General features: G+C 40.3%; 1 protein-coding gene across 1 annotated transcript; it reads left to right on the top strand.

The window, feature by feature from the left end:
- Positions 1-1,032: 1,032 nt before the first annotated feature.
- Positions 1,033-48,492, top strand: bcl11ba (BCL11 transcription factor B a). Its single transcript, XM_051383688.1, has 3 exons — positions 1,033-1,952; positions 12,041-12,514; positions 42,225-48,492. Exons 1-3 carry the CDS (start codon positions 1,898-1,900, stop codon positions 44,225-44,227), a joined length of 2,532 nt encoding a protein of 843 aa, XP_051239648.1. The 5' UTR covers positions 1,033-1,897; the 3' UTR covers positions 44,228-48,492.
- Positions 48,493-72,089: the final 23,597 nt, after the last annotated feature.

The following is a 72,089-nucleotide window of genomic DNA, read 5'->3' on the forward strand; positions in this document are numbered from 1 at the left end:
TGTGAGGACGAAAATCGCTCCCCACTGTACCTGCCTCTCTTTTAAGCAGTGGAGGCTGCTGGGGAGGCAGTCAGCATCCGGCATGTAGAGATGCTGCTTTCTACCACAAAACCATCATCAGTCGGCAAAGCAACACACACGTATACGATACACACATACACGCACCATGCCAACCACTGCATCCCCTATATGATGGTGCTGATGGAGATGTTTTCTCCATCAGCTCCATCCTTTCCTTGAACACCTAAATTGATTCTTAATTTTAATCTCTGACATTCACATCACTTGGTGATTATCATGATAAAACTGTTCATAGAATAATGCGTATCTTCACAACAGGATATTATTAAATCATCTGAATGTGAGTGAATATGAGTGAAATGTGTGCATACATTTGTGCGCACATCTAGGCCACGACTACGCATCAGTGAGAATCTTAAAAATACGGCTATAATATGGCTATAATATGGCTCAGTTGGTCAATCAGTATCATAAAATAATTAAATATTTATGTTTTTGCACATTTAAATGACTAAAAGGAGTTGTTTAAATTCATTATTTGGAATATAGTGTATTTTATGACGGAGCTTCATTGTGATGAATGTGCCTGCACGCGCACTCGTAAAAAAGGTTTTAAAACGTTCAAAAGTTAACAAATATTGACTTAAATAATATTTGATAATCAGATAAATTTACGCACGCTCTTCAGAAAACGGGAAACGTGTGTATCGAGCGGCACATGATCACACACTACAAGCCTGCACGCATTTAAAATATGAATTCAGACTCGTGTAAAGTGTCCAGCGTGGTCTGCGCAAAGTACTGAAGCCCCTCAGGTCACAATTGAACAGAAATAAATACAGTTCTGGTGATGGGATACCGGCGGAGCTGATTTGAGTGACTCTGACCACGGCTGCCGTGCGCGCCGCTCGCCCGAGTATGTGCGAGGGTGTGAGTGGAGTGTGTGTGTGTGTGTGTGTGTGTGTGTGTGTGTGTGTGTGTCAGTGTGTGTGAAAGCCACCACTAGTCGCCCCCAGTGCTCTTCAGTCTCCACTCTCCCTTCTCACCGCAGACTGAACGTCACGTCCGCACTTGAACTTGAGTTTTCTCCCATTGTAGGAGCCAGAGAGCCGCACAGAGCCGCACATAGCCGCAAACAGCCCGGGGATGCGGGACTCTGCAGCTAGCACAAAGAGAAGAGAGGGTGGTAGTCTATCCTCAAACCAGCACTGGGCTTTGACTCAAAGAGTTAAAGTCTAACCCGCCCGCCTGGCTGGCACTGCCAGTGCAGCACAAGAAGTGCCCACCACTTGGCGACAGCTCCAGAGTGCCGAGAAGAAAATTGGATTCCTATTTTGCACACTTTCAGACGTTAATTGGCATCAAGTCACCTGCTTTCTCCGGACAGGGACGCGCGGTGTTCAGGGTGGCCGGAGAGTGGACACAAGTAGTCACTGACCATCAGGAGGTGACCGCCGACCTCCCGCGTTTTGCCGTCCGTCCCGTCCGCTCCACTCCTTTCATTGATCCGCACTCCTCTGACAAATGGTGTGAAAGCGGTGGAAGACAGAGCCGGACTATCCCTCTCCCTCACCACCACCGCAACTGAAGAGGCGCGCAACCACTTTGGCAACGAACTCCGACTGAGCGCTCGGCCGCCCAGCGCTGCGCAACGGCCGGTCACCGCAGAGCGCAGGAGCCGCTGCCAGTTGGAGGGAGATCCGACGCATAGGGGTCAGTTCGACGGCCACATTAGGGGCCAGAGCAGAGCGGTCAGTTTGGGGTGGCCAGCGAGCGGCAGGTTTTGGGGCCAGTCAGTATACAGAAGCAGCAGGAGGAGGAGAGCCGACCCTTCCAGCGCCGCTCTCCGGGCGATGCCAGTGTAAATGCCAGGGCGATGTCCCGACGCAAGCAGGGGAACCCGCAGCACCTGTCCCAGAGAGAAATAACACGTAAGTATACATACAAAAATCCACATCATCACAGTTTAGGATTAGCTCCTCTTTTTTCTCTCCGTTGTCATTCTGAGAAGTTGAGGGATTTTCAGACTTAGAGCAGAAAGTTTGAAGTGCCTCCTGAAGGCCATTTTCCTCTCCTGCTTTACTGACAAAATTATATAAAGGCCAAAATTCACTTATCTGATTATTATGCTCTATAAATAGGCAGTTAATATTAGAGCACTGGGAGAGAAAAGTCTCTGGCTGAGTGTGTGTTTGACTCACGGAGAAATCGGAGATGAGCCCTGGTACTTTATTGAGACATGACTTCTTTGTTATTCCGCTTTTTGATTATAATTCAATTACAGCCGACACTGTCATTAGTAAGGAAATTAAAACACTTAATTTTCAATTGAAAATAAAAGCACAATTGCAATTCCATCCATTTAAATCACTTTCATAAGCAGATATCCCGGTGAACATTAAACAGCAGCTTTGTTATATTCATATCATTAGACCAAACACGGAAATAAGTCACTTATTAATTCGAGTATTTAATTCTAACAAATTATTTTAATCTTTCACTTTAAGAAAAAGGACAGATTAATTTACCAGCTGCCGTAAAGGAAATAAAAGAAATCAAATGATTTTCTTCTACTCGCGCTTTAAAGGAGCTGTACAGAGTGCCTCAGGTTAAACACGTAGACTTTATTTTTCTGCAGGTTATTGAATCTTTAATAGACACGTTACAGCCTCGTGTCACCCTTTCTGTATTCACTTTAATTAGTTAGTCCCGTTCATGCTGTTTTTCTGCTGCAAGGATTCAAAGCTTAAACTTCCCTCGGTTGTAATATTAATGCTGGATTTTGATTATTTAATAGGCTGCACGCATTGACAGCTAAAAATTCCAGGGTTTCCCTCACGGCACTAATGCAGAGCTGGCTACAATAAGTGATGGCATTTAAAGGCAAAATGCGTTAAAATGAAGTAGTTCTATTATTGTGGAGGATTAATACGATCTTAAATGCCTTTATTGGTAGAAAAGAAAAATAAATTTCTTATTCTGGAAAGCGTAAATTAACTTTTTATCAGGTAATATCAAACCTAAGTAACGCAAATGATTAAAAGAAAATCGCTTTGCTCTCTCTTTTTTTCTTTCATCTTTACTTAACGCAAACACTTGACCTTTTGGCGGTAACACTTTTGTGTGAGGTTATTTTTCTGGCCTCAGATCAGTGATTCAGCTGATGTGGCTCCAGTGCAGCCTGACAGCAGCAGGAATTTAGGAAAGCACGAAATATCTGTAGGAGCAACAGTTTTTGGTTTGGGCATCTGCGTTAATGAGTGTAAATGATAAAGAGGCAAGTTTTACTGTTCAGTGTGGAGATGGTGCAGAATTTACTCTCTTTCTCTTTGGCTTCTTGTGGTTATTCTGCTGAGAGTTGTCTTGTGTGAAGCCTGCCAGATCAGATCACTTACAGCAGGCCTACAGTGTATCAGTGTCCACTTCAGTGGCTTTGGTGTGTATAATATAACACCCATATTTACAGTGCTCCCAGCATGCCTGTATCCAGGTTTTGAGCCACGCCGCTGTACTGTATATAGGTTCCTTGTCTGCTGTGAGGCCTGGCTTTAACCCACATGGTTATAGACACACCTAAAGACAGTGCATGATGCTTGGATGTCAGATCAACTCCTGACAAGTAGAGATTTTATTTCTTAATGCAACTAAAACTTGTGTGTATGCAGGCCTACAGTGTGTAAGGCCTACTTGCTTACCTGTAGAAATGGGTCAAATTGTACTCACTGCATGCTTCGCTGTGACTTATACTCCTGCAGCAAAGAGCCCACTACATATTCTAACAGATATACGGGTGGACAGACAGTCACAAGATGTGGAAAGACGACAAACGGTGATCCAGGCTAATAAATGAGCTTCCTGTTTGCATCGTAACAAAGCTGCTTCAAGCTCACTGTGTGTGCATGAGTGTGTATGAGTTGTACAATGCAGTTTGGTAGTTGTGTCCACAAAGGTCTGTCTGTCTGTCTGTCTGTCTGCCTGCTTCCATGTCTGTCTGTCTGATATATCACCATTCAGGCTGCAACAGGGTGCTGTACATTTCATAATTTATGTGTAAGAGATGCTTGCCGATTTAGTATGCTTGAGTACACATGTGTGCGCGCGCACACACACACATTTATATATGTATGTAGGCTCACATAGACATGAACACACAAACACACACACACACACACACACACACATGAATCCCCCTCACCCAAATCCACATAATTCTTCTCGAGCTGTCAGGTCATAAAATCTGTCTGTTGTGTTTTAATCGGAGCATTTTTAATTTTGATTTCACAACAGGATGCAAAAATTACATTGTGCCAGAATTCAAAATTTCAGAAGAAGAAGAGAAAGAGTTGCTCCACCTCTTTTGTCTTTATCTTTCCTGAGCAAGAGGAAGTGTTTGAAAAGGTGAGACTGATTTTCCGGAGATTAAATCAAAGATTTTTTAAATGCAGTTTGGCAAGGCCTCAGTTGTTTTGCAGTCACTGCTCAAAATATTAGAGACAATCCCCAGTTGTGTCAACGCTTACAATTCTTACATACTCTTATTTATCTGCTTTCCTTTGTTGTCATCTTTTTTGTGTGACTGTGAACAGATTTAAAAAGAGAAATCAATAAGGGATTCCGATTTTGATCAGCTATTCACTGCACACTATGAATATTTAATAGCATTTTGTTTATTGCCTTCTTCTGCAGAAATCCAGCAACATACGCTTCACATCTCACCTAATTTATATCCATTTCCTGCAACATTAAGTTCAAACAGTCTGTCCTGAGTGGGAAATCTTCACAAGAATTTGGTGCAATTTCCCCCTCAGAGACACGTGGGTAAGACGAACGGGTGGAATTTTTGTTTTGTTTTGTTTGTTAGCCAGATTCGGTGTGTGTTATGGAGTCGCCACGCTGAGACAGTTTACACCCGAAGGTGCCGACGTGCCTTCTGCTTCTCATTCACTGCAAATAACCCCAGCTTTCCTCCAAGAGGCTGATTTAGCGTGAAGAAACACAAACAGGACGACAGCTCTCATTGTAGCCACAAACCCACACACACACACACACACACACACACACACACACACACACACACACACACGAGGAGAGAGAGAGAGAGAGAGAGAGAGAGAGAGAGAGAGAGAGAGAGCGAGAGAGGGCTGTGTGTAAATTGCAGTCGCCCACTTGAGATGCATGTTTCCCTTTGGCTTGTCAAATAGCCGTGCACCCTGCTGGGGCTAAGTCTTTGTTAGAGAGCGAGACAGAGAGAGAGAGACAACATAGTAACTCCTTTTATATGCACTAAAGCATTTTGTAGATGAGGTGTTTTTAAACTGCTATAAATGAAAATGCAGTTCTTCAGTGTGTCTCATTAAGTGTCACAGCTGATTTTAATAAATACATAATGATATTCCTAATAGTCATATCATTCATTATTTTAAACAAATAGAGAGTGTTTAATGGGTCACTTAACTCAAATGAACAAAACATATTTTCTTATTGTGGTCAGTTTTCAGTGTAAAGGAATATTCCTATTTTTACATGTTTTAAAAAGAAACAAATGAAACTTTATTCATCACAATGGATAACTGAGAAAATATGTATTTTTTTAATTTGGGTGAAATTATCCTTTAAATGCCGGTTTTGGTTATTTCTGGTTTCCAGAAGAGCACATACACAATGGTTTTTCTTGGAAGTTACCTTTTAAAGCGTGTATACAGTATATGTGTGTGTGTCCATGAATACACAGGATGAGGGTTTCCAGTTCCCAAAGAACATGCCTAAGCTCATTTTGTTGTTCAGCAGGCTGTACACAGTCTTTCACGTCTGATACTACATTACACACACACACACACACACACACACATACCCTGCTATAGCCTGCATACCGGAGTGTTGGTTTGATCAGCTGAGGCACATTGAGCTGTCTGTCTGTTGCCGCTTGTCCTTGAACCACACATCTCCCCGTTTCCCTCTTTCTCTCTTTCTGTATTTCCCTCCTCTCTCTCTCTCTCTCTCTCTCTCTCTCTCTCTCTCTCTCTCTCTCTCCTTTTTTTCTATCTGTATCTATGTCTCTCTCTCTCTCTCTTCCTGCTAGGGGGAGCTCTCAGGCTGTCAGTGCTGCACTCGCTCTGCCAGTGAGAGGGGTAGCAGAGTACAAATGTGTGTGTGTGTGAGGGTGTTAATCAGATGACATCAGTGCTGAAAGACCACATTCACCTCTTAACTGTCAACACCTGCACACTCTGTACTTTACTGTCTGTCTCTCTGTCGCACTTTTTATTTACACCATGTACTGTAAACCCATGTCAGCAGCTGAGTGACATCTATAGCATTCAGTAGAGTGTGTATGTTTGTGTGTATGCTGTAGTGTACTGATAGTGAAGTAACTAGAGCACTTAGAGCTATTGTAAATGATTTGACTATATTTCCTCCTGTATTTGAAGTTAATCAATATAATTTTTTGCATGTATATTTGGCTTCTTTTTGTTTGGTGTCAGTTTAGTTTGAAGAGATCAATGTTGTTTTCTTTAATTGCATTTTTTTTAACTTTGCCTCTGTCTGTGATAAAGAGCGATGAGAGCATCCAGCAAATGATCTGAAGATACATTCATCTATCACATAGTATTAGTTATGGGAATTTTGACTTTGTAGGGAGCCAGATAATTTGGATCACTATTCCTTTAGTTCCACTTCTGGCTTTTATGATTCAGCTGGATTTACCAATATTTTAACCTATGATTGGTATGTGTGCACATATATCACTTAAATCATTCATTACTAAACCATATAATTTCCAGAACACCATAATTTTACATATACGGTTGTAAAAAAAACCTTGAACAATAAAAAAACACCATATGTGTATTAAACGTCTTACTTATATTGAACTATGTTTTATATGTTGGTGCAACATACAAAGTTTCACCATGCTTGGCTTTTAATGTTATTACTAAAGTGAGATGTTTCTGGATTGTATTGATTTATTTTAAAAATATGAAGGAGTCGATTGCCATCGTTCAATTAAAAGACCCGGCTCATAGAGCACAGAACAACACGTCACCACAAACTATTATTTATGTGTCTGTCTGTTTTTTATGAAGCCAAATCATAATATCTTTTATACAGTTGAAAAATGACTTTAAATACACTAATCTGAAAGGATTTGTATGTTTGTTATTTTGGGGATGAAGCACTACAGTTGCACTGCTGCTTGGAGCTTGTGCTGTGTTTCTGAGGTGCGCAGCACATCCCGGGCAGATGGCTCTGTGCTCACTTACACATTTTGTCCTCCACTAGTCTGAACTTTGTGCTTCTTTCTGTATATGTGAATGCAACTAATACACAATCAGATTGAAACAAATGTTCAGAATTTTTTTCACAGTTGTCTCTGATCCATGTCTGATTAGCTTGACAAGGTAATCCTGACTTCAACCAGAATGGGGGATTTCTCGTGATGAACTTGAATTAACTTTAAGGTAAACAGGTTTTCATTTTAAATCAAGTCCAATCTGAAAATAGGCTGCGAGTCATGACACTGGAATGTTTTGTCTTAAGCATTTCCACAATTTCTGCTGAAAAAGAAGGTATATTTAATTTCTAGCGCACTGAAAATGTTATGTTCTATTAAATGAAGGTCATCACCTAGGATGCATCATGTATGTACTGTATCATACTTTATGTGAGTATTTACTATGCTGATGGATGATTTCAGTAGCCAGTTGGAAACCAGGAAATAACTGACATACAGGATTCACATTAAAAAACTAAAAGTAATGCCAAAAAGAGTAATTTTCTCCACCAAATCTTATTTAGTAAGATGAGCTGTTGTGACATAGCCGCTGGGGCACTGTAAGTGTGTGCATGTGTGCTTATAGTAACCGTCAGTTTCTTCAGGTTTGGAGAAATGCCGAGGTGTGGCTATAGCTCAGTGGGTGACGAATGACTGTGATGCTGCAGGTGTGTGTATGTGTTTGTGCATGCCAAAAGTGTTTGACAGTTCTGATCTGTATGTGTGTGTGTGTGTGTGTGTGTGTGTGTGTGTGTTTGTGTGTGTGTGTGTGTGTGTGTGTGTGTGTGTGTGTGTGTGTGTGTGTGTTTGTGTAAGAGTGTACTGTGCTGTCTCACCCACAAACATTTAATCTTGATTGTAGACCTTGAATGTGTATCTGTGTGGGGTTGAGGAAAAAAGTATAAAAAGTACCAGTAAAGTCTAGTTTTTTATAGTTTTGATCAAGTCGTTTATTCAAGTCCAGACTCACTGACACACACAGAAACACACATCATTATCACTGGTCTTAACTGGCAGAAACATTCTCATTTTGGAAGCAATTTGCAGCCTTTCATCAGTCAAAATGGGGAAAGTTATGATGCTCGTAAAAAAATTAATATTGTTAGAAAAACTTTAAAAAGGGAAAAGAACATTTTGAGAAGTAGCTTGCTGCTAATATGCTATCCAATTTTTGTCATTAATATTATCTTACACTTGTGTGTAGAGTGTGAAGGGTCTCGATGGATTAACAGCACATTTACAGTAATAGGCGGTAAATAGAGGAAGCCAAACCCTAGAGACAGCAGCCTGCTTGGAGAAAACTCCACCCTGACAACAGGAATTCAAAGCGATGCCTTTTTGGCCTTGAGACGAGCCAAATGCCATATTTTAGCTCTCAAATTACCTGTTGCTCTACCCCTACTGCAAATATACTGTAGACAGCTTGTCAGAAGCAGAATGTTATTTTTGAGCCGCTCATTTTTAGACGTTCCATTTCCTTTGATTTTTTTGTTCTCCTTCAACCCTGGTTAACTGAAATCCTATTAGCGCTCTTGCCTGACTCACCCGAGCCGTATTAGGTAAATCAGGCCAAAGTGGCGCTTCTTCCTTCGCATCTGCCATTTGCATACACACTGTTGACTTCATTGTCATGCAGTAACTATGGGCAAAGAAACCACAATCTAATGCACATTTTGTTTTTTGACACAGTACATATGAACATAACGCAGAATATATATATTTATGTATATATATACATAAATATTTACACTGTATTTATAAGAAGAAGAATTCATTTTTTAAAATAATTTAATACTAATTCTGTGGTTTTAAAAGTTCCTGTTCTAGCTGATCGGTGTATCTTCACACACACAGGAAGCCAGCTGTGTATTTGAGGGTTGGCTCACTCATGTTATGATAATCCTTCCCCTTTGTGATGAGGTCCAGTTTGCAGGGGTCAGTGTAGCTGTGGAGTGTTTGTTCCAGGTCAGCTCACTGGCTTTAGTCTCTTTAATGTTTATTACTGGAGAAATATACTCTACTGTACATGGCTGTTCACTTCAATAGCGAGGACAGATGGCTGCAGCCTGCAGGCCGCACACGCACACACACACACACACACACACACACACACACACACACACACACATACACACACACACACACACCCACACACACACACACACACGCACACACACACACACACACACACACACACACACACACACACACACACACACACACACACACATATAGACATAGACATAGACATGCACATACAAACATGATACGACACACGATGTATGCAGTACGAACTTGCAACACATACACACGTGCATAGGGAGCGGTGCAGTTGGTGAATGCAGATGTGGGCTGACAGATCTCAGACACTGTGCACCTGCTTGCACACAGACATGCTTCCTGTAGCCGTAGCAACAAAATACATAACAATAATAATAATATAATAACCAAAATCACAGCCTCCTCTTATAGTTCTTTTGCAGTTTGTTTAATGATGATGATGATTAAGATCTCTATAAGAAATACAATGATTTATTTATGTCTAGGTAAATTATATGATTTATTTGAATATTTTTCATTTGTAAACTGTAAAACTTAATAACATACATGTTAATAAACTAAATCTACACTTAATATATAAGAATATATATCATATTATATATTAAAATATTAATACTTTCATTGTCATATTTATATTGCCATTGCTACTACAATGAGTAATAATTGTTGTTCATCTGGACAATGTTACATACAACAGTGCCATCATAAATCTGAGGGGTCCCACAATGATTAAAGGGAGAAGACATAAAATATGTACATATAAGTGTTTTAATAGAAATTGATTTCTACACATTTTCTCTGACTTTTTTAAAATCTGATTCACTGACTCTGGTTCAACTGCTTGAAGCACTAACCAGTTACTATGTGTGGTCACGGGAAGCCTTGTGTACTTCAATAAAGAGCTCAGGAACCACTAACATACATTATATATTTGGAATGGTTCATATATGTGTTTCCACTGTGAGAAGAGGAGGTGTATTTAAAAGCAGACCTAAAGCAGGTACGCCATGAGGTGGGCCGTTCCACCTGGAGCCTTCATCTGCATTTGATATCCCAAATCTGTTTCAGTTCTATTTCTAGTGTGGAAGCTGAAATGGCCAACCTGCTGCTAAACCATCATCTTGTATTAGAGAGAGAGAGAGAGAGAGAGAGAGAGAGAGAGAGAGAGACAGAAAATAAGAGATAATGATGATGATGATGATGATGATAATGATGATGATGAGGATTTCTCTTTTTTTTCTGTTTACCTCTGAGGTCACTTCTTTTCCCAGACCTCTTCATTCCTTCACTTTGGTTCCTTGAAGTCTGTTCATTCGTTTGTTTTCCATCCGCACATCTGCTGCTTGTGTCTTTACCAGCAAACATGCTCTGCTGCACAGGAAGGAAGGAAGGTGTAGTACCTTTATGACAGCAGCAAACAGCCCTTTAGTTCCAAAATTATTCAGATTAGGAATACTGGCCAAAAAAAATCTGTTTATTCACAATACTAATTCTGAAAAAAAAATCTGTGCTTGGAAGTGTATCTTTAATATGTACTTAACTATTTATAAGTTAAATAAGTACAATCATGAAATACGCACTCTTACTTACTTGTAGCTTAACTATTAACTAACTCAATATAAAAATAGAAACTATGCTTACAATTGTTAAAATTGTCAGAAATTCAGAGCATGCCAAAATCATCAGACTGTTTAATCGAGACGATTATCTGAGATTTACATTTGTGGATAATCGACCTGCCTGTGCTCATGAGGCCAATTAAAAAAAATGTATGCAGTGCAGACACATCTGCAGGCATCATTGTCAGTGTGGCTGCTGTAGGATGATGTTAGTGCTCCCCTTTGTTAGTTTTGGGAAAGTGATAAAAAAGTTAGTTTGGAGGCACGTTTGTCCTAAAAACAGCAAATCTAATCTATAACTGTCACTTGCTCATGTTAAATATATATTATGTTATAATGTATATAATAATGCAGTTGAATGACGTTGCTGAAAACGGTCCCCCCTCTCTCTTAAATACCAGTCACATTCTGAAATCTAAAGCATAACCGAATGCATTTTTTTATTAAATTAAAATTCCATCCAAAACAACATGTTACTGTGCATGGAATAATAGATTTATACATGACTTTTCTTTGTTTTCGTATCAGCACTAATTATGTTATCGGTAAGTGTGTCCAAACTTAGTAGTAGTTGTAACAAATTAGCATCAACCTGTAGCTCTATCAGCAATTTTCCTAAACACATTGAACACATGAACTCAAACGAGTTCAAACGAACTAGGTGGTACCGAGTGTTTATACCTTTTCTGTTTGGTCACACTTGAAGGTTAGGATGAAAGCCTACCTTTGCAGGCTGAGACGTAATGAATTCTACTAATGTGGATAACGGTGCACATATTTAGACAATATCTCCTTAAAAGTGTTTGTAAAAGTGTTTTGTGAAGTAGTTATCTGAAGAGTGAAAAAGGTGAGCTTGAGAGAAGTGTTCAAACCCTGCCAATAAGGGAAGAATCCCTTTGCACACCTGGCCAATGCTGCATAAAATGGCCTTAATTGCCATTTTGTGTGATGATTATACTACTAAATCCTTACATCCCACAAAACAATGTTAGAATTAAGGACCAGTTTGTAAATGTCCAGGTGTTAATTCATCTGACATTTCTCTTCTGTTTATCTCATTGGACAGCGGAGGTTGAGCTTCCAGATGGCCGCCTGTTCTCCGACTCCTTACCCCCCCACCCACTCGGCCTGCCCTCCCACCCACTTGGCCTACCTCCCCACCCGTTGGACCCTAGTCTGGCCCACACCCTGCCACCTGGCCTCCACGCAGACCACGACCTGCTGACCTGTGGCCAGTGTCAGATGACCCTCCCACTAGGCGACATCCTCCTCTTCATTGAACACAAGAAGAAGCAGTGCCAAACACCGCTGCTAGCCAATGGCTGCTACGACAAGATGACCGACCGGGGAGGAGGCGGTGGGAGTCCGACTTTGCAGAACCTTCATCACCATGCGCAGCGGGGGGAGCTGAGGAAGGTGGTGGAGCCGGTGGAGATCGGTATCCAAGTGACACCAGAGGAGGAGGAGGTGGGAGGAGGTGAGAGGGGAGAGAGGATGCCCACCAAAGGGATTTGCACCAAGCAGGAAAACACACCGGCAGGTAGGCATGATGAACATACAATGATTTGTTTTCTTTCCTGGCATGAAAAGATTGATGCCAGTCTCATGTCTATACATTAAGTATGAAGATAGAGTCAGGATGTAGTTAGTCTAGCAGATGTTAGCTAGAGTAACTCTGTCCAAAGTTCAGAAATACCCTTCCCAGGGAAGCAAAACAGTGCTTTGTTTAAAAAAAAAAAAAAAAAAACACTGATTGAAACATTGAGATTTTTTGAGATTTGTGATTAATACAAATGCAGATCCCACTGTTCTGGATGCAGAACAATTTTCTTGAAATTAGAGCCCAGATCCATTGGTTCAATTTAAGACAGGCAATAACAAAAGCAGGTATGGTGAGATGTTCTAGACAGTACCAAACCTGCGGCTTTTCCATCACCCTAAACACGTTTGACTGTGTTTTTTTAACACATATAAAACCGCATGTGCTCAAATTTACCTTTTAAGTTTTTGTGGAGGTATCCTGTTGAGACTTAGCCCATTCTCTTCAGCAAGAGAGTGAGAGATGTTGCGAGAGGACAACAGAGGGAGGAAGTGAAGAGCAAGAGGGGTGAGACAGGCACATTACCCACTCAAAGCCCTAAACCCCCTCAAGGACTCGGCTAGTTGAAACAAATTGTGCAAAACGTGACAGAGAGACTCACCCTGACTTTCATGGAGAAATCCAGCCTAAGCCATCTGCTTAAAAAGGTGAAAAGCTCATTAAAATTCAAATAAGCAAGTAGAAAAAAAAAACATGATGAGAGAAGGAGGAGGAATAAAAAAAACAGAAAGAGGGATTATAAAGAGGCTAGTTTTGCTCCCATTCAGTTTAGCAGGACAGCACCTGGCAAGGGGGGTGTTGCCAAAAGTGTGTTTGACCCTTATTGCTTCAGCCAAACACTGTAGCTATTAAGCACCTGTCATACCTACTGTATGGCACCTGTCAAACACAAAGGTAACTCAAGATGCTTTGCATAAGGAGTACAAATACAAAATGATGGTGATGATCATAGATGTGACAACATCAACAAATCCAGCTGCCTTTTACTCAGTACTTATACCTATCTTGCTGCATTCAGACCAAGTCAGCGTCTACCGCAAAAATATCAGCCCTCCCATTCCTTTGAGTGGCAGTAATTTGTTTAGGCTGCAGCGCTGGGGGCCACAGAAAAAAACGCAGCAGCAAAAAGCTGCAGCAAAAAAGTTGATACAGAATCAACTTTTGGAGAAATGCGACCCAGTGTAACACTAATCGAGTGAGCAGATTGGTCCAACTGCTCCACGGTCAATACTGCTGAACCCAGACACTATCTAGGTGGAGTTCATGGACCATGATACTTGGTTTATTTTGTGTAACTGAGTGTCTGCCTGCAGTCCATGCTGCAAGATAGAGACACCAAGAAGCTTCCTATGGTTTGTGTCCATTTGTTTGAGAGAGAGAAAGAGAGCGAGAGAGAGACTGTGGTGGTCCAGTAACTCATAGAGAGAATGAGTAGAGAGAGCGGTAGCAAGAAAGCTGATAAATCAGTGAAATAAAACAATATTCTGAAACGCAAATAAATACCCCCACACCCTTGCATTCCCACACCCTGCACTATAAATGCATAATTTGGTGTGATTATGGCCTAATGACTTTAATTTCTCTCTGAATTGTAGGAGCAGCAGCTCTGAATAAGACCCAGTGGGAGTGTTATTGTGAATGTGGAAATTTGGCCTATAGAAACAAAAATACATGTACATAAATTGTGTTTTTTTCATTTAAAGTGTAATTAACACATTGATGATAAATAATGTATGTGGTAATTGTACAATGTAATACGGGAGTAAGATTTCTTGTATGTGTACACATACCTGACCAATAAAAGTAATTCTGATTCTGTAAATGTTATATGACTTGCCTCATAAAATAAACCAAACTTGGCTTTGAATATTCTTAAAGCCCCCCAGAACCATGTGCACCGTGGACACATTCTATAATTCAGAATAAATCATAATTTGCATTTTGTCTTCAAACGTATGCATGAAATAGTTTCAGCTTTACAGCTCCGATCAATATCCTGATCAAGACCATTTGTCTTCTATAGTTACTTTTACAACTCTGGAAGTCAATTTATTTCCACCCTTAGGATAGAAACACCTCCATTTTTTCTATTGGCAGCACCATTTCAAAAGTTTGTGTAAAAGCCACCTGACATTTGTACAGAAACATAACTAAAACCCGAAGCCACATGGGGAAATCCACTCACAGAGACAGAGCTCCTCTGAACGTGTCAGTCTGCGGTTTGGCCTGCGCTGTAAAACACTGTGTTTGGGCCTGAACTTCATCAATATTTGACCAGGCTGTTACACCTCTGCTCAGCAGCTGCACAGTGCTGCTGTAGACAACAGGCCACCTGAACCTCTGTAACTGCACTACGGCTTTACGTTTAACACATAACAATCTGAGCAGTAGGAGAGTGCAAACAGTGTCTGCAGAGCTGCACTCAAGCTTGTTCACTAATTGATTGGTCACGTTACTAGGTCGGCATTATTCATATTTATGTGCATAAGTATATTTTTTTCCCCTGCGTTTAAATGCTTGCAATATATCTAACTGTAGTCCTCCTGTAAAATCAACTCCACATGTGCAGCGTTGGAAGGCTTGAAATTGCAATTGCACAATATTTCTTCATAACAGAATGCGCAATAATTTTCACATTAAAAGCAAAAACATATTAGTGGCTCAATTGGACATGCACTGCGGCAACTGTAAACTATATTGCTGCAATAACATTTTATGTTTCAAAATTACCCTCTGTATTTCACAATTTCCACATAAAATATGTCCAACTAGCACCTTATTAACACGAGGAGAGGACATAGGGGCTTATTAATCTTGCCGGAGTTTAATTTGGAGAGAACACGCTCAGCCCTGCTCATAATCACCAGGAGACTGAAATATGGCAGGTGGAATTTTCTCTTTGCAACTCATACCAATCTTTTCCTCATGTCGGTTTTTATACCTATCATTACCTGGTGAAAGGGGAAAAAAGGGCGAGAGACATAGGGGAGGAAGCAAGAGAGCAGGGAGAGAGGGAAAAATGATCAGGGAGTTTGAATGTCAGCTCAGAACATGACTGATGACAATGTTTTGTAATGGGTTCCCAGCAGGTCGAACTGCTCCTTTATTCTTTAGCGTTTTCACATCCATTTGTTCTCTGTGTGAAAGGGAACATATACATACTCACACTTGAGTCAGTTTAAGGAAGGAGTCATTTTGATTTGATCAGGGCAGATCCCTCAGATTTGTGTATAAGTGTAAAAATTAGTACACATTTTTTAATATTGTGGAAGGAAAGAGTGAAACTACAGTTGTATGAGACTGACAACATTGTGTTTTTTTCATGTGATGAGTTTTATAAAACTTTCCTTGCAAGATAATACAGTTTTTTGAATTTTTATTTTACGTAGGGAAAGTACAGAAGCAGAAATCATCACACAGTACCAGTGTCATGGTGTCATATTTTATTGCTTTTTCACCAAAATATAGCCGGGACCAGCAACATATTCTTCTTCCTCTTTTCACTAATATTATATTTGATAACTATTTAGACCTTTTCTGAGTTTTTATGATTTTATCCAATGTTTTCAACAGGCATCTGTGTCTGTACTCTTCTTCCACTTTTAATTCTGTCCCCTGGACATTAATGATGGCCATCAGTGTCATCAGTAGGCCACTGTGAATGCGTCTCTGTGTCTGTAAATCACCACAGGAGAAAACATAGCAAGGCCAATATCTGAAAGCAGCATCTTATGACACAGACACTCCCCCCAAAAAGCTCTCCCCATTTAGTTCACATTAACCGTAAATCAATTTACAATGTTCTAAGTCTGTTGTATTAACCGTGAGTTTATATTCTAAACCTGGGGTAGGCAACCTGCGGCTCGGGAGCTCCTCTCCAGTGGCTCCCTGTGGCTTTGACAAAAAATGATATTGAAGTGAATAACAGTTATTTTATTTTTTTACATTTTCCCTTTCATTTATCACTGTTGTAAGCCTAAAGGTATTCTTTCATTCTCAGTTTTTAACATGTGTAGCCATTACACACCAAATAATTGTTTTTTACTAGTCTTGAGTCTCCTTAGCTATAGGTTAGCTTTGGATTCAAAATTATATACTGGGTAACGGAGCTTCTGATTTTTGTCCAGTACCGCCACCTCTGGTGAGCATGGTTGTACCCACCACTGAGGTCTCCATACCTCAGTATTTTTCCCGAGGGGTATAGAAAAAAAGTAGTGAAGTAATTGCCTAAAAATAACCACTTTAATTTATGCCCCCAAAAACCCCTAGCAAGTTCAGTTTTTGGACCTCTGTATTTCTCAAACCCTGTGTACAGCAATACTGGTGAGGTACTCCTAAATGCCTGTTTAGGATAAAAAACATTTAAAAAAAATTAGGGTTAGGGTTATGTTGTGTTTAGGGCTAGGGTTGTGCTGAATTACAGTACTGGTATTTGGTCCGGGTACTGATTATAAGGCTGGTATCTATGAGGGGAGCAGTGAGCAGAGACTGCAAACATTTGGTCAGTCCTCCTTTTCAGTCACAGGCCCGCAGATCTGGAATACCCCCATCAGAAATAAACTACATTATAGATACAGATACATGGCATTATATAGCATTTATTCGTTCCCTTCCTTTTCTTTTTCCTAATTGCTGTTTTCAGTCATTATTGTCTTAATGTTTGTAGTGGCAAATTAGCTACTACTAGAAAACCCATATACATAGCTGTGGTTGCATTTTGTTTGAATGTAACAGTGCTTACTTGTCAAATAAAATAAAATAAAAAGTTGTGGAAGGACAGAGTATTCTAGTAGAAAGTCTGTTCCATAGTAATCACTGTCAAGGAATGTAACTTTTTTTAAACTAACCAGAGCTTCATATTCTTTCCCAACAAACACTCTGTTTCACAATCACACAGATACACACATTCACATTAATCAGAATCCGAATCCGAATCCGAAATACTTTAATAATCCTCGTGGGGAAATTACTTGTAGGGGGGGAGGAAAAGGGGGAGAAAAACAAGAGGAGAGGGGAGGAGAAAAAAAAGCAGCACCCAGACTCTGCTCCTGTGGGGGAGTACAGTGTGGGACTGGGGACAAAAAAAAAAAAAAAAAACCTCAGCAACATAAGCATTAACCTGTACAACCACACTTCTCTAGTAGTTAACAGGGTCAAGTTCCTTTTGCTCAAGTGCACCTTGTCTTGGGTTCTGGGAATTTGAACAGGCAACCTTTTGGTCACACACGTTCTGGACTCCCAGGTGACTGTCAGTCAGGTTAGCTATGAACTCCTTGGAGGTGGAATCCTGACAGTTTGGATTAGAGAAAAGAAAAGGAATCTTGTCATTTTTACTTTACACACACACGTAGTGTACACATAGCAATGAGAAGTGTTAACGCCAGCTGACACAGTGCTGTGCAGCCCTAAAGCCTTGTCAGCTAGGGTTTAATTCAGACATTTAACTAAGTCCAGTTGGAGTGGAGAGGAACACACACACACACACACACAGACATGCAACAGGGAGAGAGAGAGGTGGAGTGATGGGGCTGCCACGTTAGCAGCGCCCCATGAGCAGTTTCCTGGGGTCAGGTTGCCTTGCTCAAGGGCACCTCGGCAGTGCACAGGAGGTGAAACTGGCACCTCTCCAGCTACCAGTCCACACTCCATATGGTGGTCTGTGGGACTTGAACCCATGACCCTCCGGTTCCAAAGCCAAGTCCCTACACACTGAGCTACTGCCTACTGAGCTACACATCATAACAAACAGGATGTGTCGTATTCACAGTAACACACAAGAAAAAAACAAATATAATGAAAAAAAAAATTTTCATGAGTGTGTGTTTGACTCTTAGGTAAACATTATGCATGTATAGACACACATACACACACACACACACACACACACACACACACACACACATCTTCAATAAATAATGACTGAGCACAGTGGTGTGTCCCTAAAATATTTACCATATGCTTATTTATCTTCCAAATGTGCAGTGTCTGTGTGTGAATGTGTGTGTGTTTGATATAACAGGCTGTACTTTAGAGGCATTACGGCGCCCGCTGCTCTTGCTTTTTTGCGTTGTTTCAATAAAGCTGGGAGGCCTCTCGGATGGAGCGCCGGCCTTTTTGAAGTGGTAATTACTCTGGTTTGTATTGCTGCTCACTCTCTCCCTCTGTCTCTCTTTCTGCCTCGCCCTCTGTATCCTGTGTGCTTTTGGCTAGTTTTGGTTTTGGTGTTTGTGTGTGTGTGTGCACAGTTACCGTCTTGATGCATTTTTAATAGGCCTGAAAGGACATAAATATATCAAGCAGTGAGGGAACTACTACTATATTGAAAGCTACCAAGTACTGAAAGCTGACAAAGAACATCTTTTCAGATTCGTAATCTTTTTCTTTGAACAGACAGTGGTTGATTCACATCAAAATGTAACCAGTTTTAGACATTCCTACAGACATTTTGGAGGTTTTTACTGATCTTTACCAGCTAGCCTAGCCCTGATGGCACAGTAAAGCCATACAGCTTACTCAACCTCCCACCTGAATGGACAGCTACCGGCTAGCTATCCAACTGACAACATAGAAATTAGATAAATCCGGTGGAAGCTAGCTGCCTCGCTACAACTTGAGCACTCGCGTCAAGCTTATATATACTATATATATCCCAAACCAGTCTGGCCACTGAACACATTGAGACGAAACCTGTATTAAACCTCCTGTCGAACTGCTGATAAGACAGCAAAAAAGTATTTCAATTTTAACTTGTATTGTACTCATGACCGAAATTTACATTGTTATCTCTTACACTACTGAATATATCACAGGACTGTAAGAAGTTATTGGTACAGAACTAGTTTCACTACAACTCATCATCCCTTTTGAAATTCAGACACTACCTCCATCTACTCCCTCCATCCACTTCTTCTAAATGACGCTCTGTAAATCCAGCATCCTGGACACAAACCAGACACGAAGAGCAAAACAACCGAGACACGAAGGCAAAAGACACAGAAAGAACGGGCTAGAGAGACCTACAGAGACACAGGGAGAGAGAAAGACTTTTTTCCATTAATAGAGCAAATCGGCATCTCATGTGCTTCTTTGCATTTTCAAAATCCCTTTTTGCGATTTTCGCCTTGTCGCCTCTCTGCCTCTCTAATCACTTTGCATGCACTCATTTAAATATTAAAATTTTCTTTAATCATCAAAGCCAGTGAGCATCATGCATATTCATATCATCTTACCCCCCCTCCCCTCCCCTCTCCTCCATCCCTCCATCCCCTGAATCTCAGGTTCATTACTCTGCCGCACAGCCATTAGCCACTTCCCTAATCACACAGTTTACACACACTGACTAGACCATGTACGCACACACAGCACACACACACACACACACACACACACACACACACACACACACACAGCTAGCCACCATTGCTAACCAGTGCTTATCCACTAACTAGACTAAAACACACATGCATCCCTCCAGTCTAAACTGAGCGAGGAGACTTGTCATCCGTCCTGGCTGCTAGATGGCTGGAGCTGGGAGTATTTGTCAAGAGGCTCGATGAAACCCTAATTTGCATAATGACTTTGTAGTTCTGCATTAATAAAATTTGCATATGAAGCCGTGTTAATTACTCCTGATCAGCCTTTTTTGCATTCATGCATGGTAATTTTCGGCGACTTGCGAAAATTGATGTCCTGGCATCAGGGATGAGATTGTTGGAGGAGGCTTTGTATTTGTGTGTGTGAGGATGAAGACAGGATGAAGATGATGGTGTGTGTGTGTGTTAATTGTTGAGAGTAAAAGGAGAGGCTTTTCAGTAAAATCCCCTCCTAATTTTGTCATAAAACACACACCCATTCACACATACTCGCACAGGCTGGCTGGCAGCCATTTGTAAATCTATTGTTTGCTCTTAGTTCTTCATTTCAAACAGCAGAGACTTTATTTTGCTCTCAGCTTCTCAAACTGTACCTGGTTTGATCAAGACTGGATAATATTCACAGAATTTTAGAAATTATATTTGGTTCTAATTAGAATATCTTTTCTTCTTCGAGATGCCTCCTTTATATTGTTGTTGTTTTGTGGTTGACTGTGTGTGTGTGTGTGTTAGCATTACACTAGAAAGGCGCTATACAAGTACAGGTCCATTTACCATTGTGGTGGGATATGGTTAGTAGCAAATTTCTTTTTTGACACAACACCCCCTTAAATATAGCCACATGTGATCGGATTTACTGCCATATGATTCACAATGTATTTACTGTACTTCAGAGGTCCCTGGACCCCACTTTGAGAACCACTTGGTTTAGCAGCTACTGAGACATGATGTCTACTTTGCTGCTTGGCTTTTAATAGCTTTAGAAAATCAGCTTTTCTTTGATGAAAATGGCATCTAGGTGAGTGAAGGTTGATTTTAGAAGCTTTCCATTTATTTCAAGCTTTCTCCTCAAGGACTAGCTCATTTGAATTCCCCACAGGGACGATCAGGTCTAACAAACCTCCTGCTAAACCCAGTTAGAGACATTCTTTATGGTCCCTCCAGAGTTTAGTCATTTATTCATAATTTTTTTTGGCCTTTTGCGTGGGGTTTTGGCACAGGGCTTTGAATGTATGTCTTGCAGGTTTTTTCTTAGATGCTCAAAAAAAAAAAATCTAGTGAAACAGAGAGCCCTGGTGAAAAGGTGAGAGGAAATGTTTTTCTTGGTGGTCTTTGATTCAGACAAATGTTATAACAGAATTAAAGCCAGAAGCTATTAGTAGCATAGGATGGACATGTTTATGGGTTTACTATCCACATTCTAAGACATGTGAGTATATAGGACAGCACTTATTATTAGAATTTGATCCATACATTTCTTAGAATACAATAAGTTCCCATAAATACTGTTCAGTGTGGGAGCACCCACCAGAAAAGAAAATTCCCCCAATTTTTTTTTTGTAAATCAGTCTAATAGAACTTGTAAGCAAACCTGACATGTACTCACATGAGAATATCAACAGCATTCACTTCAAGTGCCATCAGAGCCATAATGATCGCTGTGAGGGAAATGTAATCTCTGAATAAAATATAGGTTCCTTGGTGAATAATCCCTCTGTCAATGGGAGAGGCTTTCATATAGCGTGTTGGTTTTTGTGACTCCCAGCGATCAGATCAGGCGATAAAACGCTTGGTGTACTTTGTTTCCAATTGTGTCCCTGAGCGAGGAGCTGTTGTCAGGCAGGTAGTATGTGAAAGTGAATAGAGAGAGGAGAAAGGCTGAAGGAGGCTGATTGGGAAGCTTTGTGGAGGTGACAATGGCTGGATGCAAAGCTACACTTCCCTTTGCATTCATCTGGACTCACTACTGATGATATTTCAGGACGCAGGCCCTGCAGGAAAGGCTGCACCCCGAACTCATTCTGAATGCCATTGTACACTATGTAGGCTGCAGTCTGTGTGTGAGAGAGAGTGTGTCTGTATACAGAGAAACTGTGCCTACTGCTTCCAGTTTCCTGTGTGTTACTGCTTAAATGTATGTATGTATGTGTGTGTTTACATTATCATTTCTTAATATGAAATGTCTGTAGGCGAGTATGTGTTTGTAAAAATGTAATGTGGGTTTTTTGTAGGAATAGGGGTCATTTGTAGAAATGTCTTTCGAGGCAGAACTTGTGTTTGCAGACCGATGCAGAAACCCACCTGAGCTCAATATGATCAGTTCTTTACAGTAACCCGACACATTTACACAGTCAGCCTCAAATGTAACACCCTCCAAGGTTTATACTTAGTAACAGTGTGAAGGTGGGTGTGACATCCTGGTACATTTGGACAAGATCCCTTCTGCAGTTAAAGTAATAATTCACAATATTTACATATAAATACATGCGTTGTACTACTTTCTAACTCTGACACATGCAGCAAAAGACAACCTATATCAAAGGTTTTTTTATTTGAGATGCAATTTTAGATGAGATTTTTTTTAGTCATTACAACAGTAAAGGTTATAAGAAAAATACATATAGGATAAGTAAGCCTTGAAACATGGTTGAAAGTCCCTGAAGTCAAGACAAGGACAAGTAAGTGATTATTTTGTCAAGGTACAAAGTACTTAATTAAGGATTTAATTATATACGTACGGTCTAGAATTGCTATGCCCTGAGATAACTTTGGTACCATAAAAATACTAATAATAATTGAATTGAATTAAAATGAAAGTATAAAAACATACTTCTGCTACACAAAGTTATCAGGGCTCCAGAATGTGACCATTTTTGAGAGTATGGAAATCTAAATTGTACGTGGTAGCATTTGGTTGAGTTTAAACAGTTGCTGACAACTGTTATAAGAGTCATGTAGCACCTTTGAGGGATGTGCGTAGCGAGCAGTTTCCCATGTCTTGCAAGTTGATTAAAGTTTCAGTGTTTAACATTTAGGAGGATCTATTATAGTATTTAATCACCTGAATATAGGAATCGTTGTGTTTTTGTTATCTTAGAATTAGCTGTTTATATCTACAGATGTAGCGGGTCGCCTTCCATGGAGTGCGCTGCTTTTTGTGGCCACTATAGTTTTCTCCTACACAGTGCCCGTTCTCATTCCCAGGTCATCAAATAAAGACCAGCAGCGTTCAGTTAGTTGAGATCTGCAATTTCACTGCTAGATGCCACTAAATCCTACACACTGGTCCTTTAAGTGTACAAGATTATGCAGTTGTACAAAAGACATGTAGATGTGCACTGTATAAAATGAAAGATAATTTGTTAACCTCAGTTCCTGGTGTCTGGAAGGTGTTCCTGGAGGTGTTCACTGTAAACAGGAAGTGCCACTTAGAATGGAATAAATAAAAATAAACTTGAAAAACTGGGTGGTTAACATGAGTTACAGCAAGTCCAATGTCCAATGAAAATATGAAAGATTTAGTACCAAAGATGGAGACAAACAAAAGACTAAATTTCCAAGAAGAGGACTGCATTTGTATTTGTGCAATGGTGCGACCTGTTTGAATTAGAGTGCAATGAGAATCAAACTCCCTGTGTCTCAACTCCATGCTCAGTAGAACTGTGGTATCTTCCTGCCACAGCAGGGGAATAAATTTGACAGTCATCTGGCCTGGGATTGGCCATGAAAAATGTTTGGCAAGCTGGTCACCACCAAGTCTGTCTCTTGCAGCTCTTTGGTCTTCTTCTGTCTTTTTTTATTGCCTGAAAATATCTCCTGTCTTCCAGGGTAAAACCCTGCCATTGCAGACTTCTCTGTATTAACTCCTGAATTCTGCTCGGACTCAGACCAAGTTACAGGGATCTTCTGTGGCGGATCTCTCCCCGCTGAGTCTCGGAGACAACGCTGTGTTTTGTCTTGTCTCCTTCTGCCAGAACAGCCTGCTCTTTCTCACTGGCTTTGAGGATCTGAATCCGCAGCCGCTCCTCGTGTCGTCTATCAACCTGACACTGGTGGCTTTCACTGTAACTCTGCATACAAGATGTGATTTTGTAAAGTAGGAGATGTGATGGTAGCGAGGCTTGTAGATGCTACAAAACACACACATAACTCCTCAGAAATAGGCAATGCACACGGTAAGCCTTCCTAGCCAAGCTGACATGTTGATGCTTCAAAACTTCTTTGGACAAAACAGACATAGTTCTCGACTAAAAATAACTTGACAAAATTGTCATTGCACAATAGAAGGCACCAGCAGCTCCAGCACAGCCACATGGACAGGATGGGATTACCACAGTATTTTTCTGCATTTGGGGCACTCATGACTGCCCCTCTCCTCTACAATGGGCTGTTGGCGTTTAGCACCGGCCAAATCACCACTTAACAAAAGCTAATTTCTCACTTGGTTAAACTGGGAAGGATTAGGGGCCCTGTGTCGACACAATCCATGTTTGGTGAAGAGTGAGGGATGGAGGGATGTTAGGAAAGGATTTAAACCTCAATTACAAGGGACTGAGGGCTTTTGTGTGTCCGTGGCGAAGGTGGGACGCTGAGATTTAGCGACTTCACCGGAAATGTTTGCTGCGTTGTCGTGCATGTGTGTGTGTGTTTGTACGTGCATGCAGCCAAGGGTGGCATAGCCTGACAAATACATGTTGATCCCCTTGTTTAGGAGGGTTTAAGTCTCCCCAGTTTCACATACTAACTCTACTCGGGCTACACACTAGGAAGGTCGACTCACAATCAAAGCTTATGAAACAACAGCTATTTAAACCCTTCCTGTTTGTGTCATGTCATGGAAACGGCAGACAGTTTGTCTGGCTGCTGTAGCTTCCATCCCATAAAACCCCTTAAAAAGCCCCTAAGGACCCTTTATTAACCTTAAAGCCCCATGGGACTCTCTACCACCCTACTATACCCATTTAAAAAACTTTTTGACTAGCAGCTTTTGCAAACTTTTTGAAACAAGTGTACCTATTTCACAAAGCAGTTGGTCTCCCTTTATTTCATTCTTCACACGACTACTTTTTAAAACTACTATCACTAGCCAACACCATGAGTATATTTCGGAACAGGCTGCTCGAAAATATACGTTGTTATGTCCAACTGAATGATTATTGCTTCTACATACTAATCCCTGTCAAGTATACCCCTTAGTGTCCTTTTCCACCTCTTTTAGCAACCTCAAAACTTGTCTTCGCACAACAATAGAATGCTGTCCATTGAAATCCTGTAGCATCCCATAGCACTACCTAAAGTAATTTACCACCTTTTAAAACCATTTAGCACCACCCCTTCCACCACTGCAGCCCAACCAACTTTTACTGGCTTTTCCCTTTGCCCAATATTAAGCAGATGTTGCTGTCTTTAGCTCTCATATTCATCCATTTATTCGGTGTGAGGGACATTCTTGGTGGCAGTAGAGTAAAACCAGAGCAGTGGGCTTTCTTCTGTCTTTCACCCAGAACCAGATTTTTAGCTAGTTACAGCATCTCTCATCTCCTTGAGACTTTTGAGGGAAGAAGACAGGATAAGGAGGGGGGTTAGATTTCCCCACTGAACACCAGACACTTTCGTTTGTATCAAAGCTTTGCCTCGCCCCTGCTGACACCCCTGAATTATTCACTTAGAGGAAAAGATAAACAAAGCTTGCTAGCTACAGTTGTTCTATTGATTTCTCTGGGCAACATCACAGATAACAAAAAGAGGGCCGGAGGAGAGGAGCTGGGCTGCTGCCGTCTCTCTTTTTTCTATCTGTAAATAAATCAATAACACGCTTAGTTTTTCTCCTGAGAAGGCAACCTGTGTCCTGTTTCCCAGGAAAGCAAATAATGCATTTAAATTATATCTACTTTGTTATTTAGGTAGTTAGAGCAAGTGTCTGTGGATCGGGGGCTTGCCATGTGGGAACAGTCTTTTCTACCTGTGGGTTAGACTAAAATTGCCCATCGCTGCAGTAATTTGCCATTCGGAGTGAGTTTGGGGGTTGGCCAAGTAAACAATGCTGGCTGAGGGCCAACAACTAGCAGTACAGCCCCTCTGGTTAGAAATAGGCTCTTTTTTCTCTCCTTTATGCAGTAGGAAAGATGGATCAAGAGTTTTCAAATAAAAGCTGTTTATAACCTGTTCGCAATGGAATATTAGGTTCCAGAGAGCATTAATTCCAGAAACAGCTTCACATGCTCTTCCATAGCCCTGACCACAAGTGTGTGCGTGCTGTGTCCAAGTGCCTGTGCACACATTTTTGCGTGTGCATTAAACACAGTTACATTTTTGGCCCATTTAGCGACACTCCCGGCCAACCACAGGATCCCTTAACTGCCCCTTTGGCACCACTTGAAGGCTTACAGATAAAAAGCATACCTGAGAGGAAATTGCAGGTTGGCGGGCACAGTGTTTTCTCTCTCCCTGTCAAAGGCTGCTTAATCACTAGAGGGTTTCTCCATTGTTTTTGCTCCCCTTGCCCCACAGAACATTATTATGTCATCAAAATGCTCAGGTACACTGTAGTACTATACGACCACCCATGCAGGCATTCACAACAACTGCGGGATATGAAACGTTTTCTTCCTCTGCACAGCATTGCCATCTGCCTGGCTGCGGTGAGAAGTCTCGCTATGCAGGGAAATCAGATCAGTGCATCCAGAGTAGCTTGATGTGAGCTTGACTACAACAGCTAGACAAAGCACTCACACAGAAACACTCAGACAAGCAGAGCGGATCCAGCAGTGGATGCCTTGACCTAAATGGTCAGTACTTGAGTCTAATGAGCAGTGGAGCAGGCTGGGATCTTAGCTCGGACCAACGCTGGCACTAGCCACACTAATCTGTGTGTGTGTGTGTGTGTGTGTGTGTGTGTGTGTGTGTGTGTGTGACGTAAAGGTTCTGTAGAGAGACAGAAAGAAAGAGGTGGATCTAACATGCCTACGATATTGTAAGGGGTTACTAAGGAGCCCAAGGAGCTAAAAGTCCTTTTGTACATGTTGGTTTGTAGCCACAAATATAAGGCAAATTAGACTGATTATAGATTCAAAGCAACTTCATTTAATGCATCATTTTGGTAGATGACAAGACGGACAAAGAACTCTTGTGTGATTTGTTATGTAGTCTCTATTGTGATGTTTGAATTAAAGGTATGTGCAGAGGTGGAAAGGCATTGGAAACATAAGACAGACAAAATGCCAAAGTCTTGATGCCTGTTTCCAAAGTAGTGACGATCTGCTGAGTCAGTTTGTTTTCCATGCTTTGGTAGCCTAAAATAAATTACAGATATAACTAGGTTTCTTTTGTAGCTTTGTAACTTTTCTCTCTTTGAAATCCCTACCTAAGGTCTTGTTTATGGGCAGGAACCCCCTGCTAGAATAGAAACCTCAGTGGGACTGGTTATTGATAACAGAAAATCAACTGGAACACAACAGAAAAATACACACCAACACAGATCAGAACTTCCCTGGGTTTTGATGAAATCCTGAAAAAATGCTAATAAAACTTAAACTGTTTCCAGTATGCAGGTACTTTTATAATACATTCTTGGGCAAGAACAAGGGCCCAGGAAAGTCCTAAAAAAGTTTTTGCAGTTAAAAATAGCCGTGAGAGGTGAACCCACTGACCAGTCAGGCTTAATTTCTCTGTAGCCAAAATAATCTTTGTTGTTAATTTATGTCTAAGAGATGAGTTAAAAGCATTCTTTCCCACTCTCAACCATCATCTGTCTTTCCCCACTTTCTCCTCACGTCTTTGTTGTGTTTGCTCTATGACCACTCTGCTATGACTATAAAGCTCAATCACTCCTTCCAGGCCTCTCAGAGAGTCATGTCCTCATATGACAGAGGTTTTTCCAGTTTTTCCAGGTCCTCTTAGTCCAACACTGTACTCCTCCTTCCTTTTGTAGCCTTCATGTATTCACTCATTATGCTACCTTCTCTGTCAGATTTGCAGAGGAAACATCCTGCTGTGACACAGCATGCTGGGGGATGTTGTTATAGGAAGCTGCAGTGTGCCCTGACTTGTTTTAGCATGAACTGCAGCATTGGCCAGTGTCACATCATGTCCCAGCATGTCAGAGATTGTGGTTGCAAGCTGTAGCATGCCGCAGGATGTGGCTGCATGTTGTCTTGTGTTACAGTTTCAGGATGTAGCATGCATTACAGTGTGCACACTTATCCTGGTTTTATTTGTATTTTTAATTTTTACATTTTTATTTTGCTTTAAATGTTCAATTTAGTTTAGTTTTCAGATTATATGGGGGTGTTTATCAGGGACAAGATATAAGAAGTTCAGAATCTATCTATCACAATAAAAACACACTGAGTCATGTATAGTAGTATATCCAAGTTCCAATAAACATATGCACCAGTGGTTCCTCGTGCTTGTTGTGTTGACAAATTGACCAAATCGACAAAGTCTATTCTGTTTGAAAATATTTTATATATTGTTTTATTGACTGACTTACTTGTTTACTGATTATTTAACTGAATGGAGCTGTTGTTTGAAATAGAAATGAAACCAGTGCATTCTCCTTTAAGAGATGGAGCAACCTTGCTAGACTATGCTTCAGACTGTGTGTGTGTGTGTGTGTGTGTGTGTGTGTGTGTCTGTGTGTCTGTGATGGTATGAGGCTCAGCAAATGAAAACAGATTGAAGTGGTTAGGGAAGCAGGCCTGCTTCCAGTTAGTGTGGAGACAGCAGGAGTACCCAGGAGCTCATCTCCTCTCCTCTCCTCTCCTCTCCTCTCCTCTCCTCTCCTCTCCTCTCCTCTCCTCTCTATCCAGGAGCTAATTTCCTTTAGTTTCCTTCCCCTACATTTCCTTTCATTACCTTTCATTCCCTCATATTTGTCCAGAGTATTCCATCTACCAATCATGACTGATAATTACTGTAACAAATTAATTAATACAAACATATAAATGTATAATAGTAGACTACAAAAATAGAAACCAGAAAAATGAATGTGATTTGGGTGTAATTTAATTTATTGTGATAGTTGCATGTCCCTGTTCAATAAGCTACTGTACTTAAGCAGCCAAACTGTGTTAATGGTAACATGCAGCTGTTGCGCACTGTTAACTCTCACCAAATAAGATCCTCTACAAGTGAGATTTGTTGACAGCTGGGTAGATAATTGGCTGCGCTGTCTGTCTGTCTGACTATAAAAAAATGTGAAAACGTGTTTAATCTCACTCAGCAACGTGGTGTAAGACAGACTCAACCATCTTACTCTTGCACTGTGTTCAAACGTATGGACTGAAACGGGTCAGTAATGCTGAAAAGCTTAGCTGCAGACAGTGTACGTATGGCAAATATACAGGAAGGATCTCCAGTCAGTGATCATAACTGTTGGAATGACTGATACAACCATACACTAATTTATATACAGACTGAAGTCCTGACGGAGGATCAGGGCTTTTGCTACCAGAAGGACACCATTACTTCTGAGTTTTTAAACTCTGCAAAGATGACAAGGGTATGTTTAGAGTTGCTGTCTTTAAATGACTGTTTTAGAAAATAACAATTGTGTAATTTATCATTTAGATTTATTTTACAGACCTATTTTAGTGGCTGATCAGTAATTTAATTGGGGTTGTGTGGACTCCTTACCTGAGAATTTCTAAAATGATAGTTGTGGTCATAAAGATAATTTCAGTTTCTTTAATAATATTTGGGCCATTATTCCCATTACGATAAGATATTTTATAAAAGAAGATAAGATAACATAACATAAGATAGATGCCATGCTACAACACCGCAAAATAGATAATAAAATACACATAAAATAAAAATGGTAATAATAATAATAGGACTAAAGTTATATGTACACTATATAAAAAAGAATACTGCCATGAAATTACAGCAGGAGGTAGTGGCACAGTGTAGAAATAAATATATATAATATATAAATATAATTGCACAGGACAAATATATACAGCAAGTGTAAGTTGCAGAATATATACACTTGCTGTATTTTGTTGTAACAACAATTAATAACAACATTAGGTGTAGGTGCCCCCCCAGCACTGTGTCCCCTATATATCTCTGCTGCCTTTCCAGAGATCTCCAGTCATCCAGGCCCTATAAGGGCCTTCAGCACAGCCCTGTCCCCTCCCCCCCTTCATCCCTCCATCTATGCCCTCCTCTAACCTCCATCTGGTCTGGATCTGCTCTTGTCCTCGACCTCCCCCCCCCCACACACACACACTCGTACTTCTTGCTGCCATTTCTGTATAAACAAGTGGAGTCTGACCATAACACACAGGCTACACTCCTTCATTTTCACCCTCGCCTCTTTTTCCACCTCAGCAAACTGTTTCTCTCTACTACTGTCTCCACAGGTGAAGTTACTCAACTCAAATATGTCTTCTTTTATTCTGTGGTTTTATGGGGAGGAAGATATTTGAATAGCTGCTAAAGGTTACATTTACAAGAAAAGATCAAAGCTTCATTCTGAAAGTTGAAAAGGTGAGGCTGATCACAGGGCATAATGTTAAATTCTAAAATGTGGAATTACACTCAACTCTGGTTCACTGGTGGAGTGAGAAAGAGAGGTGCAAGGACAGCAGCAAGAGAAAAAGAGACATCTTTTCTTCTTGACGCCGATGTCAGGCAGCGCTGTAATATGTCTTATTCAGATAGGAGGGGCACTGCTACATCATAGTCTGGGATGTGTGTGTGTGTGTGTGTGTGTCTGGCGTGTGTGTGTGGTGTGTTCCAGGAGACTCCCACTTGGCAGTGTGTAATTTGGACGAGTTTTATATAAGGGGAGGGAAGGAGGGAGAGGATTTGGACGGGACAGGTGACAGGGAGACTCAAAGAACAGAGAGAGAGGGAGGGATCCAAAAATGTGTTGGAGCGCTGTCCCGGTCAAATCAGGCTCATGGCAGAGTTTCTCTATTGTGGCTACAGAGACCGAGCCAACTCTTCACCTGACAAGATGTCAATGACTAAACCTCCAAAGACAAATACACTTTGAGTCTCCACAGAGGAGCCGTCCTTGCAGGAACAGTGAAGACCAGCCTCAGCATGCCCAATAAGAGATTGATAATCTTATACATTCTGCTACTGGAATAAATCACAATCAGGTTGCACAACTGTCCTTCCATATGCCATGTTTATTCCACCAACTGCTTTCATCTGTGCTGCCTTCTGCGCGATTCGCTCTGCATTCTTGAACGTCCCACAATTACATTTAATTAGCTAATTAAAAATGTTTTTTGTTTTTGTTTTTTTATTTTAGAACCTGCCTTTCTTTTTAGAATGTAGAATTTCTAATCACTGCAGTAATCTTTTTTCTTTCCCAGCTAAAATATAGACGTATATTCATGTTTATCAACCCAGCAGTGGGTTGTGAGATATAAAGTAACAGCATGAAGTTCTGGGTGGTGCATAGGCAAGGTTCATGCAGGAGAAAAGAGTTCCTGTCACAGACTTGCATGATCTTACCCCAGCCCTGCCCAACACATAGTTGATTGGATACTCTCCAGCTCTGATGTAACTGATGCTAGCAGCATCGATGCTAACCTCTTTAGCTAACCACTGTTATTTTCAAGCATGCAGTTACCCGTAGCTAAAGTCATAGCTGCCCGTACTTCGCCTGATACGATGCTGATTGGTCCAAACCACTGCGATTAGATAAAAGTGCATAGATTGAAGCCTGGCAAGAGGGGTTCTCATGAGTTTGTGATCTTGCAAGTCCAGTTGCCTCTCAAGGTTAGAACTGGCACTGTTGCTGCAAAGTTGAGACTGGTCCATTAGGATTTCCCTTCACTGGAATTTGACCTAATCTTAAAGTCTTGAGGCACCGGCCTCAGCTTTTAAAGTCTTGTAGCCTCTGACCTTTTTTGGAATAAACAGCTCAGGGTTATACAACTCCATACATACATGAATTGGTTACTCGTACGTACTTGTAAGAACTCTCTAAATTTGAAACACAATCTGGGAGAAAAACTTAAATAGAATTAAAGTATTCCTGTTTCCCCCCCCACTCCCCCCACTACACCACTACACCTGAGCTGCACTGTCATATCATCCACACACAGTAAGAGAGACATGTACCAGGTGCATCCTGCATAGTCTGTGTGTGTATGTCCAGGATTAGGGGGACCAATGGCACCAGGGGGTGTGTATGGGGGAGGATGATGCCCTACAGAGCCCCTTCCTGCCACCACACCCATACACACATACATGTACACACACACTCCCCAGGTGCAGTGGTGCGGGCTAGTGTGGGGGATTAGCTGGTATGCTCTGGCACTCTCTTCTGGTAATCCCTCTAATTTGTTAACAGGGCACACACACACACACACACACACACACACACACACACACACACACACACACACACACACACACACATATTCATTGCAGCAGTTTGTTTTGGATCGCATCTCAGTTGCTAATTTTGCAGTAAGGACTACTTGTTTCTTTTCATGTCTTATGAGAGACGGAGTTCCTCTTCTTCCTCTTCCCCCTCCTCTTCCTCTTCCTGCTGCTCCTCCACTACCCTAATGAGCTAAATGCATTCTAATTTGGCTATGATCAGCTAAGCCTTTCTTTAAAATTCATAACATAAGAATGCCAAAGCCCCCTCCCCTCCCTTCATACTTCCCTCCCCTTTTGTCTTGCCATGACTGTCGGGGCTTGTACACACACACACAGCTTGCACAATGATAATCCTTTGTTGGCTGGATAACATGCAGAGAAGATGGGGTAATGCTAAAGTTCAGCACATGCTGGGATAAAAGAAGGTTGCGTAGACTCTGAAAAAGAGAGAGAGTAAAGGACAGACTTACAGAGAGAGGGAAAATAAAAATAAACGCAGCTCATGTTGATGCTTTAGACGCTACTGTTAACGTCTCTTATCTGGTTTAGTCCTATTAGGATCAACTGGCTCTGTAGGATACCAACAGTCCCTTTGTTCTCACCCAACTGTCATGTCAATTTTACAAAAAGTTTTGTGATGTTGCTAAAGACAAAAAGTAAGTTAAATTTCCAATGTGTAACATTCAGGAAGATCTATTGGCAGAAAGGCAATCTAATTTTATTTGTGTATAATCACATGAAAATAGGAATTTCTTTACTGATAAGCCGTTTCTATCTAGACTGCAAAAACAGCCATTCTAGAGACAAGGCAAATATTGTTAAATATAATCAGATTTTCATGTATTGAGCAAAATATGGGCCAATGGAGTAATGCAGGTTTCTTACCTCTGAAACAGTGAAGTTAATGTCAGTATCAGGGATATTTGTACAAGAAGACCCCTTTAAGAACCAATTTGTTTTGGTTGTATAAGTGGAACATGCCACTCTTCATTCTACCAATTCCTACTTTAAATGAGTATAACATTTTTCAAAACCAAATATTTAATTTTCCATTCAGCTTCTCACTTTCGACATATCATAATTCACACACACAAAAAAAAATGTTGGACAGTAACCCAGTGTGTGGCATGTAGGCTGACAGTAACAGCCTGTATAGCAGCAATAGTTTGGGGTTTGCCTCTTGGTTTTTAGCCAACAGCATCTGTGGCGAGCTGAGCTCAGAGATGACTCAGTTTCCCCATAAGGAGGTTTTAGTCTGGCTGAGCGCAGCTTGGGGAGCTGTGAAGTAGCTGTAGTGAATCACAGACTCAGACACAGGCTAAACTAACTATTCTGTTGGAGGAAAAGTGCGAGATTTTTATTTCTGTACAGTTAGGGCGATTTAATTAAAGCTGCTGCTGTGTGGTTCTGTAGTGATTTTAGTCACAAGCTATTAAAGCCAATTTAAAAAGCCTGTTGGATGACGTTAAAACCCTGCGCTCAAACCACTTCATTCAAAACTAACAGACTACTTAAAGAATACTGGGAACTCGGCGCCAAATGAGCTCTGCTTTTTGAAATTATCTCATTAGGAGGAGACACACACACAGAATACACACTTCTTAACTGTCCACAAGCAAAAACCAAGAACATTCCTCTAGTTCTTACAGTACCATGGATATATGCACAGAGATGGAAACATGCACACATCTGATTTGCATGTAATTGTTGCTGCGCTATGATAGTGATAAACAAGACATTGGCCATGCAAGGTAAGAAATTGCACCTCCTGCATCTGTGTGTGTGTGGGTAGGGGGAGGCACCTCGAGATCATACTCTACACATGTTAATGACACTGCTGGCTTAATAATTCAAAAAAAGATGAAGAGACGAAAGGCCAAGAGGGGAACACACATGCACTGTACCCTTGGCTCATGTCAGCTTTGTTCTGTATGTAAATGCCTTAGCAGTGACATTGACCCCTGTACATCAAGACCTGCTCTGTCGCTGCACTTTCTGTATGCAAACCAGCTCAGGTCTCTAGTCTCTTTTTGGAGGGACTACTGTACAGCACAGTATTTGTAAGTCTCTTTGATTGAAAGATCAAGGTAGAGGGACACAGGAGGAGGAGAGTAAAGTGCTATACTAACCAGAGGGATGAAATGAAATAGGCAGATTAATCAGGATTAAAACTGTGGTCAAAAACGAAACCGTATCGTTTCAAGGTGATCAATCAAACTGGACACCTCTCTGTGCGTCCACTGTGAGCCTTTATAGGCAAGTAATGCCCACTCAAGACCCCTTGTCCCCGCTTTCAGCAGCTCATAAGAGTAATCCTTCCTCCTCACGTTGTTTTATTGGAATCATTTTTACAGTCCTGAGGAGGTTAAACTCTCTGGTGTTTCACAAGAAAAAGCAAGGATTAATTAATTATAATAATTCTAATTTTGTTTTTCCGAAATCTCTTCAACCAGGGTCCTTGAGAGGGTTGTAGGGGATCCCCAGAAAAAGCAGGAATAGAACATTTTAACTTTTGTCACATTTTTTTGGAAGATGGAACAAGGGAATAAATAAGGATGGCTGTTTTTATTGATTGCAATTTATAGTGATCTCAGTTTGATCAATGATTGGCTATGAAGACTTCAGGGAATATCTTATCTATATTTTAAGACAAAATCCTCTGAAATTGGGGATCTGGGGTCTAATGAGCATGTCTTGTGGGGGTACCTAATATGAAAAAGTTTGGGAACCTCTGCTCTATTCTATATGTGGTAGTCTAAAATTGAGTGTTAACAGCAACACAGACACTGTATGTGACAGCTTGGTTAATTAAATCCTGATGCTAAGAAAAGAGCCTTTAAGCCCTACCTTTAAGAAACTTTTATTAGAAACAGTCATTTAACTTGTTGTCAGAGGTAGTTGTGCACCATATGGTGATACTACAATGTACAATTTATTGTCTTTCAGCAGAATCATATCATGATTGTGATATGATCTCATGTCATTACTGTGGTACAAATTTCTTTTGTCTAAATAATAATAGGATAAGATTTTGAGCCAGTACTAATTAAACTAACAACACAGTTGAAGTTTGTGTGCACATGAAGCATCTGGTCCCATGCAGTGCCAGCTGAACCTGCTACATGACTAAATTTATGTGCTGGGGCCAAATTAACTCCCTCTTTTCCTCTCCATCTTTTTGCATTAGAGTTTTTCTGGTATTCTGTCAGTTGGTATTGTATATTAACTTGACTTCAGTTACCATCTTTGCCCAGCCATGGTCTCCTCCCATACTCTAATAACAAAGGCACACACTTCATTGCTTTGGACATCTATTTGATCCCTTTATGTGTGATTTTGCATACATATTGTAATGTGGACACTATGTCCTAATAGTGTCATGATTTCAGTCATATCATCCAGCCCATGTGCACTTTTTGAGTAATTTAAGAATTGCTAAGGAACAGCACATGACATTTTGTTTTCAAAGTTTTTCCTGATAAAATCCTGGAAAAATAAAGTACGACATGGAACCAATATTAATATTTCATTCATAATAATCTTTAAAAGGTCGTAAAATGTCCTAAATTTAACCAGTTCAAATCTGCAGAAAAGTTTGGTGAATGAAAATAACAATGTCAGTTAAATATTTCAGCGGTTTTTAATTGGATTACACATCAGTATAATCATTTTCCATTTGATGAAATTCAGTTTATGATTAAAAAACAATAAACCTTGTAAACCTGGAGCAGAGGTTACAAAAAACACAGAAGAGTGAAACTGTAAATTGAATCTAAAAGCAGATATGGTTTAAAGATTAGTCAGTTTAACTCTGCTCTGGCTCTTCACAGTCCACTCTCTCACTGTTTGTCTTCTCCTCGGCCGCCGGCCACAGAGAAAAATTATGTATGTAATAATTTAAAGCAATAATCCGACGGCGCTCTTCCGACACTCGCTACATTAATCGCGCACTTTGCGGCGATCCGCGCTCCCTCCGTAATTGTACAGATTTGACTCCCTCTCTCCTCCTCCTCTCTGTCTTTCTCTTTCTCTCTCCTTCATCTGTAATAGCTGTGATTTAATTTAGCTATTTAACCTGTAATTCCAGCAATATTTATTGAGGAGCGAGGGGGAGAAAATTGGGCCATTAGCCGCCCCAGATGAATACACTGAGATGAAAATGAACGCCGCTAACTGCCAGTTGACCTTCGCATCGATTTCTAGCCGTTCCCTCTCTTCCCTTTTTTATTAGCCACAGCCGCAGTAATTATGGTAAATTGAATCATAGTGAAAACTGGAATCAGTCAGTAATGAGAGTTTTATACTGTGTGAAAGTGAACCAGGAAGGAGGAATGCAGAGGATACACCTAGAAGCAAGTGATACTGAAGAATGGAGGGATGAAGAGATGGATAGATAGAGGCATGTAAGCCAGTGTATTTGTCACTGCAGATATAACCTCTCCATATGGCTGCTGCTGGAGGACATACACACACACACACACACACACACAATAACATGTAATATCTTTGATAAAAAATATAGCCAGAGGATGCATGAAAACACTACATGTATGACTACACGCAGTGGCGGTTCTATCTTGAATGACACCCTGGGCAAGACCCCCTTCGAGCCCCCCCCCCGCAATTAAAAAACAAACAAACACAAAATTCTGCACAAACTGTTATGTTTTATTATAACAACATAAGTGAAGCATAGAATTATATTTCTCGATTGCACAAATCCTTCATCAGAACAATTGGATTTAACGATTGCACTTGGAACAGGAAACACACTTTTTAAGGTGCACAATCTCCACCTCCAACATTGCCAAAAGACAATGAACACAGTTCTGCACAAAATATGACAGCACAAGTTATCAGAACTTAGAGAACCTTGGTGACCACATAATCATTTTGTATTACCTGTTTTTGTTAGTCATTTCACACAATTCAGAAAAACAAAAATGTGCATGAACTATAGGCCTGTATTTATTATATTATGAATGAAATGTGCGTTATTTGGAAGATGAACCCCCCTTCCCCCCCTTCCCCCCCTTGTCCATTCCATTAGGGAGACCCACTGGTGAACTGTTCCCCACCCCCTCCCTCTTCCCCTTCTCACACAGCTTCTGTGCAAGGCACCTTCTCAACAAGCAGGGGCGCCAATTTGCCAATTCCCCACACAGTGATATGATAGAACAGATAGATAATAGAAAATCGCTTCGCGGTGCAGGGTTTTTTTTTTTTTTAAGTGCTCCCGTGTCATGAAAAAATGCTGCCCGCTTTGTCCATGCCCAAAAACGCCCTTGACTACACGTTATCATATTTTCTTCTCAGCATTGACCCAACTTCAGCTGTCAATGTGTGTCCATAACATTTTTAAGAAATGTGAAAAAAGACAACTTTTATTGTCCACGACAGCACACATTTTCCTTTTCTCTCGTTTAAACAGGTTGTGTAAGAGAGAGAGAGAGAGAGAGAGAGAGAGAGTGTGTGTGTGTGTGTGTGTGAATGTGAGCCAAACAAAATACAGGCATAGGGCCAGGCTGCACTTCAACTGAGAGAGAGAGAGAGAGAGGGAGACACAGAGAGAGAGAGAGCTATATGTAGAGTAATGGCATTGAATGGAGTTTCCCACTGACAGACTGGTGTTAAGTCACTTCACTTTGTCAGGCATTGTCTGACTTTTTAAACACATTTGTTCCTTTCATTATGATTTCTGTTTGATTTGTGGGATGTTGCTTCCATGGTTAAGTCCTTGTGAGCGTGTGTGTGTTGTATGGGTTTTTACCAGTAATCTCGAACAAATAATTTAGATATTTACAACTAATTTCTTGCAGTTTTATAATGTCTTGGTGGCGGTTATATGCATTGTAAACCTTTAAATGTGAGTATAGATTTTTATATTTCCAGTATTCCATTAAAATGAGATTCTAGGAAAGAGTTAGCCCATTATATTGTGTTTGAAATAGTGGTTACAAATTGTAATAAATTAACATGGGTAAAGGAATATTTAATATCAAAATCATGCTCAAAGCTGCTTACAAATGCTTTGTCAACAGTGGTCTGAAGGGTCAGGGCCACAGATTAAACCCTGTACTGAATTTCCTTGTAAGCCCTCAGTGGCAGATAGCAAGGTAACATAAGTTGGCCCAGAAAACAGCAATTTGGTTTGTTTTTACTAAACCCAAATATGTTTTAAAGCTACAAGTATAATATCAGCGTATCTGACTCGAAACTAGCAAGACTTCAGAAACAACTGCAGCAAATTTGATCTCAGTATCCTCAGAGAACAAACCCTATTTTGTAATTTAATTTCACCTTCGATAAAAGTTGCAACTTTCACATGAACTGTATAACTTTAATGTTAGCTCTGCTAGCTAGCTGGAGGCTGACGTGTGCTGCATTAGCATTGCTTTCTTCCTCTTCCTCTTCTGCTTTGTCTGTTGTCTTCCTGTTTGTCTCTGAAGCCTGAAAGATGACAGAAACAGGACACAGAAAAAAACCTTACCTGTCAGCTGCTCTAAATGTTTGCTAGTTAGCCTTAGGTACCATTAACTACTTTGCGAATGTACTTTATTTATGGAATTATCTCCTGGGTGTATATGTGTATATATGTATGTATGTATGTATGTATGTAAATAACTGTATATGGTTTTATTTTATTTTATGTTCTTCTATAAATGTAATTATTGTAAGTAAGAGCAGTACACGACAGTACGAAATTAAATGTAGTAATTAGTTTCCACTCATTAGAATTACAATAATCTATGAGGGAAATAATTTAGTTTTTGAGCATTCATATTTATACACAGATAACCAAAAGTGAACTGATATAACCTTTACAGAGTCATGAAGATCCCCTGACACACACACACAAAGCCCACACTTACTGTAAAAACACATACAGTGGGTCATAACTCAAACCCTGTGTGTGTAAGACAGAAACAGAGAGAATGAGAGAGAGGAGAGAATGGACGACCAAAACATGGGTCTCTGCATTCTACAAAATCAAGTGATGAGCAGCTCCCTCTCTCTCTCTGTTTTTTCATATGGAAATAGGAAATAATGGGGTGATTAAATAGAGTCGTATATTAAAGTACAGCTGACATTAGAATTAGCATAATGTGCTCTCGCCTCGGGCTGCATACTTTATTTGCCATCTGCGTTGGACTCCCTTCCCCCGGGAGGGCGCACACACACACACCTACACACACACATACACACACACACACACACACACACACACACACTCACCACACACACACACACACTACATACACACTTCCCCCAAACAAAACACGACCCGCTACTTCCAATACGACCGGGGAGAAATGGCTTTTCAGTGCAGGAACACACAATGTCTCACTCTTCCTCTCTCTCTCAAACACACACAGACACACACATACACCACTCTGCTCTTAATTGTTGGGCAGAAATGAACATCGACTGCCCCCCTGATGACTTCTGTCTGCAGACGAAAAGTTCAGGAGGATGGAGGGAGGATCTTCTCTCTCTATATTTTTCACTCATAGATCAATGAGTCCAGCGAACAGATAGAGCGGGGGGAAGTAAAGTGTGTGTGTGTGTGTGGGAGGGGGGTGTTTCTTTTTCTGAGTGTTCAGAGTTCTTGTCTTCATGTTCTTAAGATTCAGCAGTAAAACAGCCAGTGTGTGTGTGTGTGTGTGTGTGTGTGTGTGAGAGAGAGACAGAGAGAGAGAGAGAAAGGTGCAGACAAAAGCCGAGGCGAGGGGAGCTGTTATTTTCATTGTACGTGTGTGCGTGTGTGTGTGTGAATGTGCTGTCCACTATAATTAAGTCAAAAGGCTTTACAGGATTGTGGAGGTGAACAGCTGTTCCGCCATCTCGCTTCTCCTTCTTAACACACACACACACACACACACACACACACACACACACACACTCACACACACTCACACACACATCAGCGAGCAAGAGAGGGAGAGATGTTTCCATGAGAGGAGGTTCACTGTTAAAGTGTCAAATAGAGAGAAATTAAATTATTGAATGGTAAATTATTAAAGGAACTTTTTTTCGCAGGTATTTAAACAGAATTTTTTTGTAGCAAACATATTGTGGAGTGTTTCAAAATTCAAACCTGTAGGAGTTTAATGTGCTACATCTTTAATAATTACATATTTTATTGATTTATTTTTTTGTATTGTTTTTTCAGATTATGCATGCATTTAGGTTCAATTATTTTTTCTGAACTTCTATACAGGCACTTTAGGGAAGATGTGCATAAACAAAATTAAAGAGAATTTGCTCCCCATAGTAGGGCATTCTCTGAATAATAAACAGAAAAACAAAACAAAATAAAATAAATGATCTTGATTCTTTGATTCTGATATAAATTTACAAATACATACATTTCTGTTTTATGTGTGTGTGTAGTGGCCAGAAATAGCTACAGCCATTCACACACATATACACACAAATAAGTGAAACAATTACAGCGGCATATGTTTGTCCCAGTATATGAAATTAGTGTACTAGGTCAAGACAACATGCTTTCATTAAATAAATACGAGAGTAAGAACAAGAGCACAATTACCATTATCTGTCTGTGTGTGTATGGAAATCCCTGTAGGAGTGCTCCTCTGCCTGTTTAATGTCCTTAAGCTGGGATCTGGTTTGGTTGTGGCTTGGTGTTAACAAGTCCTTTTTGAATTGCAGGAACCTGTGTATTACATAAAAGCACTTGCATTAATTAGTTATTAAAAGTACAAAACTCTCTCAAAATCATATCGCTTTGTTTTGGAAAAGCATGTTTGTATTTTTGGGTTCCTTGTTTTTCTCTGGGATTCCACCTCATTTGTTACACTTGATTGACGATAAATTTGCCACCGTTATCTCTAAAGGAGAGTTTAGTCTGTGTATTGTCAATATTTTAGGTCCTTCACTGCCCAGGAAATGTTTAAACATCTCTCTGGCTTTTAAAAGGTTGACAAAGAGATGCTTTCTACAACCAACATTATGGAGTATTGAAGACTGTGATCTCTTTATTCAAACTAGCTCATAACAGAGATAACTTTTTTAATGCTTATAGGTTTAAAAACATCATATATACAATTAACTTCACTTTGCTTTCCCTCTGTTTTCTGCTATCTGTGTGTATTGAAGGCTATTTTTCCTAATACATCTTTTTCTTGCTTTTGCCTGTTTTTTTAAATTTCATTTCACTCCCCAAAAAAGCTGAGACCTTCAATTGCTGGTGTGTGATTAGTCTTCCTTAAATAACTCTTGAGATGTACATCCTCCATCTTCACCAGTACGAGTTTTGCATCTCTAACAACAATAAAGTAACATTATAGGCTCTCTGCTTGGAGGGCTTCCCAGGTTTTTAAAATCATCCATTCCACACACACATGCAATCATGCACACTTACATGCATTTACCACTAGTCTTACTGTACATGTAAGCCCAGATGCACACACGAACACACACAGACACGCACACGCACACACACACACACACACACACACACACACACACACACACACACACACACACAACCATACACTGTAATAATTCAGCAGTTTGTGGTGGAGAGATATACTCTGTACCAAGTGAGAGATTAAGCTGCACTTAAAATATGGATCCAGTGTGGGCCCATCCAGTGTGACTGAGAATGCTCTTGTCAAAAGTGTGATAAGTATGTAACATTTATGTGACAACATGATGAGCCAAGCCATTTTCAGCTATTATTGCATCTCACTGCCCTCAGCAAAGGAAAGTTTACACAATGCAAATAAGCTGTTATTTAAAAAGAAATAACATTAATGACAATTTAATTTGTTAATTGATAGATTTTACTTCAACCTAATACGGTCTTAAAAAAAGAAATCATGTTTCATATGTACTTGAACATAAATGGTTCTCAGCTGAAATATTTAATGTATTTCTTTCCCTATGTGTTGCAGGTGGCAGGGATGAGCCTTCCAGCTACATATGTACCACATGTAAGCAGCCATTCCCCAGCGCCTGGTTCTTGCTGCAGCATGCCCAGAACACCCATGGTATTCGCATATATCTGGAGTCCAACCACTCCAGCACAGCCCTCACTCCACGCATCACTATGCCCCCACCCATGGGCAATGACTCCATCCCACAGTCTCCCCTCACCAACTTTCTTGGCGACAACAACCCCTTCCATCTCCTGAGAATGACGGGCCCCCTGCTCCGGGAGCCTCCCCCAGGCTTCCTGGAGAACCGCCTCCCCAACACACCTCCATTTGTCAGCCCACCTCCCCGGCACCACTTGGACCCCCATCGGCTGGAACGCCTTAGTGCAGAGGAAATGGGTCTCATCTCCCAGCACCCCAGTGCCTTTGAGAGGGTGATGCGTCTAACGCCCATGGCCATGGAGTCCCAGTCCATGGACTTCTCTAGAAGGTTACGTGAGTTGGCAGGGAACACCAACAGTACCACACCACCACTGTCACCCAGCAGGGCCAACCCTATGCACCGACTACTAAACCCCAACCCTTTTCAGCCTGGGCCTAAATCACCCTTTCTAAGCACCCCTCCCTTACCACCGATGCCCCCAAACAGCACCACCCCTCCTCAGACACAGAACAAGATCAAGTCCTGTGAGTTTTGTGGTAAGACCTTCAAGTTCCAGAGCAACTTGGTGGTGCATCGGCGCAGCCATACTGGAGAAAAACCATACAAGTGCCAGCTGTGTGACCACGCCTGCTCTCAGGCAAGTAAGCTGAAGCGCCACATGAAGACCCACATGCACAAGGCTGGGTCCCTGACGGGGCGCTCAGATGATGGACTGTCTACCACAAGCTCCCCAGAGCCAGGCACCAGTGATGTCACAGGTGAGGGCATGAAGAATCGTGATGGGGACTTCCAGGGTGAAGGCAATGAGGAAGAAGAAGAGGAGGAGGAAGAAGAGGAACTTGAGAATGAGAGTCGACCAGAGTCCAACTTCAGCATGGAGTCTGAGTTCTACCGGAACCGGGAGAATGGCTCTAAACCACCCTCAGAGGAGAAGTCATCATTTGCCCTTGAAAAGATGGTGGAAGGTGGGGGGCTCAACTCTATACAGCAGTACAATAATTTGATAGTTGACAATCGTAAAAGGATGCCCTTCTCCAAGAGGTGCTCAGATGGCCAGCGGGACACTGGGGATGAGGACTCAGTGGCTGGGGAGATGGACCACCACCAGCAGGAAGAGAGGACAACCATTAATGGCCGGAATTGTGGCTCCGGTGACTCTTTTTCAGGCCTCTTTCCCCGTAAGCCCACCCCCATCACTAGCCCCAGCCTGTCCAACTCCTCAAATAAGAGGATCAAGATTGAGAAAGACTTGGACATTCCCCCAGCACCCCATATACCCTCTGAGAACGTCTACTCCCAGTGGTTGGTGGGCTATGCTGCCTCACGCCACTTCATCAAAGACCCTTTTCTAGGCTTCACTGACTCAAGACAATCACCCTTCGCCACCTCCTCTGAGCACTCGTCCGAGAATGGCAGTCTCCGATTCTCAACGCCTCCGGGTGACTTGCTGGATGGCGGCCTGTCAGGCCGCAGCGGCACTGCCAGTGGAGGCAGCACACCTCATCTGGGTGGGGGCCCCGGTCCTGGCCGACCCAGCTCCAAGGACAGCAGGAGGTGCGACACCTGCGAATTCTGCGGCAAGGTGTTCAAGAACTGTAGCAACCTGACGGTGCACCGGCGCAGCCACACAGGCGAGAGGCCCTACAAGTGTGAGCTGTGCAACTATGCCTGCGCCCAGAGCTCCAAGCTCACGCGCCACATGAAGACACATGGCCAGCTTGGTAAGGAGGTCTACCGCTGTGACATTTGCCAAATGCCCTTCAGTGTGTACAGCACTCTAGAGAAACATATGAAAAAGTGGCATGGAGAACATTTGATGACCAATGAGGTCAAAATTGAACAAGCAGAGAGAACCTAAACCAGGGTCTCTGTTTCCACACTCTGCGCCACACTTTGACTTAAAAAAATAACAAAATGGGGTAGCTGGATACTCTTTTTCTGAAATATTAATTTTGGGTTAGTTTTTGTGTTTTTAAGAAACTGCCAACTGAGAAAAAAGTGAAAACAGATCTTAAAACCAATTGAAGCTGTCTAAACTGCCTCATTTGGGGTTCATTTTTAAACAATCAGTCAGTTGAGTTATAACATATGTGGAGCCTTTAACTGTGCAATAATTTCTGTATTTATTGAATTTTGTATTTTGGCATGTGCAGGTACATTTTTATTTAGACGTTTTTTAAAATTAGTTTTACTTTGATTTTGCATTGCGTTTAAGAAACCCACAATATCCTGAGAGTTTTTTACAGAGACGAAAGCAAATTTTAAGTAATCTTTTTTGGCCGCTGCTTGTAGGAAATTGTATATTAAGCTAAATGTGTGATTTCTTGAAGAGAAGCTGAATTCAATCTTCGATTTGAAAGTGGCGTTAACTGAGAATGCTAGAATTAGTCTATTTTGTGTGATGACGATACGCGGACAACAATCCTTTGGCATTGTAGCATGAACTGACTCTAAAACATGTCAATATAATTGGATATGTAGCACTGAGTGTCATATTTGACAGTAAATCTAAAATCAAAGAAGATCACAAGGTTTATAAACCCTGTCTCCTCCTGAGAACACCATTACCAGCCAGAAGAAACAGATTCTAGATAAGGCAGCTGCTGACTGGTACATAGTACCAAGCCCCGACGACGCTACGACAACCATCCCTCATTTCCTTTGCTTTCCACACACCCACTTACTAAAATCTTACCTACATTAATACATCCATGTTTTCTATTTTGCATGAAGCCATATGATCTAGGCTATATTATTTATTAGGAGTAAACTGAGCATGAAGCCATGCAAGATAAGCATGCATAGAGATAGAAAGGAGAACGAGACAAGAGAGTGAGCACAGGGACATCTCAGGGTGAGCTATACTACTTTCCTTTATTGGCCCAAATCATTCCTATGTTTCCAGAAGCTTCCATTTCCATTTAATCATATGTTGCCCCCCCCAGGCTAATGTCAAGCGTAATCCTCATTTCAAAGTGATTATAATAATTTATATTTGAAGCCACTGCTTCTAATTCTAACATTTAAGAGAGATGGTTAACTTTACTGGATTTCTGCAGAAATTCTCAGATTTTATGCTCAAAATCTATAAAAATCCATATCCCTATGCATTTTTTGTGCTAAAATATCTAACAATTTGTTAAAAAGTGGTACAGTAAAATTTGACTTCTATTATTATAGTATAATAGTTATCATCTGATTGATGAAGTCACCTCTCCAGGAATAGGAATCCTGCATTCCAAGTTTCACTGTTAGTTTTGTGACAGTTGTGTAGAAGAGGAAAAATATACCAGTGTGTGCTGAAATACTAAGACTAATAGTAAGACAAGCAGTATCAGTTTGCTCCATGCCCGTTATTTAAAAAAATAAATCATAACCCAAGGTTTTCTTTTGGCCCCATCCACCTCATAGTGGCACTTTTTAATTTTTAAATCAGATCTGAATTGAATGCTATCAATGTTCAAATTCAGAGCTCTTAATAACAGACCCGCACTTTATGATTTTTCCGTCCGACACACACACACAGAGCTGGACAGAGAAGGTACTAAAGGGTCTAGAGCTTGGGATCTCCTGACGCTGATGTGCCAAGGGTTGTTAGCAAGGCTTTCCCAATGCTGGCACTATAAAATTGAAAAGAAAAAAAACAAAAACAAAAAAAAACAACAATTTTAGTTGGGACAGTTTTGTACTGCCATTCAATTTGACATGAGTGTGCCTTGAATAATGATCTTCCTATTTATTGTCTCAGACAAATGCAACACTTTTTATGATGCATCAAATTGAACAAGAAAACAAAAGGTAAAATTGTGTTCACTTTAACGTGTAATTTGACCTTTAAACAGAATTATTTAAATTAATAGAAATGAAACAATGCTGAGTTTAGGTTTAGGAGTACCCAGCACAATATCAATGTGTCTGTGTGTGTATATATGTATGCATATGTACATATAAAGGCACAAACCTATATATAGATATATATCAAATTCCTCACTCATAAGGACAAGAGTCTGTCCCTCAACAGAAAATTCCAGGAGTGGACAAAAGCCACACAAAATGTAAAGGAAGACTCAACAAAAATCAGGAAATGCAGAAACTTAAAAAAAGAATTTAGTGCACTCTGTCTTAAAATAAGTTTACAGTATTGAAACAAGTACAAGGGTAAAATAATATTTGTGTGTATGTGTGTTTTAAACAAATGAGTATTTTTTTCCCCAGGTTTGCTTCTAAAGTTTCTCTGAATGCCGTAGTGGCGATGTGTATATTGTTTCTTTTCTTTTTCTTTTTCTTTTTTTTTTTTGGTGACGGGGTTTTAGTATATATATAAATATATATGAATATATATTACATTTTTCTTGTTTACTGTAAAAGTATACCAGTATTTGTAATATTGGAGAATGCCTGGGCATTTTACAAAAATAGAAAAACTTTGTTTTTTATTTTTTATTTTGCAGTCCAATTTAAATTGTGGGTCTGTTAAACTGTTTCTGTCACTGTAACTGTAAAAGTCTTAAGTTTTAGTAACTTTTATTCTGCCTTGGGTGTAATAAAATAAAAAATAAACAAATTAAAAAATGACTGAGCTGTAACAAACTTGGATTTGGTGGTGGGGTGGCTGTTGGGCTGGGGGTGGGTGCTCCCTTAGCAGATGGAGGTTTTCTCCCATAGAAACAACAGAACGCTGATTCTGCTTTTCAGGAAAAACACACTGAGAATCCTGACTTGTATCTATTTTTCTTCTTTTGGAATGGATTATTCTTCATGGATGGTTTGAAATACATGTGTAGGCACTTGCTGTCTTTCCTAAGGAGCTTGTCTTTTTTTTAACTTGTAGGCTATGTACATCCTTATGTGAATAGGGTACTTGGAGTACCTCAGGACGTCTTGCTCTTATATCGGGTGCAGGGGGAGGGTGACTACATTCCAATGACAAGACACAACTCACAGGCTGTCATGATGTATTTTTCCTCTCATGGGGCTGGACAAATAACCTGATGAATTTGTACTGTTGTAATAAATCACATTGTACAGAAGGGTATCAAGAGGTTCTTCAACAATCAATTTTAGTGACAAATCACAAGTCGATGTTTGGTTTACCGCTCCATTGGTTGTATATACTTTTCTATGACTCATTTTGTTTGATTTTTTTTTCTTATTTGTTTGGGATTTCTAACTGGCACTGGCAGTGACTTCCTGTGTCTAGGGTAGCGTTGGGTGGGGTGGGGGGGTTATTCTGTTTGACCTTTGTGACCTCCATGTCAGTTTTCAGGCACACGCCTCCCCCATTGATATTTCTCGGCATGAGAACAGAGCACAAATACAAGCTGTTACAATTCTTCATCCTCTGCCTGTTTGTCTCATTTTATTCTTTGAGCAAGTCGGACAGAAAGGGACTATGGAAACACACTGATAATGCGAAAATATCATTCACACAATCTTGTGTAAGGTTTACTTTTGAAAACACAGGCTGCATATTAGCTACAAACACATTTACTGCTGATGACACTGACAAAAAAACCTATCATCATATGAACACCCGCCAATCACAGAAATGCTGCGATAACAAAGAAGAAAACAACCTGAAGCAGTACTATATTCCATCCCTTTAATGCTTTTTAAAACTCATAGAAAATCGTTGGGGCTCAGATAAAACCTTGAAAGCTACTGATTTCCCATCAGCAGCACCTCTTTAAAACAAACTAATCCAGTAAAGTTGCATTTCATCGTTTTCTGATGATAACAGACTTTTGTCAGCCACTTCCTGATACTTTTTTGTTTTTTAACGTTTATATTGGCTCTCCCTCCACGTCCTTCCAAAATCCTTCAAAATCAGATCAATCCTTTATTCAATGACAGCTTGCATTAGATTTACAATAACAATAACAATAAACAACAAAAAAGCAGCTTTGGGATGACGTTGAGAGAATGTAATTTTGATATGTAATAATGTTTGATGCAGAGGGGAGGGGCTGGGGGCGGGCTTTTTTTGGAGTAGGGATGTAATGCTGTTTGTGATGTCACTTTATTTAAATACATGAACTGACTCTTATAGGTTGTTCTCTATGATGTCACTGAGGTGTGGCCAGTGGACACCATTGGCTGGTTACAGTAAACATGACATTCAGACTCCTGTTGTCTACTTCTCCTTTTTTTTAAACCCATTAATGTGAAATCATAATATCAAAAATAATATCAATAATTTTCTGCACTTTATAATATTAAGCATTTAGGAGGATCTATTGTCAGAAATGGAATATAATATCTAAATGTATGTTTTCATTAGTTTATCATCACCTGAAAATAAGAATTGTTGTGTTTTTGTAACCTTAGAATGAGACGTTTTTATCTACAGACATTACAACTCACCTTTCATGAAGTCTGCCATGTTGAACCACCATGTTATAGTTGCCCAACGGACAAACCAGACACTGTTCTAGATAGGGTCGTTGAAGTTTTTTTGCGGCCACCATAGTTTCTCCCTCAGATTTGAAAAGGGAGTGTGATGTGAGAGAGTTGCAATCTGCAACTACACCACTAACTGTCACTACATCCTACACACAGGACCTTTACAGTTCTGGCTGAGTTAAGCATAAATCCATAAAAAATGTCTAATCGGTCAAAGTATGACTACAGCGCCTTTTTTTATCATACTTTTTCAGTTGTTGTTCCAGGAAAACATCTAGAACAATAGGTTAGTTTTATAATGAATTAGTTCATTTCAGATTTTGATACACACATATTCTGGTAAATGGTAAATGGTAAATGGACCTGTACTTGTATAGCGCCTTTCTAGTCTTCCGACCACTCAAAGCGCTTTTACACTACGTGCCACATTCACCCTTTCACACACATTCACTCAGTGATGGCAAAGTCCATCGAACAGAAACTAACATTCATACACATTTACACACCGATGCACGGCATCGGGAGCAATTTGGGGTTCAGTATCTTGCTCAAGGATACTTTGACATGTGGCACCAGGAGCTGGGGATCGAACCCACAAATTCTAGATTGTTGCATTTTCTTAAAATGACTGTGCAGACCTTAGAAACATTTTATAATGTACTCTTATTGGCTAAAATGAATAACCCCTATTGACTAATGGCTAAATATAATAATATGATACAGAAATGGCTGTATCTCAAAAAGAGTTACATCAAATGCTTGGTACCATGAGATTCAAAACAATTTCAATTTCAATAATGTGTAATCCAGTGTAAATCTGATATTTCACATGTCAAATGAATGTTTAAATCATTTTTCTTCTTTTTTGTACTTTAAAAGAAAATCTAATTTGCCTACCAATCAAGGCATGATAAATACATGAAAGCATCTGGGTAGACTCATGTCTCGACATTTTTTCACAGCAGACTTTGTGTTTCCATCTCTTTTTACATACTAAATCTAGTCGTTAGTCATTAATGGATTAAAATGGGTTAAAGTGCACCACCGGTTATTGTGCACTACACATGGAAAGCACATAAATGCATTGAAATAAACAGTCAATTAGATACTTCAGATAGTTTTGACCTCTCATTCAACACATCACAATTTACTGTCATTCTGTGTAGGAAAGTGCAGTTCTGCATTGTGTAGTGATTAACAGGATACTTATATTTAATATACAGTATATGTGTATAAAGGTATAAGTATAAAGCATTATACACAGTACACCAGAGCACATTTGAACTTTGTAGTTACTAACGATACTTTTATGCATATACCGGAAGTATATTTGAATTCCTTTTGAGTTTTAATAATTAAACCTAAAACCTTCAGTGAAAACATCTATATACTCCAGTTAATTTATTACTTTGTTTTTACCAGTTTAAACCATATACATTTACACAGCAGTGCAGTCAGCATATGTTTATTCATATCCTTTTCGTGGCGTCATTTACAGGATATGTTTTATACATATAATGTATGTATATCTTAATTTCATTTGAGCCTCTATAATTAAATATGTTAAATCATGTAGAGTAGCTTGGACAGACCAAAATGTACTGTTATTCCTTTACTGGCTGTATTGATATCGCTAACAGGATAGTTTCATATAATGTCGGTATATTCTATTTCTTTTTGGACATCTACAATTATACCTGAAAAACTTTATGACAGAGTTAAACCTCATTGACTGTTATCTTGTTAATGGTCACACTTTATTGTAATAAAGTCTGGAAGTACATTTGAATTCCTTTCAGGTGTCAATAATTATATCTGAAATCCTATTTTGCAGTGAATGAAGTTAAGATCATGAAGTTACATTCATAAGACAGTGAATGAGTCTTTGGTCAGCTGACGTCTGGCTTTTCCATTAAAAGCAACACAAAACGGACAATAACAGATCATTATGCTCTGCATGTCTGTGACTTTGAATGACAACACTGACAATGAAAATTCTACATTGATAGTCTCTATTATAATGAATATTTACATAAAAAACGAATACACATGAAGGCAAATCAACACCCTAAAAATGGTCACTAACTCTATCGTCACCTGCTTCAACATTTCAGATTTTTGTCTCTTATTATAAGTCCATCTCTCCATTTCCACAGCGGAGGAGAAAGAAAAAATCCTGACCCACAATTAGATAGAGGGAGGTAGGAGCGCAGCGTCGGACGGACTGGGGCGAGTTGTAATTTGGCAAGAGTTTCAAGGCAAATGGGTAATTAAGGCTTTTCCCTGGCCGGCCTGCACTTTGAAGTCCCCTATGGGGGGGATTATCCCAGCCAAGAGAAAGAAAGTGAGAGCGAAGTAATGAGACCCAATGCGGGTCCGGGGGTGGGGACCTTGCTGAAAGAAGAGATTACAAATTACAAGTAATTCATTTTAAAATAACCGCAATGATGAATTATTGACAGTTTTGTATAGCAGGTAAAACAACAACCCAAAACCAATCTCTTGAAATGCAGCAAAAGCAGTGACATTAATATTAGTCAATTGTCAGAAAATGAATCAGCAACTATTTAGATAATCTATTAATCACTAAAGCCAGAATGTTTGTTGGCTTTCTTAGTCCTCCAAAATGTAAACTGAATGTCATTGGGTTTTAGACTGTTGGTCAGACTGAAGATGAGATGACTGAAGATGACAACTAAGATGGATATTTTTCACTTTTTTCTGATACAATAACGATTAATGAATAGTAAAAATAACGGTTAGTTCAGCCCTAGTTTATATCCGTTTGGATACCAGTAATGTTCAGTATTATGTTATCATAAAGATGACCATTCATAATGACAGAAACATGTTTTCATTTTAATTAAGGATGCATCTTTGTTCATTAGATCATAGAGTCAATCCACAGTGCAGCAGCAGAACTATAGTCTGCACTGTGACAGGACAAGGATGTCCACTTCCTCATTATTAGCCCTGCAACCTGCTTTCATTTCCACTACTTTAAAAGTGTGTGTGTATGTGTGTGGGTTGGATTAAGTCAGACAGACACCTCTGGTTATTCAGAGGTATGGAATTATTTCAAGACCCTGACTGGCTGTCAACGCTCGCTGCGCCTCCTCCCCTCCTCATTAAAAAAGAGGCAACTTCAAATGACTTAAGCCGTTGGTCGTCAGCGGCAAAGCCACACTGTTGACAGGTACAGTAGGGTCTTAAGCCTTCAAGATCAACGCCGCTATTCTCCCTGACAAAATCCCCCCGCGGGCCTCCTCCCTGACTGGATGGCAGAGGAATGAAGGAGGGAGGGGGAGGATAAAGAGAGAAGGGGTCAAACGAGGAGGTGTCACAATGTCAGGAGGTAAAGATGGGAGGAAAGGGATAGAAAAGCTTGGGCCAGGGCTTTTAATTATGGCAGAGGTTTCACAGCCAATCAGGGAGGAATCCCTCGATGCGGATGGTAATTATTAACATTATCATTCACCAAGCTTGTCCCTGTCCAATTGATTGGCATGCCTGTTTCATGGCTCTCTCCAAAAAAGCAACTATCACGCTCCTCGGCCTCTGCCTCACTTGTCAATTACCCCCAGCAAATAAATCCTCATCAGACTTTCACTGGGCTCAATTTGATCCCTGAGTGCAGCACTGCACATAAATAAGAGGAAGGACTGGCATTGCCGCCTCTTCAGATCCTAAATAAAGGAAGACAAGGTAACTGATTGTTAGCTAAATACTCCATACATGTAGTGACTTGACTCTTTGTTTCCCCCTTGGATCTGCATATTGTTTCACCACAAAGCCACATAATGCTGTTTCTAAAATAAATACATCCCAGGGACAATGCAAAAAGCCATTGATTTATTTCATCTCACAATCACAGATACTTAGACAATTACACAGATGTAGTTTGTTATTATCTAAATGAATCTAAATGAATGAAAGTGTGTGGGAGAAATGTGGGAGAAAACAACCAAAACAATAAAAGGAAAGCTAAATGCGACAGTGATTCCTGTTCTGCAACAAACTTGAGATTGTGGCATTTTGTGTTGTATTCCTTTTTTTAATGCCAGTGCAGTGACAAGCAGGGTGAGTTCTTAAAAGGAAGACAGAGAGAAAAAGAAAGATAGAGGGTAGTAGTGCGTTAGTGGTGGAAGTACTAAAGGCGCTGTATAAGAGGTGCGTGGCGTCTTTTTGATATTCAGATTCGACTGCCTACACATGGCATTATGACACATTTGGATGATCGCATTGTAGGATTAACGGGCCTGCCTTGTCATTTTCAACAACAATGCCATGATTTAGGGATGCTATTTCTCACACGGCGCTCCGCATTAACGCCCGGCCCAAAGATTTACATAAATCTTTGTCTTAAGATGAAAGCGGAGTGGGGCTTGAGACAATGAAGTTAAGCTTTGGAAATAGGAGAGAGAAGAGAGGAAGGAGAGCCGTCACCAGCGTTGGTGGAGAAGGGGATGAAGAGATGGAAGGGAGAGGGGAAGCGAGAGGGAAAGGGAGAGGGGAAGTGAGAGGGGGAGGGAGGAAGGGGGAAAAGTTTGAGGATAAATCAACCAGTAGTCATGCTGATTTGAAGAAACACTGTGCCCCTTCCCTTCCTCGTTGGCATCCATATAGTAGAAATAATTAAAAAAAGGAAATGAATAAGGAAGAAGGAGGCAAATTTGCATTTCCGTATCTATGAGGAGTTGTGGTGTTGGGGGATTTAGACAAATGGAGGTGAAGTTGATGAATGCATGTGTGATTTAGTGTTGCCTTGCTGAATGAAAGGCTTCTTCTTCATTGTAGAAACTCTGGCTTTCTAACCCCTCCTCCTCTACCTCTCTGTCCTCTAATCTCCTGGCCTGCAGCAGTCATTGGGAAAAGTGCCCTAGATTGTTGCACCTCCCCCTCTGCTTTGATTGGATTCATCCTGGCTGATTGGGAATCTGCTTACATTAAAGCCAGCAAGAAAAAAGATAGCATCAGATAGATCTGACCACTGCAGGCAATTCTTTTTTTTTTTTTGCTTTGAAATAGAGAGGAGGTTACAGGGGGAAAACAGAGATTACAGACCAAGAGAGTGAGGGAGAGGTGAAGCATGAGTGACACTATCAGTAGCATTATCATTCTGCTCCAGCTTGGTTTCATAGCTTTTATTTCACACACATGCCATGATTCTGGAGATGAAGCCTTCCAACAAACAGCAAACAGTGCGACAAACCATGATGTCACAGGTCCTTGAATCTGACTGAATGTACTACAGAATTTGAAAATCATATATCTACTAATACTAATCTTCACATAATAATCATTAAGCAGTAAAATATCAGACAAATTGTTAGCCATTATACTACAGATTCAGCATAGAGGAAAGATTGGTCCCGACTTTCCAACCTACTATACAGGCAGATGTACAAGCAGCCTCATGAATCCACAGTAGACTTCTCTTATATTGCCTTTGTACTCTTCCAACCACTCAAAATGCTTTAGACACATTCATAAACTGATGACACAGCAATTTGAGGGTTAGTATCTTACTGGAGGACACTACGACATGCAGCAGGAAAAGCCAGGGATCGAACCAACCAAGTCTGCTATGGAGGTTGGGTGGATGGATGGCAAGGGTGGATGGATGGCTCGAACAAACACAGCACTTTGGCCCAGAAGACTGCTGTTTGTGTCCTGTGTGAAACCAAAAGTAAACAGTTTCTTCCAGGTATGTTATGTTTTATTCATGTACTTATTGTACTCTTGCGTAATGCAAGAGCGGCACCACAGCATCATATATTGAGGCAGAGGGCCACTAATCAAGTAGCAGCATTTGACGAGTTGGGAGTTTGAATCTGTTGCAAGCATACTGTATATTCTCCCTATTCTACTGCAGTATATATGTGTGTGCGTTAGAGGTGTGAATTGTCACTGATCTCCCGATTCGATTCGATTACGATTATCATGTCAGCGATTCGATTCTTCGATGCATCAAGATGCATCACGATGCTTCAAATACATTTTTCTATTAAAGCCATATAGGATTATATGGATAGTATTAGCTCCCCTGCTATTGTGTGATGGTTTTTTGCACCTTGCAATGTGGCGGTGTTTGTACGAGGCTAACGGTGCATTTTTATTTACTGATGACAACTGACTCACTAAATGACCGGCCTGTTGGCGATACTCATCGAGTATCTGATGAAAAAAGTCCAGTGGCTTATTGACATAACTGGGGTGTAAGGTCTCCAAGTGCCGTCTTAATTTGTTTGGTTTCATGCTGTCCGCTGCCAGAGTTTTTAAACATAAAACACACACACGTCTTTCCTCATTTCCGACCGTATTCACGGTAAACCCAAAGGCTATGTAGGCTTCGTCGTATTTCCTGGTCTTATTAGAACTTGCTGTTCTTGCCTCTGACGCCTCCTCCGTTTTTTTTTTTACTCCTGTCAGAAACTTCTCCATCTCTCCTCCCCCGTCAGTCCCCCCTGCCTGTTGCGCCCCACTATTTGAGAAGTACTGGTCTAGATGAAACGGGTTAGGCTACCAAGAATGTTATTTTTCATTTGAATGTTTATGCCGCGGCCGGAAAATTAACGAGCGACATCATTGCATTATAATCGATTATAGCCGGCCACTGCATCGATGCAGCATCGTCCATGTCTGCATCGTGATGCATCGATTATTTTATTTTAATTTCAACACCTCTAGTGTGCGTATATGCCTGTACGTCTGAATGTCTTAGAGGAAGGGAGGATAGGATTGACACATTACAGACTATTTCAACAAGCAATAAAGAGAAGAATTGACAGCTACCATTATGCACACTTATCACATGAAGACTAACTGGTGTTGCTGGTGACTGGTCACTGCAAAGTGCTGCAATTTCCACCTGATTTTGTGATCTTGTCCAGCTGCCTTACAATGTTAGACACGGTCACCCCACAGTATGATTTGGACTTGGCAGCTCAAGTTCCCAAAAACCCACAAAATCAGTGTCTATGAAGTGGTGTATGACATCACATGCACTAGCTGCTGGGATGACATACAACAATTTGTTAACTACTTAGGTCACTTGATGATACCTGAGGAACTTCTGTTTGCTGAAGAAGTTCATAGGATATAGTCCAAAGTATGGAACATTTTCCCACAAATTATAGCTATTTACTACGTTACATTATAGATTAGATTAGATTCAACTTTATTGTCATTGAACAAGTACAAGTACTAGACAATGAAATGCAGTTAAGCATCTAACCAGAAGTGTAAAGCAGTAAAGTGCAGAATAATGTGCAATAACATTATAGTATATATATTATACTAGCAGGATATTTACAGTATGAACAGCATTAACAGAATGAACGGAGTGAGGTGAATACACTAAGATGTATACAGCTTTTAAAATGTGACTGAATGCTGGTCTGCTATTAGGGCTCTGTATCAGCACTGCTCTCTGTATATGTTCTTTTACAGTTGAATATTTGGTGTTTATATGTAGTACAGCCCACATCAACACACCACGGGCATCACATACGTACATACACACACATACACACACACACCTTCTGATGTCAACAACTGTCGCCTTCCTTTTCTTTTTTCAGACCCGTCTGTCTCTTTTAGATTGCTTCTTTCTATCATTCTGCATTATTTCTCTATCGCTCTTCCTCTGTCTCTGCTAATCTCTTTCGCCTATCTCCATCCCTCCTGCCTCAGTCCAACTATAGGAGACGTCTTCTCCCCCCTCTTGTAGCCCCACATCCCCTCTCCATGCACCCTGCCCCTACCCGGTCTTCTACCCACCCCCTACCACCAACTCGAGCCTTTCTGTGGTAATAAAATAAACTAATGGAGTTAGAGTGACGTCCCACCTTGAACCAGCAGGGAGGTTATTTACATCAGGGAAGTGTGGGGTGTGGGGGGTGACAACGGCGATTGGCTGCCTCGATCACTCAGCCATGATGGGCTGGGTGAGGCTCATCAGATAACAGAGAGGGAGAGATACCAAGGAAGCTGAGGAAGCTTTACTCTTGTCTCCTCTTCTCCCCTTGCCTTTACTTCCCTAATGTCTCCTCTTGTCTACTTTCATTTTCTCTCGTTCCCGTGTCTTCTCCCCTTGTCTTTATTTTCTCCTTCTTTACTTTCCTTTTCTTTCATATGCTCTCATCTTCTCTTTTTCTTCTCTCCTCCCCATTCCCCTCCCCTCCCATCCTCTTCTCTCCTCTCCTCCTTGTTGTCCTCATAGTAAAGGCCGTGAAACTGTAATGTTAGCAGACAGTGTCTACTTTAACAAACAGAGATGATTGCTTTTGGGGCGACTGGTTCCTCCTCCAGTAATTAAGACAAAGTAGTTCCTCACCTCCTCCGGGAGGGATTTACCCAAGTTACTCCTCTTGACAATAAAACACACAAAGATGGAGGGAGAAGAGTCTCATAAACCTGATTTACCTTCCATCCAGGAACAAATTTCATTATACTTATGGTAAAGCCGGGCTGGGGATCAAACCAACAACCTTCCCATTAGTGGACAACCCACTCTGCCACTGAGCCACAGGCGCCAGATATAATGCACATTTTTTAGGAGAAACATTTGTTCAGCCCAGTTGGGAAACACCACACTTTTGTGGTGCTTACCATAGAAAGGCGTGTGTATGAGTGTATATGTTAGGAAGACAAAGGTGGAGTGAGAAAGACAGAGGAGAGGCAGAAAAAGAACATAGTGTATGGACCTCTTAAAATGAGAGCAGGGGTTTCAAAAGGTCTTTTGTCATGTTTTTTCTCACGGTCCGGACCTTTGAGCCACTAGAGCTGAGCTTTGCACAATACACCATCACAAACACACACACACACACACACACACACACACACACACACACACACCAGCACAGTACTGCTTCAGAGGGATGTTTCTCTTAGATGATAATTTAAAAAATTATAATCAATCAAGTAAAGCATTTCAGAATGTGTTTGCATGTCTGACTGGTGAATGTGCAAAGTGAAAGCAAATGGTGCAGGCCAGCTAACACACAAACCCATACACACATACACACCTACACACACACACACACACACACACACACACACACACACACAGACAATGTATGGTGCTGTCTACTCAGTTCCCATCTTTAGTGCCAGCCAAGCCCCTGTGGCAAAACAGAGAGGCAAAACACACATGTATCACAGTCAGTGTTTGTGTGTGTGTGTGTGTGTGTGTGTGTGTGTGTGTGTGTGTGTACGCATGTGCATATGCACTTATGTTTATGATGAAAAGATTGCCATGTCCTTGATTGGTGTAACAGTACATGATGTACAGTGGCAGACAGACAGGCAGACAGAGCTGCAGGGGTCTCCAGGCAGTACACCTGTATTAGGATCATATCGGCCATGCACTCCCCTCATTATATTCCCTTATAGCAGATTAATTTTGCCCTCATTGTGATTAATAGGTCGGCCGACTCTCTTTAAACCCTCAACATACACTTTTTTCATATTTAAGTAGTTGTAAGGTTATTAAAATCAACTTATTCCATACTGTCTCAGAGTATTATCTGTTTTTTTACTGCACCTCCCTCAAATGGAAATATTTTAGATAGCTATAGCACAATTCTCGCCAAATTCAGTCAAATCTTTCTAAACTTTAGAATCTCCCTCACATCTCAACTGTCTTGTTAATGCAAACTTGTACAGCAGATTTTAATTTGGAAATTATACTTTCATTGTTGAAATAACATATCAGATACACATTATTGTTCCAAGCAGACTATTTGTACTTATATAATAAGCTCACCTGGTAGAGCATCGAATCTAGGCTGAGTCCTTCCCACAGCAGCCTGGGTTTGAGTCCAGCCCTGGCCTTTGCTGCATGTCATCCCCTCTCTCTCTCACCTGCCTTTCCTGTCCCTCTCTACTATCATGATTAAATAAAGTGGAAATGCCAAAAAACAAAAAAATAAACAACACTCATTAGTCTAATGAAAGTGGTTGACATAAACTAAAAACTGCACTGATTGACCTAATGAGGGCGCTCTGATTAAATGTCAGTGTTAACGCAAATGTGATCTCAGGCTGCTGCTTCGATTTTGTCAAAACCAGGAGTGATGGTATATTTTGGTCCAGAGCTCTGACGTTTCAGACATTCCACTGATTGGCATAGCAGGGGGTGCCTTAATTAAAGGTTAGAATTGAAAAAGGCCAGAAATGCTACCCCACTGGTCCGATTTGGAGAAACTCAAAATGATGATGTATCTTGATTGGTCCACATCGTGCCTGCATCATCTGGGGGAAATGAACATCTGTAAACTGCAGATATTAAAATGTGTATACTTTGGAATCAAATCACAACATAACAATGATAATTTGATTTCACTTCACTATCGGAATATTTTCTCTGAAATGTGTCTCGCATCCCAAGACGTATGCTGTTTCATATAAACAACACAACAGTTAAATAACAAGACAAATACTACAATTATATACTACATCAGACATGGTGAATAATCACTTTTACATTCAATGCTTAGTCTACACAGGAACACTAAGGCCTACTTAGAACCTAATCTCTGATTTAACAGTTTGACACAATAAGAAAGTCTGTGCGCCTTTTTCCCAGTACCTTAACCTCACTCCACCCTTATCCCAACCCTAACCACAGGGGGTACTATTGGAAACACTATTCTAAATGGAGGGAAACCCATCTTGACAGGGAACACACTTTGACACATCACCTGACACAATGCTGGCATTTGGAATGCTGGGAAGAGGACATTTTTAGACTATTGGCAAGGGAGAGCCAGTGGGGAATGGCGATGGGAATCAGAGCTGGTGCAATAAAGGAACCGGAGTAGGGCGAGTGGGCAATGTAACCGGGCTCAGCAGCCTGTTCAGACATGGTTGAGGCACAGAGACACAAGAGGACGTTGAAGGAGTAGGCTAGGAAAGGAAAAGGAGAGAGGGACCGAGCAAGACAAGACAAGAGTTTGTCTGGGACTGGCTTTTAGTTGTTGGGGAGAGCTTGGTGAAATGAAAGGCTGCAGACAGAGCTGGCCTTCTTGCTATTGGACGAGTCAGTAATATTAGCTGGTATATTGCTATATCTTACACATAACTGATGTTTGGCTATGTTAGAAAGGTTTTGACTTGGTAGTTTTTAGTTTTAGTGATAAGTAATGTAATCATAAAAAATGCACATCCATATTTGGCACTGTGGTATTGCACTCCGAAACTGGGGGCGCCAAATCAAAACAAATACAAAATCTTACAGTGTTGCTTTTAACATTACTACCTCACTTTAAAGTTATTTGTCACTATAAACCTTTTTTAGTTGTGAATCATTTTGTAGAAAATACTGCCATTAGAAAAAAAAAGTATTGGCATTTTTTTTATCAACACCATTCTTTGATTGATGTCTCCTGTAGGCGATTTGTTCACTTTTACAGGGGGGAGGTCCAATGACTGTTAACTCCATTTCACATCTTAACATTCTCAACTAATTTTATAATAAATGTTCCCAGACATCTAAACAACAGCTTTAGCATCTCCTCTTCTCTTTTCTTTCCTTTTATATCCCACTCGCCAACTATGTCCAGTGAGAGAAGTAATGAAATTAGTGGTTAAAATACAACCTCTCTGACAAAATTTAATAATTCTCAATAATGTATCAGTTATAGGTCTGGATCTGACAGGACGGTGTTTGGGTTCTGGGGGCCAGTCCGCCTATTAGTGACCTCACTACTAGGGGTGGCAGGTTAACAAGGGGGCTGTATTTTGGTCGTTTTGCTAACAAGAGGGATGGTACCCCCGATCCCCCCTCAAATCAACTACTGGATGTCTACCATTTAAGATCTGTATTATATTTTGCTATTTAATACATTTTAATCAGAAATTTTGAATTTAAAATAGAAAACATAATTTCAGGTGTCTCACCTGAAAAGTAATAAAAGTAAGTATGTAACAAAATAGAAAAACAATCAGGTTAAAAACCGACTGCAAACCACACATTTTGTAGCTCCATTGTGGCTCTTTTTCCTTACTGTCATTCGTTGATGTGTTTTTCATCTGCAGTGTCTCCGGAAGATGACGAGCGCCTTCTAATTAGTTGCTAATTTACAACCAAATGGATCTGCATCCAGGAGGTTAATGCTGCCTGATTCCACAGGAAATAACTGGCCCGGCTCCAAACAGGAGAGCCGGCTGAGGTATCACATCTTCCCTCCCCAAGGAGAGTGGTAACATTAGTAATTACCTCCCGGACCACAGGGCCAGATATCTGTCCACCTTTTTTATGAAGTCCACAAATTGAGGTCAGTGGGGGAGAGAGAAACGCTACAAGGTGTGCGCCACTGGTTAGAGGGAGTTATATTTCTGAAAATGCAGATGCACTGAGTAAATGTCCTCAATTCAAATATTGCATTTCAAGCTCTCTTCCTCTCTCTGTTTGTAATCTTGAATATATCTGTTATGTTGTGGTGAAACTGCTGCAATTATATAGAGGAGGCCCGAGGGTTGTAGTCGGGTGACAGGATCGCTTGGCGTGATGGGAAAGACATAACAGGCACATAAGAAAGCCAACTCTGTGACTCCTATTGCTTCAAGGTTGTGTGCTGTTGACAAGCCTTGAACACTCCATGCAAACAAGCCGACAACAAAGACAACACAGCTAACAACAAACATCCTCCTGTCTGTCCAGCCTGCTACCAGCCTCCAATGCTAAAAACCCACTTTCTTGTTTCACTTCAAGATATTAAAAAACCCACTCATACCCACTGAAAGATGTAATCAATGGTTTACTCTTGAGGGCAGTGAACACATGGGGTTAGACCAAAATGACAGGCTTGTTAACACCATGGAGATCTTCCATGTAGTGCTACGCTGCTTCAGAACTATATCTGGCTAATAAACAGCCTCTGACTGGCACCCAGCCAGGACCAGAGGACATGCTAAGAGTCAGTGATCTACAGGTAGCGGCAAGCACAATCCAAAGCTTCTGCCTTAACATTGTGCAAGGTCCTGATGAGTATAATTATGACCCAAGCAGTAACACTGCAAAGGCCCTATTGAAACTGCTTGGGTTATTATTAGGGTCTGAGTAGTGACTGCTGCCAGGACCCTATTGAAATGCAAGGAATTATTATTATTTTTCTGCCAAAAGAATCAAATTTTTGGAGGTCGCAATGTGCTTGAAACTTGGCACAGAACTTGGTAGTAGTGTAAATTTAAGTATTCTCTTGGTCCTGCACATGGGCGTCCCAAAATGGCTTAGCCATGACCCCCAAAATCAGCCCCAGAAACACTGACATATAGGAAAATTGGTAGGCACTGTTGTTGTATTTTAACAAACTCCTACTAGGAAATTGACCGCATCGACTTCAGATTTGGTCAGTGCAATCTAAAGGCCATCATTATTAGAAAGGCATGACCGAGGCGTGGTGTAGAGATTCCATATATTGCCATGAAACAGGAAGTTGTCATAATTGGCCCAATCTCCATCAAACTTCATATATTTTGTAACAGTCCCGCCCTGAACATATCTACCTGCCGAAATTCAATCATAGTGATAGCGCCACCTATAGTCTTGAATGGTGATTTTATTCTGATTTAGGTGAGATTTTTACGGTATGGTCTACACATGACATGTTGGTGCATGAGGTGACCACAACACATCCCAGCACGCACAGATTGTGAGGGCCCGAACATCGCCCGAATTGACGATGTTTACAGTAAAACATTGCGATGGACGATGATATCATCGGGGGGGCTAGCTAGCCAGCCAGGGTCAGCAGAAGCATAACTGGGGCTTTTGCAAAAAGCACAAAATATAAAACCGCCAGTGACAGATGGAGGCAGTTGACAGATGCGGTAACTCGCTTCCTGGTCAAAGAAATGGTGTCGTTCAATACAGTGGAGAAGCCGTCATTCAAGGCCATGCTGCATACCTTTGATAAACAGTACGAGCTGCCAGGTCGGAAATATTTCTCCAAGACAGCTATCCCAAACCTTTTCAACAAAGTCAGAAGTAACATCACGAAAGAGCTGGGTGATGTAGAATATTTGGCCCTGACAACGGACATGTGGTCCAGCTGTAATATGATGCCCTACATTAGGGATGTGAATCCCCACCACTGAGGACGATTCGATACACATCTCGATACGCTGCCAGCGATACGATACATTAACGATACAGTGGAGCCCCCTGCCTATACGATGCGATACAATTCACCTCTGTTCATGATGCGATGCGATTCATTAATGATTCGACAACGATTTGACTTTATACAATGCGATTCGGTTCGATACGATTCATGATGCGATTCAAACCGATTCAACACAATACAAAGAATTTACAAGCCCACATCTGGTTTCTAATGTATACTTGATTGTTTTCTATAAAGCAAACCAATAAATCCAACTTAAAAAGAAGATGCAATTCAATATGGTACAGACAGAGGCTTGTTTTATTCCTAATAAACACTAAATCATAAACAAAAAATATTTTTTTCATTACATGTGTTTTTAATCTCATTCTCTACTTATACAACACTAAATGTATTGTATTCGGGAAATTTATTTTTGGCCTCTTAATAAAAAAACAAAAAAACAAACAGGTCTCAGGTCCTTTTCCTAATAGTGTTCTCTATCTGTAATTTCACAATGTTTTACGAAACACTTATAAAACTTCCCAACATCAACAATGTGCATTGTGCAAATAACTTCATCATAGTGCAATGCCCATACTACTGCTGCCAGACTGATGTGCTTGAGCTGACACTCTTCTAGTTGGCTAAATGAGCAGTGAGAGCAGAAATCATTGAGATTTATTCAACAATATAACAGAACAATTGCAACTGCTTACAAATGTAAGTGTAAAAAATTAAACTGTTGACTGACAGCCACAGCAACTGTAAACATCACTCACACTGAGGTATATCAACTAGAGGTCTTTGGACTTGTGTGTCGTCAAGGTACGCTTAATATCTCCTCTTCACCTGTTGTGTCGCTTCCCTCCATTTTTTCTGTTTACTAACTAACTGCGTCTGCGACGCCGTGCAAAAAGATAGTGATGGTGCGTTCAAGGCGCCTCGAAAACACGGGTGCAGAGGAGATAAACTATGCAATAGTCGATGTAACGATGGGTTTTACCGATGCAGACAAATAAAGATACATTGCGCATTTAGCCGGCAGTTGTATCCGATGCACACTGAAGCTACTGGTGCACTCGCATCGCAAACGTCTGTCACAGACCACCGATTCAAATCGGTGAATCTCTCCATCCCTACCCTACATGTCAGTGACAGTGCATTATGTGAATAAAGAGTGGACACTGCAGTCCAAATGCTTACAAACTAGCTTCATGCCTCAAAGCCATACAGCAGATAATTTGGAAGAAGCACTGCATGGGACAATTAATGACTGGAAACTACAGGAGAAACAAATTGCCTGTATAACTACTGACAATGAGGCAAATATTTTTGCAGCCATCCGGCAGTTGAAATGGCCATGGTTAAGTTGCTTTGGGCACAACTTGAACCTGGCCATAAACAACTCTCTTGCGCAACAGAGGGCCAGCACAGACTGAGTTTTCGAGGTTTGCCGGGCAGTCAAAACTGCGTTTTCGCACAGCTGGCTAAGGCGACATAAGCTGCAGAAAGCACAAGTGAAAATTAAATTTATTTGGAGATTGGACATTGCACACTGAAGTTATGAGCACTATTTTATGGCGAATCTGCTGAAATGGACAAGTTGTCACTGGTACGCGGTTTAATGTACAGTCACAGCTCAACTTTTCAATGTTTGTATGACGACAGAATTCAAAGTGGCCAACTTTGACCTCACGCCACAGACACGCCCTTCAACGTACAGTCTCAAATAGCACAACTTTTAATCAGAACCATTTTTTGACTGTACTCACAAATTTTGAAGCATATCCGTTAAATTCCCTAGGAGGAGTTTGTTCAAATACAACGCGAAAAGTTCGCCGAAAGTGAAACTTTAAATCAAAATGGCCGACTTCCTGTGGGGTTTCGGGTATGGGTCCAAGAAGCTTTTTTGTACGTCCCGGCATGTTACACGTGCCTACCGAGTTTCGTACATATTGGTGAAACTTGGCTCCGGGGCTGCTGTTTTTTTTATCCTGTAGGGGGCGCTACACACACAACAAACACGATTTTTGGTATGTGAGCTTCAGGCCCCACTTTACACGTGCCCTGTGAATTTCATATTCATAACTATTACGGTCTCCACACAGTGATTTACCATGCCACCAGAGCACCACCTAGTGGCGGATTGTTGACACATTTTTTAGCGATCCTCAGGGAGCCATGGGGAAGCATCGTAAGTTTCATCTTAATCACACATACCGTTGTAGAGATATAAACTTCTACATTTTAAAGAGTGCCACCTTGTGGCGATGGTCTGAAATTGTGCACGATGCTTAAGGAAGACATGTGGAACTATGGACCCACGTTTGGTGTCAATTGGAGATACCAAAGTGGTGAAATGGTCCACTTCCTTTTTTGAAGAAAAATCTACAGGAAGTTGGAATTTTATAGCGTTCTTATTTTTTGAAATTTCAAAAATGTTCAAATTATTCTTTTTGCCAGGGCGATCCCCAGGTGCTAGGTGAAAAATTTCGTGCGAATCGGACAAAGCGTGTAGGAGGAACACGAAAAAATAGTTTAAGGACATTTTGCGCTCTAACGAAAACAATTATAAGCGGAAGTGGGCGGGGCCTATATGGGGAGATTCAGCTCCATTCACTGAACGCGTGGATATAAGGTTTATGAATGTGCAACAAACTATGCATAAGTTATTAGCCTAAACATACTTTTTATGATAGTAGCGCCACCTAGTGGCCGACCTGAAAGTGACGCATAGAATATCCCCATTTTCATCAGGCCTGACAACTTTGCCAAATAAAATTGACTTTTCGTATATGTTCAGGGGGGCAAAAATGCAGTCGAAGGGGGCTTAAAATAATAATAAGAAGAAGAATAGGTAAGAAATCGAGCAAAAACAATAGGGACCTCCAGCGGTCGCTGGCTCGGTCCCTAATGAAACTCCCTGAGCACTCATTGATCACGGTACTTTTTTAGTTATCTAACAACGAACGACTTATTGTTTAAATTATTCAATATGTATTTTATTATTTAATGTTATCTGCATCTTTGCAAACGAACATTTAACACACTAGGCCTACAGAGAAAGTTTGCGAGACACACAACATGAATAATTTGACTGAAAAACTAGACCTGTATCCAGGTGATTGAATGTATCCTATTTAACCTATGTATATGCAGTTTAGGCTATGGCAGCCCTTCCAGAAAAAAAAGAGTTTTTTTGTGATTGTTGCGGGCAAAAATCCTTGATTATGCGGTTTTCTTAAAAAATGCGATGGAATATGCGGGATATTTATGCAATTTTATGCGATGAAATTACAGGAACTTGCGGTTTGATGAAAAACACCCTGTTCTCACTAGGCTACTACCTTAATGTAAAGAGTCATTTCCTATTACTTCCTATGATAAGCAAGCATATTAGCTACATCACAGAAAGTGCTGGGAATATTTAAGTTCTCATCTTGTTTTATTTCAGACCTTAATAAGCACATGGCTCAAACTTACAAAACATTGATGAGTCAAACAAGTTCTGTAGCTTTACAAAAGGAATATGCTACAACTTCTGTAAAAATGAATAAATAAAATATAAAAAAATAAAATGTGTGCTTCCTGTTTTACAGAGGTAGCTTCACAAAACAGACATCTTCTGTTAAAATAAGTGCTTCCAATGCACAAAGTGCAATCCCATACTGTAATGTAAATTTACATACTACTAATATCATTGCGAGGTTTGCAGCTTTTTGATGATGTTCACGTCGCGTAATTACATCACTTCATAACGTCACTTCATAACGTTCCCAGGGCAACTGGAAAATGGCTGCTCTTGTGTGAAGTAAACGCAACATCTTTCAACTTTCTGCTAAGATATATGTGACTTTTTGTTGCAACGAAAATGCAGGGATGATGAAATCATGCAAGCCCCGCATATTTTGCGCGGAAATCTGCAATTTATGTGGCGAAAGTGCGGCGTATTTGAAAAAATGCAGCCCCCGCATGAGTATGCGGACTTTGGCTGATTATGCATTGAATTATGCGATCGCATAATTGCGTTTTTCTGGAGGGACTGCTATGGGGTCATTATCTAGGCAACAACTTAAAGTCATTAATAGCCCATTTTGTATTTTGTCTTTACTGACAGGACTGTGCAACACGATGGGGCTCAAAACAGCAAATGGTGGAGAGAATGCTGGAGCAGGAGCAAGCCATCAAACGTATATTTGCCCAAGACAAAAGCCGCTGCCCACTCCCCCAGCTGACATGGCAAGACATAAGTGTTCTGGAATCTGTGAACAACGTGCTGAAGCCAGTGGCGGACTTCACAGACATTCTCCCCGGAGAAAACTACTTAAGGGTGTCCTCACTGCTGCCCATGTTGGCCCATTTAGAAGGTGTGCTGGAGGAGTCAGATGAGGATTCCAAACCTGAAGCGCAGCCGACCTGAAGCGTGTCATTCTGGAGCAGATGGAAGGCAGATATGGTGATGACACCATCCAGAGGATGATGAGTAAAGCAACACTGCTTGACCCCAGGTACCGAGGGGACCATATGAAACCTCCCGAACTTCGTTCCACAAAATCTGAAATGATGGAAGAGATTGTGACAGAGATTGCTCTGTCGCTGCCAAGTCCAACACCAGGTCACTCACATGTTGGAAAAGAGGGAAAGGAACCACACTGTTAGCCCGGATTTCCTATCTAATCAAACAATCAAGTACAATGTAATCAATGCATTTAAGTTTGATTGCATTACTATCAAATGTAAGTATATTCTACTAATTAGAAGTAGAATATACTTCAATTTGATAGCAATATAATGTGTGAATAATTTTAAGTTTAATGGGCTGGAATTCATAAGTTTTGGTCATGACCACGCCTCTTTATTTCTCGTCACAACAGAATTTGAATCTTGATGATTAGTGCTGCATTCATTTGTATTGGAAGTTTCGGCATTCCTGAGTTGGGAAGTAATTTTTCCGACTTTGTGGGAAATAATGTGGGAACAACATGGATGCAACAAAACAGATGTGTTGTATTTTAATATTTTTCAGTGTTACAAAGACATTGATAGCATACCAGTGGAGATTCACGTTTTCAAACTTGCTGAGACGGTTTAAAGCTTTATTTTGTCCCAGACTTGTTACTTCATGAGTAACCTACATTCCCTGAAACCACAAAAATACTGACTTATTATCAGGGTTTGTGCTATAGTCACTCTACATGGACAGCAATTAACGTTAATATTCTATTGCACGTTATATCTAAGCAAAATGTATAGGTTATATTAATTTGAAGTTCGAATTTATTTTTCCAATTATTCTGGCAGCACTGGAATGCAGCATTTCCGTTACGTCTCCCGCATTTGTGTTCACCTGTTGCGCCCGGTTAGCCTATCGAGTCGATGTGTGCTGAGACAGGACGACTGAATCTGGTGAGTGAGCGACCACATTGTGTTTTAATATTTGATTTTAAAGTTGGCACTGTGTGTTAGTTGGCTGTTTGAGCAGTGAAAAATGTTGTTTTAATCAGCTAAGATTATATGCTAACGTTCGTCACATTTTAGCTCCAGAGTAGAGAAAACAACATTTTAACCAGTTAAAGACATTTTCTCTCCATAGTCCATAGATTTGGCTGCAGTGGCTGTTTGTGAACAGTAAAAACGTTGTTTTAACCAGTAATATGGATATTTCCACTTGCTAGAGACTTGCTCGGAAGCTAATGGAAATTGCAGTTTACAGCAGTTAAATATAATATATAAATATTTTCAACTGATATTTTTTTTGTTTTTTTGTTTTTGTCTTTCCACCTACTGTGCTGGAGAGTGAGCTGAAGTTTCCTGATTCTCCTCATGGATGCAGCCTGATTAATCTGCATTATTTTATAATTAATTTAACATGTTACTTTGACAGCCCTAAAAGTAATGAAAAACTGTGGGGAAGTCATGGAATGTATTTCATAACGGTCCGTGTATGTTTTGGTCATTGGATTTTCCTTTCAGAAACGGGTATTAAAAAACAGAAAACGAGTGGTTATTTGATTTTCGTTTTAAAATACAAAAATGAAAATTGAAATACAAGGCGTTTTTCTTTTTCATGGTCAAAAAGGGATGAGCGAAATTAAAAAAATTATTCGATTTTCATTTTCTATTTCATATAACAAAAAATAAAATCACTAGAAAACAGAAACAGAAAAAAGGCCTGTTTTTTCATATTCTGAGACAGGATGTTGTCATTTACAGGACGGTGCTGTGTAGAAGAAACAGTAGACTAGTAGACTGCGGTCAATCCAGCCGTGAGTCCGATCTCCGTGGTCAAATCAGCCGCACTTAAATTTAGAGTGTACAAGTATTCTCAGCATTATGGTAAATGCGGAGAAACAGCGTATTTACTTCCGGTTTTCAAAATAAAGGTATTTAGTGCCGTAAGCTATAATTAAAATATGTTACATTAAAGTGTTGTGTGCCCCTGATGAATAAAAAAACACTTTATATCAAGTATCTTTACTGCACCAGTGTGGAGAAATACCAAAATAAAAGTCCATATTTGTATCTCCAAGTGGTATTTTCATATATTTGAGCTACTGTAAAAACACTGCTCAATAATTCCTGGCTATGGATGATATATTTGACTTCTACACATATAAGACTACAAGTATACTTAATATCAAGCATTTTTACTGTACCAATGTGGAGAAATTGAAGAATAAAAGCATCATATTTATATTTCCAGATTCCATATTTTCTTATATTTGAGCTACTGTAAAAATTTAAACTGTATGTGGAACCACCTGCAACAGCTGTCACACTGAATAATATAAAAAAATAATATGTGAGGAAGAGACAGTAGGTACAATGGTGTTTTGAAGTTAAAACTAATTATTTTTCCCTTTTACCTACAAATGGACACAGCAGAGCTGCAAAATAAGAAGAATGTGGACTGGCATTGCATTTTGTGGAAAAGTAAACAAATTAGAATTGTGTAGGATTTTGTGTTTAGTGTTTAGTGTTTATATTATCAAGATGTTATTTAACATTTGTGTGAAATTTTGTCACGATTACTGCATCATTATTGAAGTATAATGAAAATGCTTCACCCATAGCCTGGAAATATTGAGCAATATGTTTTTACAGTAGCTCAAAAATATAAGAAAATATGGAATCTGGAAGTATAAATATGGGACTTTTATTCTTCAATTTCTCCACATTGGTACAGTAAAAATGCTTGATATTAAGTATACTTGTAGTCTTAGATGTGTAGAAGTCAAATATACCATCCATAGCCAGGAATTATTGAGCAAAGTGTTTTTACAGTAGCTCAAATATATGAAAATATGCCACATGGAGGTACAAATATGGACTTTTATTGTTGAATTTCCTCAAATTGGTACAGTAAAAATGCTTGATATTAAGTATGTTTGTAGTCTCATATGTGTAAAAGTCAAATATACCATCAGTAGCCAGGAAACACTGAGCAATATGTTTTTACAGTACCTCAAATATGGTCAAATATGCTATCTCTGGAGGCATAAATATGAGACTTTTATTTTGGCATTTCTCCACACTGGTGCAGTAAAGATACTTGATATAAAGTGTTTTTTTCATTCATCAGGGGCGCATGAAACACTTTAATGTAACATATTTTAATTATAGCTTACTGTTCTAAATACCTTTATTTTGAAAACCGGAAGTAAATACGCTGTTTCTCCGCATTTACCATAATGCTGAGAATACTTGTACACTCTAAATTTAAGTGCGGCTGATTTGACCACGGAGATCGGACTCACGGCTGGATTGACCGCAGTCTACTAGCCTACTGTTTCTTCTACACAGCACCGTCCTGTAAATGACAACATCCGGTCTCAGAATATGAAAAAACAGGCCTTTTTTCCGTTTCTGTCTTCTAGTGATTTTATTTTTTGTTATATGAAATAGAAAATGAAAATCGAATAATTTTTTTAATTTCGCTCATCCCTTTCTGACCATGAAAAAGAAAAACGCCTTGTATTTCAATTTTCATTTTTGTATTTTAAAACGAAAATCAAATAACCACTCGTTTTCTGTTTTTTAATACTCGTTTCTGAAAGGAAAATCCAATGACCAAAACATACACGGACCCATAACTATATGTGATTTAGTTATGTCCACTATCTTGCAGACCACGCAGCCAACAGACATAAGGTGCCTTTGTCTTCGGGGACTGCCAGTCATCTTCAGGGATGATCCCTCTGAATTCTTCAAAACCTTCCCTTGCACCTTGGTGCATTGGGCTTTCAATTTTGGTGGAAAACGAACGAAAAAAGGTTTCAGTTCATGGCAAAATTAGCATGGAATCTGTGCATATGTGCTACCAGTACTCCATCAGAGCGAGTCTTCAGCACAGCGGGTAGTGTAGTTACTCCAATCCGCAGCTTATTAAAACCAGAGAAAGTGAATATGTTGGTATTTCTGGCCAGAAACATCGACATTTAAACATGATCTGTGGTGAAAGATATTAGACTTCTTTATGCACTTTTCGCAATCCGTTATGGAGCTATTGAATTTTGATTTTGCATAGGCCTATTGTTTTTTAAACGTTCATTCGTGTAGCATATGACCACTTTACAATATTTCAATAATTTATAATTTATAATTTAATTTATTTCGTAGCCTATGCTTAGCACGACAAAAAGTTTATTGTGCTGCTAATTATAAGTGAAATGGAAATCCTGAGTTTCGGTCTGCGTGTTGTTCCGTTCTTTTGTTCTTGATTTGTTGTTCTTCTGTGTTTTAATAAATGTGTGTTATCAGAATCACCTTCATTCTTTCATTTGATCTGACATTATGGCCAAGTCAATTTGTCTTTAAAAGTAAGCTATTAACCAAACAAACGTTATTTGACGTTCGCTGAAGTCTGGGCTTTTCTTAAACTGCCGCTTCAGTGCAGTAGCCACAGAAGAGCTATGTGACAATGAGTAAGATGTCCTGATACACTACAATAGGCTACTAATAATTCATTAATAAGTGTTGTTTTCTTGTACAAAATTAAATATTTTAAGTTACACGTACAGTGTAAGACATGTAAAAAAGACAAGAGGCTAACAATGTCAAAATCAATATTTGTGTAGCCTGACACGGTATTTTCACAGACCAACACGTCACGTCTCTGGCATAGAATTTAAAATAGCATGCATACGCATTAGTTATATTTTTTTAGTTTTTAGTTTAAATATAGGAGACAATAAGATTAGTGTG

Source organism: Dicentrarchus labrax, unplaced genomic scaffold (assembly GCF_905237075.1).
Source record: "Dicentrarchus labrax unplaced genomic scaffold, dlabrax2021, whole genome shotgun sequence".
NCBI lineage: Eukaryota > Metazoa > Chordata > Actinopteri > Moronidae > Dicentrarchus > Dicentrarchus labrax.

Coding starts and splice junctions, on each gene's coding strand:
- bcl11ba (XM_051383688.1), top strand. CDS start 1,898: ATGTCCCGACGCAAGCAGGGGAACCCGCAGCACCTGTCCCAGAGAGAA. Junction 1,953..12,040: donor GTCCCAGAGAGAAATAACAC/GTAAGTATACAT, acceptor CTCATTGGACAG/CGGAGGTTGAGCTTCCAGAT. Junction 12,515..42,224: donor GCAGGAAAACACACCGGCAG/GTAGGCATGATG, acceptor TATGTGTTGCAG/GTGGCAGGGATGAGCCTTCC.